The 71,626-nt window shown below is 43.5% G+C and overlaps 4 protein-coding genes and 1 long non-coding RNA gene across 10 annotated transcripts; 1 reads left to right on the plus strand and 4 right to left on the minus strand.

The window, feature by feature from the left end:
- Nucleotides 1–6,853: 6,853 nt before the first annotated feature.
- Nucleotides 6,854–7,504, minus strand: LOC127347574 (LOB domain-containing protein 23-like). Its single transcript, XM_051373742.1, has 2 exons — nucleotides 7,298–7,504; nucleotides 6,854–7,195 (listed from the first exon to the last, which is right to left on the minus strand). The coding sequence occupies exons 1-2, from the start codon at nucleotides 7,502–7,504 to the stop codon at nucleotides 6,854–6,856; spliced, it is 549 nt and encodes a 182-aa protein (XP_051229702.1).
- Nucleotides 7,505–19,570: 12,066 nt separating this feature from the next.
- Nucleotides 19,571–23,557, plus strand: LOC127295209 (protein LIKE EARLY STARVATION, chloroplastic). The gene is made up of 4 exons (XM_051325112.2): nucleotides 19,571–20,249; nucleotides 21,585–22,234; nucleotides 22,581–22,777; nucleotides 22,964–23,557. Exons 1-4 carry the CDS (start codon nucleotides 19,646–19,648, stop codon nucleotides 23,364–23,366), a joined length of 1,854 nt encoding a protein of 617 aa, XP_051181072.1. The 5' UTR covers nucleotides 19,571–19,645; the 3' UTR covers nucleotides 23,367–23,557.
- A 1,561-nt stretch (nucleotides 23,558–25,118) lies between these two features.
- On the minus strand, nucleotides 25,119–26,662 carry LOC127348893 (serpin-Z2A-like). Its single transcript, XM_051374755.2, has 2 exons — nucleotides 26,204–26,662; nucleotides 25,119–26,082 (listed from the first exon to the last, which is right to left on the minus strand). The coding sequence occupies exons 1-2, from the start codon at nucleotides 26,642–26,644 to the stop codon at nucleotides 25,216–25,218; spliced, it is 1,308 nt and encodes a 435-aa protein (XP_051230715.1). The 5' UTR covers nucleotides 26,645–26,662; the 3' UTR covers nucleotides 25,119–25,215.
- A 2,788-nt stretch (nucleotides 26,663–29,450) lies between these two features.
- LOC127295207 (putative protein phosphatase 2C 76) lies at nucleotides 29,451–46,193 on the minus strand. 6 transcript variants are annotated; one of them, XM_051325110.2, is made up of 20 exons: nucleotides 45,823–46,182; nucleotides 45,235–45,484; nucleotides 44,930–45,039; nucleotides 44,708–44,842; nucleotides 43,394–43,628; nucleotides 40,811–41,181; nucleotides 40,224–40,294; nucleotides 39,662–39,815; nucleotides 39,133–39,316; nucleotides 38,385–38,613; nucleotides 37,664–38,098; nucleotides 37,361–37,418; nucleotides 37,131–37,218; nucleotides 33,484–33,555; nucleotides 32,474–32,557; nucleotides 32,222–32,365; nucleotides 30,698–30,773; nucleotides 30,436–30,518; nucleotides 30,297–30,351; nucleotides 29,451–29,811 (listed from the first exon to the last, which is right to left on the minus strand). In XM_051325110.2, exons 1-20 carry the CDS (start codon nucleotides 46,127–46,129, stop codon nucleotides 29,752–29,754), a joined length of 3,201 nt encoding a protein of 1,066 aa, XP_051181070.1. In that variant the 5' UTR covers nucleotides 46,130–46,182; the 3' UTR covers nucleotides 29,451–29,751. The 6 variants fall into 6 exon arrangements, 3 of the variants coding, with proteins under 3 accessions (XP_051181070.1, XP_051181071.1, XP_071675102.1); XM_051325111.1 differs by lacking the exon at nucleotides 33,484–33,555 and having other exon boundaries at nucleotides 45,823–46,192; XR_007847610.2 differs by lacking the exons at nucleotides 29,451–29,811; nucleotides 30,297–30,351; nucleotides 30,436–30,518; nucleotides 30,698–30,773; nucleotides 32,222–32,365 and adding exons at nucleotides 32,934–33,066; nucleotides 33,183–33,231 and having other exon boundaries at nucleotides 45,823–46,193.
- A 15,713-nt stretch (nucleotides 46,194–61,906) lies between these two features.
- Nucleotides 61,907–63,436, minus strand: LOC127348892 (uncharacterized). The gene is made up of 4 exons (XR_007880006.2): nucleotides 63,371–63,436; nucleotides 62,679–62,770; nucleotides 62,099–62,279; nucleotides 61,907–62,003 (listed from the first exon to the last, which is right to left on the minus strand). It is a non-coding gene; the product is annotated as an uncharacterized lncRNA (long non-coding RNA).
- Between the last annotated feature and the right edge of the window lie 8,190 nt (nucleotides 63,437–71,626).

Genomic DNA, 71,626 nt, shown 5'->3' on the forward strand with positions numbered 1-71,626 from the left:
TACAAGAGTACCTCCATATCATCGGGCAAGAGGTACCCCGTTTACGGTTCTCAATGATACATGTATACTTACAATGACAAGAACGTATTTGGGACCTAAGTTGAGTAGCATGAGGTTTAGGTACTCACATTCAAGGGGCATGAGATTTTCAACTTGTGATTTGCAAGCATATAGCTCATTTTTTACTCACATTAACTTTAACCATTCAAGATTCTTATGATAGGGGCAATGAGAGCTCAAAGCTAATAAGTACCATACTGTTTGGAAGGTTTATAAATCTTGTTTATCTTGCTAACTCTCCAAAGAGTCTCTCTTTTACTTTTATGTTGAGTCTTCACCTTCTCCTTTATGCACCAATTAAGAGAGCATAGTTGTCATTCTTAGTGAAATGTGCATAGTCCCCAAATTATTATTGATTGATTCATGATTGTGCTATTGCTTGCTCTCAAATTACTTGTATCTAGTCACCCTCTGAACTTTAAAGGTGTCCTAGTATTTATGTTTTGCTACTCCATAAAGGACATGTTCAGTACCATTTTGTTATGTTTACTCTATGCTCATAAACAAACAATTGCTTTCAATGCACTATTATTCATGATCATTTATTTGAGTTACTCGTCATGTTATAACATAGTTGCTAAGTTCTATTGAGTTATATCTATCATGCCTATGTTTAGAGTACTTAGATCCCAGCTCACAATGCTTTACATGCTTGATCAAATTTGTGTTGGCTTCATGTCAACTCAAAAAATATTTTGTTATCACTTACCTGCTCGAGGACGAGCATGAGTTAAGCTTGGGGATGCTTGATACGTCTCAAACGTATCTATAATTTTTTATGCTCCATGCTTGTATTGCACCAATTCATATATGTTTTGCTTACACTTCGTTTCACTTTTACATGATTTCCGGCACTAACCTATTAACAAGATGCCATTCATGTTTTCTGCTGTTTTTGTATTTTCAGAAAAGTTCTACAGGAAATATTCTCGTAATTGGAGGAAACAAAAGCCGAAGTCAATATTTTACCGATACGAAGACGAAGTCCAGAGGGGCCACAAGGCGGCTAGACCTGCCCTTGGCACGGCATGGCCTGGGCCCGCACGAAGGGGAGGTGTGGGCCCCCCAGGCAACCCACCAACCTAAATCCTCCGCCTATTTATACATCTTCTCGGGAAAACCCTGGATACCCAAGCCTCCATCCACGAAAAGTTCCGTCACGGCCGCCATCGCAGAACCCATCTCGGGGGGTTCTAAAGCTCTTCCCGGCACACTACCAGAGGGGGAAATCATCGCCGGAGGCATCTACATCGTCATGCCCACCTCCAAAGTGATGCGTGAGTAGTTCATCCCTGGACTATGGGTCCATAGCAGTAGCTAGATTGTTGTCTTCTCCGATTTGTGCTTCATGTATAGATCTGGTGAGATGGCCTACATGATCAAGATCATCCTTATGTCATCCTACATGTTGTGTTTGCTAAGATCCGATGAATATTGTATACTATGTTGTGGTCGATTATATATTCATGTCATATTTTATTTGTGATCTTGCATGCTCTTCGTTGCTAGTGGATACTCTGGCCAAGTAGATACTTGTGACTCCAAGAGGGGGTATTTATGCTCGATAGTAGGTTCATGCCTCTAGTTTTCTGGGAGAGTGACAATAACTTCTAAGATTGTAGATTTGTTGTTGCTACTAGGGAGAAAACAACAATGTTTTATCCAAGGGTAATTCTATTGTTTACTTTACACACATTACTTAATGCGATAATCTGTTGCTTGCAACTTAATATTGAAAGGGGTTCGGACGATAACCGGAAGGTGGATTATTAGTCATAGACGCAGTTGGATTGCGGTCTATGTATTATGTTGTAGTGTCCAATAAAATCTCATAGTAATCATCTTGTCATGTATGGTCGATATTCTATCAATTGCCCAGCTATAATTTGTTCACCCAACATGCTATTTATCTTTATGGAGAGACACCTCTAGTAAACTGTGGACCCCGGTCCATTTCCTTTACACTGATAAATTCATCTACTGCAATCTTGTTCTATTTACTTTCTGCAAACATCTCTTTCCACTCGATACGTCTAATCATTTGTGTTCAGTAGACCGGTGAGATTGACAACCTCACTGCAAGTTGGGGAAAAATACTTTGGTTGTGTTGTGTGTAGGTTCCACGTTGTTGCTGATGCTGGTAGTGCGCCCCGCCACTAGTCAGCTAGCAACACCTTCAGAAGTCACGCCTTTTTCCTACGGGTCGATTAAACCTTGGTTTCGTACTGAGCGAAAACTTGTTGCTATTCTCATCACACCTTCTTCTTGCGATTTCCCAACCGCTTCCACAACAACCGCCACCAAGATTGTCTGGCGCCATCACCGGAGCACCACCAACTAGCGCCGGGACGACCTCAAAAAGATCCACAAAGAACTCATGAAGAAACACGAAAGATTTGAGCGGTGATCACAAATCAATTTGGTGGGATTGTAGATCTAGGGTTCCTCCTTCACTCCTAAAAGAATCAAGGTGGTTTTGTGGAGGAATGAGGAGATCTAGATGATTTTATGAAGTGTAGTAATGGTGGAAAAACAGAGTGTGTCGTCAAGATTTAAAGGTATGAGAAGACTCCTTTTTATAGGTGGTGGAGAGGGTGTAGCCGTTTGGGCGAAAGGGAGGGCTTTTTCTGGCCTAGCCGTACCTTCTGGGCCTGGTCAGACAACTCCGGCCAGCTGGACTGGTCCGACCGAAGGCTAGACCTTTCTGGCGCAAAATCAAGGAGCAAGGACAAACCGATGGACCAGGGGGCGGATGTCTCCGGCCAAGCCGGACCTTCCGGCTGGCGGCCAGACTGCTTCGGCCAGAACAAAAAAAGTCCATCAAGGATAGAAAAGTGACACCAACGGGAAACACGAATTCCTAGACCTGTGAATGTGGCTGAGGGTGGAAACAAGGGTGTGTATAGGCTTAGGAAACCATCGCGCCAAAACTCTCGATACCCCCTCTAACAAAAAATGAAAAGCCCAGCTACAAACCAAAACAAAAAACACCAGGCTTCTCTTCTTTTTTGCTTCGTGAGTCCGGGGATACTCCACTCCATTTGCTTGTATTAAAAAAAACTTGTGCAACTTAAGCAACCGGTTAGTACCCAAGTGTTGTTAACAAACATCAAAACCAACTTAGAAGAAGTATCATTCATCTTTGCAGACTCGTGCTTTTATTTAAACCGTGGATGATATTTTCAAGCTTCCTTCTCCTTTCCCGCTTCCTTTTCGCGCCATTTAGCTGCCTTCCTGCCGCCACCCCTCCCCCTTCTATAAATTGAGTGAAAGATGTCGGTAGCTTATACGTGCAAAAATGGCTGGAAAAACCACAGAAACAATTCCTCGCCACCATAGATATGTGTCGATTCACCAAGCATTGCTCCTGCTCAAAGAGAGGATTGGAGGCGACACTAAGGGCTCCGCTTTCCACAACTCGCCTGGCCATTTACGGACCGTTGGTTCCGCGGCCCTCCTGATGCCCGGTGAAGGCGCGGCCTCGGTCTCCGACCCTACAGGAACAATGCCTTGCCGCCTTAGATGTGTGTCGCGTTACCAAGCACTGCTCGAGCTTAGAGCAACAATGGAGGCGGCTCTAAGGGTTCCGCTTTATGTAGAGATGTCTGGCTGTTCACAGCCCGATGGCGTTCTGGCCATCCTGAAGCCCGGTGAAGGCACGCCTCCGGTCTCCGACCCTACTGCCGAGTCGTGATTGTTGGACTATGGCTCGCTAGAGGTCTTCATCGAGGAACCCAAGCCGAAGAGAAAAAAGCGTACACCCTCCAAGGGTGGAGCCAACACTGTTGTGGACTCGGGCTCCCGCAAAGGCCATGCTAACGAAGATTTTTAGTTTAAGTAGTTACTGTATTAGATTTTCTATATGTAATATGGGCCAAAAATGTTGATCGCGAGCCTTAATCCAAAGGACAGGTTACTCAATTATCATTGTAAGTTTGACACAATTTAGAACACAAAAGATTTTGTGAGAGTGGCTATAGCACAAGGCTAGTAAATCAGTTGTGTGTGACAAACCTAATGGCATATGGCTAAAGTACTGTAAACTGTATGCGATTAATGGAACCTCCTTATGATTGTTCGAGGAAATAAGCCAATGTAGAGCACAACACATAGTTTTTAAAACCGGACTGGCGAGTGAACCAGTGAAGTGACTGGCTCACTGGTTCACCAGTTCAACCGCTGGCTCAGCCGGTTCAGTTGCGACAAAAAAACCTCTAAATTTAATAAAATACTATGCTAATTTTGGAAAATATTAGCATGTAATCCTATATATTGTATTTACTTCTGTGGTATATCACAAATCAAGCCTAGCAGAGGTGTTAGGTGAGAAGTTTTGAGCATTGTGACAGGTCATAAGTTCAAATCCTGCCGAAAATGTAATATTTATATACGTTTTTTTTTTGTTGCTAATTTGACTAGTGCCAATTAAAAAACCGGACAGTGCGTTGGTTCCATTTTTCCGGTCGGACTGCTGGTCCGGTCCGGTTTTTTTAAAACTTGGCACAACGGCAAGCTCAACGGCTAGCACAATGGCGTGTTTTTATGTTTTTTCAGAACACATGCCCTATATTAAGACATCACATGACCCTGCTGATAGAAAACGGTATTCTATCGTGAGCAAAACGTTTAGCCCTATCCTAAGGTATCAGTGTATCACACACGGTGTGCTCGAACAAAACCGTGTTTGAAATGCACATCTTTCTTAAATACCGGACCCGGCCCTTCCTTTAGCTTTGTTCATAAACTTCTTAGACATTTTAGTCGTTACTTTGGAGCCCCAGTCGCTCGCATCCCTGCGAGCTGGTACTACCAGTTATCGCCATGGTCAGGGAGCCCGCCGAATCTGACGACACCGACATCGTAGATTCAACCAAGGTACAGTTTCTAGACTTAATTGTGGATACCTTCTAGTTTGAGATTTGGGTTTTCTCTTTCCAATTCGTTCCATCCTTGTGAATATTCTAGCTTCCATATTTCGACTGCGAGGATCTGCATGCTGAGAAAAAGCTATGTGTCTAAGGACTAACCATCGCTGTTGAGGAAAAGAAGAAAGCTAAGGAAAAAAAAAGAAAAAGTTTGAAGAAGAAAAGATGAAGATGAACCTACGTTTGGCAGCTATTGTCGATAGACACAAGATGAAGACAGAGGTAGACAAGTTGAAGATGAAGAAGATTAAAAAATATGTCCAGAACATGGAAAATAGGTTTCATTATGATTTGGTTGCGATTGTAATCCTAATAGGTGTTGTAATAGTACTTCCAGGTTTATCTAGGCGGAAGTAGTAGAGATTTCTGAACAATCTTGAGCAAGATCGCAAAGCCTAGAGTAATTATTATATCTTTTACTTTATTATGTGATAAACTAATGAATACTATCAAGAGATAGAGAAGAAGTGGATCTACCACCTAATTCCATGGCTTTGGAAGGAAGCGGCAAGCCTCCCGACCTCCCGAGTCGCCTCCCCCTAGGCGGCTTCGGAGGATCCCTCCTTTCCCAACCCTAAGAGTCCCACCTCTCCTTCCTCTCCTAGCCGCCGTTGACGCTAGTGCTGGCGGTGATGGCGATGCCTATCCGTTCGGTGCGGCAATGGGCAGGGGAGGTGGTTTTCTCGACCGTTGTTCAGGGGAGTGGACGACGGCGGAGGGCCATGGGCGGCGCGGCTGGGCGTGGCTGGGGCCTGAGCGCCTCCTCCGGATCGACAACAAGGAAGGGCTGGTGCGCCACCGGCGCCTGTCCGCGCGGTGGTGCTCCGCCGCCGCCTCGATCTGATCTAGGGTTTTGGCCAAGATCTAGACCGGGTGAGCCTGGGCAGGTGCGGTCCTGGTGTTGGTTCTTGCCACACCGTCGGGTCGTGCTGGATTTCCCTCTCCATGTCATCCGATCTGGTTGGTAGTTGACCGGCGGCGAGGGGGCTGCTAGTCTTGTGAATAATGGTGGTGGTTCTTGGATTCCTCTCGTGCCAAGTGAAGATCGGTCGAAAGCTTCTTCCCAACAGACTGGCTGGATTGTCTTGTTCCGGAAGGCCCTGCCGGTGAAATTCATTGTGAGGATAATGCTTGAAGGTTGCTGGATTTGGTGTTTTTGGTCATGCGCACCCATATTTTTTATCTGACTGTTTGGTTTCAAAGGGAGCGCTTTGAAGCTCTGCTGGTTGTTAATATCATGGAGCTCGTTTTCTTTCCATGATGGTGGCGAAGAAGGTCATGAAAGCCGAGATCGATGGAAGAGCAATGGTGGCCGGATATTGGTGGTGAGGTGGAATTAGCTTGGTGCTTCGTGACTTCAAACATCGACTTGTATGTGGGGATGATTGCAAAGGAGAAATTCAGAGTTCTATCTTTTGAAGAAAAATCACTCAAAATATGCAAAATTACAGAAGAAGTGCCGCCACTCCCACTCAAAGCGACTTAGCTTTATCCACTATGTAATGCATATTTGCATTTTCTAATGAGTGAAGCGGCAATTCATGGTGGGCTATCAAAGGAGTGAAACAAATTAAAGTGTGGCTTGGATTTAGTTAAGAAATGGAATACTACGCACATTCTTATGAAATGCTGATGGACACGTACGCAACCCACATTCTAAAACTACAAGAGACTAAAATAACTACCATTTAAGATCAGAATACAAATTGCAACACTAAATTATTCATTTCTTCACCAGTCATTAACTCTTTTTTTCCTTGAAGAAGTCATCAACTTAATTCTGTTGTAAAGAGCGCCCAATACCACCATCGATACGAGCAAGCATGTTTGCAGACGCCGACATAGCACTTGACTCGATTGATCAAAGCTCAAAATCCATCAAGATCGAGGAACTCGTCTGGGTCAAGAAACGGCGCCTCCTCCTGTTTCGGCGCGACGGCGACGTGGAGATGGCCGCCGGCTCGCTGCGGCGAATGCGTCCGCGGCGGTGGCGGGGAAAGAGAAACAGGAGCTTGCTGCTGGAGCTGTAGCTGCGTGGCTGCCATGTCGAGCTGCGCCCGCGTCCTGGCGAGCTCGCACTGCGCGGCGAGGATCTCCTCCTGTAGACGGTCGATGATCCCGGTGCATCCGTACACCGGGTCCCCCACTCGCCACTGCGCCTCCATGGCCAACGTCTCCGCCGCCTGCCCTCTCTCCTCCACCGGCAAGCTCTGCAGAATGGCATCTCACCAATGTGAATCTTCAGCCATGCAAATACGTACGAGCAGTAAACAACTTACTGACGATCGAGCTGATGGTTGTGAAGTACATACCTGGAGTATCCTGGCGACGTTGCTGGCGCCGAAGACTCGATGCACGCAGGCGTAGCGGTGGGGGTGCGACGCCGGGAAGTAGGGGGCGAGCACGCAGTCGTGGGCGCACCGCCGCCGCAGATACTTGCACGCCGCGCACCGCTTCGGGTAGTTGCGGCCGCCTTCCAGCTGGTCATCCTCCAACTGCATTTCCGCATTGCCGGTCATCTCCGACATGATCGATGGCGATCTAGCGCTAGATTTTCGTGTGAGTTTCTGGGATTTCGTGGATCTTTGGAAGATTTCGGGGGAGATCTTGTGGGCGCGTGCTTTTTATATAGGCACGGATGCATGATGCATGGAGGGAGAGCTGGAAATGGCAGCACCAACGGCTACGTTCTGGTAAGCATGGTAACCTTAACGGCATTGTTTGCTGCTAATTATGTCAGGAGAGCGCGGCGCGGGGCAGCTGCCGCCATTGCTCCTCCCCTGTGCATTCCATATTCTTGGCTTTCGGTTTTGGTTACTTTCATGATGGGTGCTAGATTTGGGGAAATTTTGGTGCCTGCCTGGTTTTGTGCCTTCTTTTTTTCTGTGCTCGCCCTTAGCTGTGCGTTTCTCGGACCTTTTTTGGATCTTTTTTTTAGATCGATGCTGCGTGCTCCTTTTGCGCCCTGCTGTTTGTCACTTACATGTTTCTTTTGCAAGTCTGCTTGCGGGAGGTGTGAGTCTGCTGGAGGCCTGGAGGTCGTGCTGCTTCCGTGCTTGGCCACCAGGTTCGGGTTTCCTTGGGTTAATGTGCTCAGCTGCCGTTCCTTTATATTTTTCTGCGGGCAGTTTAATTGGAATTTACTTTCAATATCGTTATTCTTTTATTTTAAATTTCGCCGATCTACCAATAATCATCAACAATAATGCAAATAGCCTAAAAAATAATAAAAATTATAAATGGGTACTCGGACAACCTAGCGACGACTACATACACTAGCACGGTCCGAATGCGCGCCGTCATCCTGGCCCCTCCATCACCGGAGTCGGGTAAAGCCTATTATAATAGAGTTTGTTGTAGTTGACAAATGTGAAGTCTTCGTGCTAAGCCCCTAAAGGACTAGGGCACTAGAGCAACAACCATCGCCAATGATGACAACTGTAGATCGAAAGAGACTGACATAAAACTAGAAGAACGAACACAAAAATCGACGGAATCCTTCAGCAAATCAGCCGGGCACACGACTCCACGCGCCCTCCGCCAGTACTAGACGCACCACCGAAACGAAGATAAGGCGGGAAGAACCTTATTGTAACTTCAGGATGTAGCCGCCGCCTCAACATTCCGAAAAACCAAAAAACAACCTAAAAAAAAGAACTGAAACTTCCCGCCAGTGAGAGGCTGTGGTTCGCCACATCTCCAAGGGCCCAAGAATACCGGAGGTGGAATGGACCGACGACATCACCGGCGATAAAAACGGAACCCTAGATGGGTTTTGTGGCAGCCGCCACTCTCCTCGCCTGACTTATACCGGTTCAGATACCTGAACTTCAGTGTAGGCCGTCTCAGCTGGGAATTTGGATCCCGCGTTGCTTCTGTTCTCAGCTGGATGGTAGGGATTGGAGCGGTTCAATGAGCAATGGTGTCTCTTCGCATTTTTGTTGTGCCGATAGATTAGTTAGTTCACATATCTTTCTATTCTTAATAGGTGATCCAATTTTTCTTCATACACAACCTATCCACCTCATCAAACATACTTAACCAATCCTAACTTGCCAAGTCATGCAAGCCTTACACCATCATTCACCATGTCATCCACCGCATCATAAAAAATATGTTTGTAGCATTATTATCTCTACTTTTCAACACGAAGTAACGTCACCCCACCATTATGCAGCCATTGATCAGCGCTCGGAAGTCTGGCATGGTCTGTTCCCCTTCAGCTCCTCTTACCTTCCCATTATGATGATGTCTCCTCCCATTCCATCTCCCACCATGGTTCTTCCCTTAAATTTTATCCCCCATCATGCTTCCTTTTGAGGTGTATATATACCTAGTTCCTCTCAGTGTCCCTCCTCCGCCCCCTTCGAGAACGTCACTTTCTGTCTTCCTCCAGTTTCCATTACGTTCCTCCAACCGATGCTAAGACCTCCGATCTTTGTTGGCATTCTGAGGTTCTTGCCTTGAAGTGTAGGCACTCACATATGAGCTGAGCAAAACTTTCTATCTGCCTCCAAATTCCATTGCCTTGAAGTGTAGGTGCTTGCCGATAGACTGGGACGAAGATTGGCTCTCTTTCTCTCTAAATGGCATGGCAGATCACACTATTTTCGTTAATTCTATTTCATCCATAGGGATATGGTAGGGATGGGATGCTGGGTAGTAGGTTACCTAGTGGATTCGCCATGCATCCTATGAGCACTAATGCAACATTTATGCCCTCATCTTCTACGTTGATGGAGTGCAGCAACGGGTATTCACTTGCCTGCCAGCTGCTCTACAGAATACCCCTAAAGTCAACTGCCTGATAGGTATTCCTTGACTCCCTATTTTGGTCTATGAGATTTGTAAGAAAATCTTGGTTGCTTATTTTAGATAATCTCATGTCCAGTGATATATTCTGTACTAATTCTCATCACATTTCAGTATAGCTGCATGTACAAGCACACAGACGTCTTATTGGTTCTTTTATCTATGCAGGTCAAGTTGGGAATACCTCTTAAACTAGACATGATTCATGATAAATCTTACAGTACTATCTATATTCCCACAAGATAATTACTTCTAGGAGTTGCTTGACTTTTGAAATATTCCGTGAAGTGAACATTTAGCGGCAACACCATATAGGTAATTCACTATTTCGCAGATTGTATCATAGAGAACTTACTTCTCAATACTGGTGACTTCATATATCGATCACATATAATTCTGGAACTTGAGTGTTCATGTACAAACTGCTATGTGTGAGAAAACGAGTATCTTTTGTGTAAGAATTTTTACATGAGCCTGCCAAAGACAAAGCATGTTACATTCTAAGTACATATAACATCTTTAATGAAGTTAATTGACGCATAGGTGTGGCTATCAGCTTGGATGCCAACTTTTTAACAGACTTGATGTTTGGTTGGTGTTGTTGGTAAGCCTACATTTAAGCAAAGTAATGTTTTCCTGTCTAGCCATCCTTGGAAATATATTACCGGTAATGCACCTTTCAAATATGTATTGCTTGAGCTTATATATTTCTTTATTTTGGTTCTTCACAGAACATCTTCCCGTTCAAGAAAGTCCATGCAGAGTGGAAGGAGGCGCTACCGAATACACAATACTTATGAAAGCCTACCTTGAGAAATTAAGCTGTTTGTTTTCCTACGTCTAAAATGGTCATGGTGCATGTAGTGTTGGATTTTCATCATTTGTATTTGACATCTAATCTTCTGAAAAATATTTTTTAGAAGAGAAGTTCTGGATCTATAATTTATTTTTGTTAGCAATTCATATTAGAAGCATATTATTTGTTGTATCAACAATATTGGTAGTGTGTGCTACATGCAAGATTTCACAAGTACTATTTTTAATCATAATAAGACTCACCTTTTTACAGGGTCGTTATTAAGAATTGTTGATATTCGCATGGGATATTTATATCTTTTCTGTTAGCATGTTATTTCAGATTAATTTGGTTGTACCTACTAACTAAAATTTGCATATCACTCAATCAAGTAATGGATGATAATTTACCATGGTTGATTATTTGTTAGTTTTTGTGCTCAGTATGTATACATGCAAGGATTTTTTTCCTCCCAATGGAATTAACCACTACACTAAAAATTCTTAATCTAAAATTCGTCATCATAGAAAATCCTTTGAATGTCCCGCAACAACGTGTGGGGGTATCATCTAGTTGCATTAGTTAGTTAGTCCGAGGAGGTTTGATGGGTTTGTTTTTATCCCTTCTAATAGGGCCTCTGGTGGATTATTTATTATATATAATAGTTCTATTTTTTGGCATGGTTATGCACTGTGAACCTTTTTATTTGTCTGTGTATTTTACTTCAAGCCGGCCGTCACAATCCTGGATGCTTGTGAGTGTGTATAGGCCTTTTCATGGTGATTTTAGTGATGGCTTTGTCAAATGGCTCTTCGATTTAAATATTCCTCATGATGAGGACTGGGTAATCTTGGGTGATTTTAATTTTATCAGATCTACAAGTAATAGAAATAGACCTGGTGTGAATAATTCTTATATGCTCTCTTTTAATGAAATTATTAGAGAAAGTAATTTAGGAGAGTTGCTAGTTAAAGAGAGAAAGTATACATGGAGTAATATGCAAGAGGATCCTCTTTTGGAGCAACCAGATTGGTTAGTCAGGTTGCCAAACCAGTAATGGTCAAAGGCCTTGACTCGACGAGAACTAACATGGCCCGCCTACCATGTTGTAGCGTCGTGCAATAATTAAGAACAAAGTCAAAGTCAAAATAAGAATAATTAAAGCAAATGAAATGAAAGTTCTTGATGAGTGTGATTGAGGATACCACTAGATTCGACGGTTAATTCCAACCCATGTTTTCATGGTCGAGGGTATCATTTTATCTTAACATAAAGGTTATGATCATGATATAATGATATTCTTGTTCTAGCTAGCTAGATCAGTTGGTATGAGATACTCTAATTAATCACGGTGATAATCTCAAGCTCACTTATGAAAAGAGAAAAAAGAAAGAAGTAAATGCATGTATGTATGTATGTATGTGAAAAAGGTTCAAATATTGTAGGATCCATGAGTAGCAAAAGTAACATTGTAGGAAGCAACAAGTTAGAGGGTCAACCAAAGCCATGTTTAACGGTAGATGCGTCAGCGAGAGTGATTGACTTAATCCTCTTCTTGTATCGGGTGCCTTCATATGCAACTTTCTTGCTTACTTATTGTAATTTTATCATGTATGAATACTGAAGTTTTACCTTTATAAAGGGTTATGGAAAAAAGAATAAAGTTGTCGGAGGATCAAAAGATATGATTTATTTTTCCAAAGTGTAAAGTTTTTTGTTTGACAAATGGTATTTTTTAAACTTCTACTTATGGAGTTTTCATTTGAATGATCTTTTTTCTATGGACTTACATTGATGATACGATGCCCGTGTTTGTTTATCAACCAAAAGCTCAAACACATTTGCATTGTATTATGAACTTATTTTCTTGAAGACGAGAAAATGTTTAAATTCGGGGGGAGTTGGTATGTGCATTTTGTATCACCAATATCATGTCATATTACCCAAATTTTATTATGAGATTTGCATGTTTAGGAAGTTATTTATCATGTTTTATAATATTTATAGAATTTTCATCCAAAGTTCCATTATCTTGGTACTTAATTCTGGGAGACAAGAAACCTACTTTTTCGTGTTTTCATGTTTCGGGGACCTTACGAAGCTCAATTAATCCTATGAAAATTACAGGGTCAACTTTTCATTGGAGAGAAGATCCCGAGATTTCGAGGCATGAGAGGGAGGCCGGACATGATGCCCAAGATGGGGCCCATGGCATGACCCCTATCCCTGACCGTGCCATGGGGGCTCAGAGGAGCCTCGGCTAGCTTCCCGCCTCATCCTTTTTACAATGTCATCCGCCACACAGAAAAGGCACTCCATAATTTTTAGGCATTTTTCATAGGCGGCGAGAGAGACGAAAGTCCTCTTCTTCTCATGGAAAGGGAGGATCATGCTGCTCCGTGACTGTCGCCAATGGGAAATCGAATCCATTGTCGCCACCAACTCCTCCACTGTGTAGGAGGGGTCTCTCCGTCAACATCTTCACCAACACCATCAGCATCTCCACTGTGTAGGGGGCTCAGAGGAGCCTCGGCTAGCTTCTCGCCTCATCCTTTTTACAATGTCATCCGCCACACAGAAAAGGCACTCCATAATTTTTAGGCATTTTTCATAGGCGGTGAGAGAGACGAAAGTCCTCTTCTTATCATGGAAAGGGAGGATCATGCTGCTCCGTGACTGTCGTCAAGGGGAAATCGAATCCATTGTCGCCACCAACTCCTCCACTGTGTAGGAGGGGTCTCTCCGTCAACATCTTCACCAACACCATCAGCATCTCCATCAACATCTCCGAGATCAACTTCACCCCCTCGCAGTTTGGGTAGATCGGAACCCTAGATCATCTTTACAGTATCTTGTGCATGCTTGTACTTGGCCATTTGAGATTACCGGTGGTGCAGTTATTTTTCAGATTGTGTTGTATTCAATATGCCATTGATCATGTTCATGTTTAAGAATTGTGAGTAGTTTCCCATGTTCTCGAGAGCATATGATGACTTAGCTATCATTTTCTATATAATATGTTATGACTATTTGGTCAAGTTTTGTACTTTGATGTGGTTGTATGATGGTGTGAACATTGACTATGTATTAATTCACCTTTATGGGCTCATAAAACTGCACCTTAGAGCAGCGAAAAGAGGAGGAACATGAAGTGACACGTATCATGTTCCCGGTCTCGTGCTTGCAATAAGTGGTTATTTATTGGGATCCTAAAACTTTAAGCGGTGGTTGAGCTTTCGTCTTAAAACATCATTTGCTTGCTCTGGAAAGTGGCATTAGGATCAATCTCTAGGGCTGTAATTGCTCATGCATATGGTTGCACCTGTATTATGCTCCATCCAAATAGAAATAAAACTTGATAAAATGATTACCATGTTCATCTATAAATCATATGCTTAATAGTCACAGTTGCCCTTGGAAACGTTGACTTGCATAAGTGCACACTCAACCTTATCCTCTTACTGCATAGAGGATTGGTCTTTATCTGAAAATAGCTTGTTACTTTTTTACTTTATTACTTGAATTTTACATTTATTGTGTTTTGCTTTTCAATAAACTATACACCCAAAATACCAAAATATTTTCAATTTTAATTGTTTACTCTTGGCATTCTAGTTATCCATTTCCTCAACTCCTCATGGGTTCGGCAATCTTACTTATTGAATGCACTATAATTAATCCTCTAGACTTGTGGGTTATCAATCACATAGTGAATCCACCTTTGAGCATGGATGGGCCATTACGAAGCTAATGAATATACATATTACTAGTGAACCTAATGTGCACGACGACGGGTGGAGGGACAAGCTCATTGCGGTGTTCGACGCGTTCATTGTCATCCTAAGCACTGAAGCTTGTAGAGGAAATAACAAGAGATGGAATGTCCTTAGGGACTGGTCGTGGACGTTGTCTAGAGCTGTAACAACATCCTCGCAGCCAGCTCAGTATGATGGCTTTGTCTTTGCATGGCAAGTTGGCAAGCATAAACATACGGTTAGTTCAATACCACTTTGTAGTTCCTAGTTCTGTAAATGTGCTAGTATCACTATATAATTACATATTTGTTGTCTTTGTTGTGTGGTTTGGACGGATGTGGATGATGAGCACCTTGCGTTGAACCACATCTTGTAGGCGAACCAAGGCGGCGACAATGACGGTCAAAGGTAAAGGTGGGTGTTGGAATCACATATACATCCCCTATATGAGCTTGTTAAGCCGTTAGATACATTGAGCTACATCGCATGGCATGGAGGCACCAATTACCATCTCGTCCGTGTCCGAGTGGGTGGTGGTGCTTCTAAAAATCGGTGGACGCGTCAAGTTGCATGGGGCCAGTGCTGAGAGCGACATGGTTGGCTAGTCGTGTCCACGCGTCCTCCTCATGTTTGTTGCACGAATGCTCTCGTGTGGGCACCGCAACAACGGAAAGGAGAAGGGGAGACTAGGCCCATGGTACATGGGCGAGAGATTGAGGGCAGCGGCTAGCGATGTGATGGAAGGTCGCGTTGACGCGTAGGGTGGTGGCGCATCTTACCGGAGGAGAAGAAGGGTGCCCACAACTTAACATCTTTATCTTTTTATCAATTTATAGTTTAGCCCTTTGGAATTATATTATTCAAAAATAGTCGGTTTAGGCATACTAAGGGTTGACTAATGGTGCCACTATTGGGCAAGTGAGCTAATACATCGCTCTACGCTCACGGGTGACTATCGTCGGACCGTAAACTATCTTCAATTGCTCCCTCTGTCAATGAAAAGATGTCGAAGATGAGAACCAACCTGAGGTTGGGTGGTTGTATCCCCATCCCACCAGAGTTCAAACCCCAGGTTTGACATCTGTGTGTCTCATAAAGGCGGAATATTCATTCAGTGGAGGCGATGTTCCTGTCGACAACGAAGCGCCTGTGGTGACTTCATCAATTTCAAGATCCAATCCGCTGGCTCAGTCTTTCGGAGATGCTCATAAGGGTAGGGTGTGCGTGTGTGCGTTCATAGGGGTGAGTGTATGCACGTGTATGTTGTGGAATTGTGTGGAACAATGCGTACCCTTTCGGGCCATCGGTTGAGTGTTATATAGGTAGGGAAAAGCCCCCTACGTGGCAGTACAAAGGAGGTACATGTACGGTCAAAGTACTACTCCGTACACCATACACGTACAGAGAACATACGCTAACATCCCCCCTTAATCTAAACTACGAGAGAGGTTTAGATTACGCTTAAACTTATCAAATTGTTTTACAGGAAGAGCTTTAGTAAAACCATCAGCAATCTGATCTTTGGTAGAGATAAACCGAATAGCAAGACTGTTGTTGGCAACACGCTCCCGTACAAAGTGATAATCAATCTCAATGTGTTTGGTACGAGCATGAAAGACTGGATTTGCTGAGAGAAAAGTGGCACCCAAATTATCACACCATAGACACGGCTTCTGGCGAAGAACTATACCAAGTTCTCGAAGAACAGCTTCCACCCATATAAGCTCAGTAGTGGCATTTGCTAAGGCTTTATATTCAGCTTCAGTACTAGAACGAGACACAGTAGCTTGTTTTCTGGCACTCCAAGATAGCAAATTGGGACCAAGAAAGATAGCAAACCCACCAGTGGAGCGACGATCCTCAAGACAGCCAGCCCAATCTGCATCAGAAAAGGCACTAAGGAGTGTAGAGGAAGATCGTTTGAATCTAATACCAATATGAGATGTATCCTTGACATAACGAAGAATGCGTTTGATAGCTGTCCAATGAGCAGTCGTAGGAGCATGAAGATATCGGCAGACCTTATTAACAGAAAATGACAGATCCGGGCGTGTGAGTGTGAGATATTGAAGACCTCCAACTATACTCCGATACTGAGAGCTATCATCAGGTCCGAGTGGAGTACCTTCATGCAAAGAGAGAGGCTTCGAGGAGGACAATGGAGTGGGTGCAGCCTTACAGTCAAGCATACCAACTCGAGTAAGAATATTTCTGTTGTGTGAGAAGCAATCCATCTCCAGTGCGTTTTACCTCCATGCCAAGAAAATAATGAAGAGCACCCAAGTCTTTAATAGCAAAGTGCATATTTAGATCTTTGAGGAGAATGGATATGGCAGCATCTGAAGAACTAGTCACAATGATATCATCAACATAAATGAGAACAAAGATTGCGATACCAGATTTTTGATATAGAAACAAAGATGTGTCAGCTCTGGATGGAATAAACCCAAGGTGGTGCAATTTGGCACTGAGACGAGAGTACCATGCACGAGGAGCTTGTTTCAAACCATAGAGAGCTTTATCAAGCTTGCATACATAATGGGGAGCATCAGGATGGGCAAAACCAGGAGGCTGTTTCATATAGACTTCCTCTTCCAGAACACCATGAAGAAACGCATTCTTGATATCTAGCTGTCGAAGACTCCAACCACGAGAGACAGAGATAGACAGACCAATTCTGATGGTGGAAATTTTGACAACAGGACTGAAGGTATCTTCATAATCAGGACCATACCTTTGTTTGAAACCTTTTGCAACTAGGTGAGCTTTGTAACGATCAATAGTACCATCAGCACGACGCTTAATGCGATAAACCCATTTACAGTCAATGACATTTTTATGTGAGGTAGGAAGAACCAGAGTCCAGGTTTTATTTAGCATGAGAGCATCATATTCTTCTTTCATAGCTGAGTGCCAGTTGGGATCACCAAGATCAGCAGGCAAATTGCGTGGTTCTCCTGTAGAAGAGAACAAACCATAGCGTACAGTACCATCAGTGTATTTTTTGGATTACGAATACCTTTTTGTAAACGTGTACGAGGTCCGGGAGGGCTGGATGGCGGCGGAGCAGCAGAAACAGCCACAGAAGAGCCGGCACTTGATGATTCGGAATTTTCGGCGGAGGCAGCAACACTAGGCGCAGAGTCAGTCGGCGCAGACGATCCAGCGCTGGGAGCATTGTCGGAGCCAGAGGGAGCAGGCGGGGGTGAGGCGATGCGTGGCGACGGAGGGTTGGCGCGGGTCGCGGGGCGCGTCTCCGCGGCACGGGAGGCGACGCGTGGTGACGAAGGATTGGCGGGAGGCGCGGGCTGCTACTCCTGTGCAGATGGCGACGCCGACCGGCGCGAACTCCCAGAGGCGGGAGAATCCGCCTGGGGATCGATGCCAGCAGGCCTGGCAGGGGAATGTTCCCATGTATCTTCTTCGAAGACCGCGCCAGAAGCATCATCGGATGTGCTGATTTCAGAAGAGGATTGTGAAGGCTCAGGAGCACCATTTTGCACAAAATTTTCACCTGTAGCTGCAGAATTCTGAGGAGCATAATTAGGGACAGTAACAACAGGCACAATATTAGTCATAGGATCATCAATTGTATGAGCACCCTCAGAAGGAGTAGAAGATGGTAAAAGCAAGATTTCTTGTTTAAGCAAGGCACCAGCGTTGGGACGGAGAGCTTCAAAGGGGAAAATATTTTCATCAAATACAACATCCCTAGATATGTAGACACGACCAGTAGAGACATCGAGACACTTGACACCCTTATGAAGAGGACTGTATCCAAGAAACACACACTTTTTGGAGCGGAAAGCGAGTTTGCGTGTGTTATAAGGACGAAGATTGGGCCAACAAGAACAACCAAAAGTTCGAAGAGCATCATAATTGGGTTTGATGTGAAGGAGGCGTTCAACTGGTAACTCATGATTGATGACTTTATTGGGTATTAGGTTAATGAGAAATGTGGCAGAAAGGGATGCTTCATCCCAATACTTAAGAGGCACAGAGGCATTAGCGAGCAATGCAAGACCAACCTCAACTATATGGCGATGTTTTCTTTCAACAGAGCCATTTTGTTGGTGGGCATGAGGACATGACACATGATGAGTGATTCCAACTTTTTGAAAAAAGGAGTTTAGTTTCTCATACTAACCCCCCCAATAAGTTTGCATAGTAACAATTTTACGATCAAACTTGCGTTCGACATACTGCTGATAATTAAGAAAAGCTTGATAAACATCAGAACATTTCTTGAGTAAATAAATCCACGTGAACTTGCTATAATCATCAATGAAGCTTACATAGTATGCATGTTTCCCAACAGAAAGAGGAGCAGGCCCACATACATCAGAAAAAACTTGCTCCAAAGGAACAGTGGACCTACTGGTGGAGATGGGGTATGGTAACTAATGACTCTTGGCTAATTGACAAGAGTCACATACATAAGGTGTGATGTCGGGGGTGTAATCTATTTTATTTGTCCTAAGGATCTGAGCGTTTACGTTTGTACTGTGTTTCTAAAAAAAATGTCAAAGATTTGTCTAAATTACGATACATCTAAATTCACGCGAACTTCCTAAATCTGGACAGAGGGTAGTACCATAAATCGCTTATTTGGAAATCGAGTGATGGTAGAAAAGTACAAGGATGGTGGGTGAATTTACACCTGGGCAAAGTTCGGGCCGGGCCGGGCTTTAAAAAGCCCGCGGGTAAAAAGTCAGGCCCGAGCTCGGCCCGGCCCGACCGTCGGACCTGTAAATTAAGCCCGAACCCAGCCCGAACGAGAAAAAGCCCGGCCCGGCCCGAGAAGCCTGGCCCGACCAGGCTAGAATGCACAAAAATGAAGGCCCGAACCCGGCCCGGCCCGACGTTCGGGCTCAGATTTCAGGCCCAAACCCGGCCCGAAGTGCAAGCCCAACCCGGTCCGGCCTGGGATTTTCGGGCCGGGCCGGGCTGCCCATGGCCAGATGTAGGTGAATTGTACTTGTTCCTTTGTAGCCAGCTCACCTTGTCCTGTAGAATCGCTGCTTGGTGTGGTTGTAGCAGGATTCATTCAATGGCAGGTTTCTCCCGGCCCGCGCCCGTCCATTCAGCGGGAGGGAACCAACGGCTGAGCGCGCTCGCAGAGAGAGCGCCACGTGGACGCTGCGGCGCGTGCAGCAACGAACCTCCTCCGCTGAATCGCGTGAGCAGGCACCTGCCTGGGACCACCCCACTCCTTCTCCTCCACACTGTCTGTATCCCGCACACACTTCTCCACTCCTCTGATCTCCACTCGTGGAGTACAAGCCCAAGCAAACGGAATGGCGACCGGTTCCGCTCCCATCACCCCCGCCGCTCACCACCTCCACCCACCACACGGCCACGCGAACCTCCACCGCCTCCTTCTACCCATCGGCCGCCGCGGCGTCGGCGGCGTCGTTGTCGTCCGCGCGGTCTCCGGGGATGGCGGCCGAGGCGGCGGCCCGTCCTACCTGGACATGTGGAAGAAGGCGGTGGAGCGGGAGCGGCGTTCGGCCGAGCTCGCCTACCGCCTGCAGTCGTCCCCGCCGCCCGCCGAAGCGGAGGCGGGGGCGCCCCCGCCGCCCGCGGACGTGGAGCGCAGGACGGCGCGGTTCGAGGAGATGCTGCGGGTGCCGCGGGAGGAGCGCGACCGCGTGCAGCGCACCCAGGTCATCGACCGCGCCGCCGCGGCCCTCGCAGCCGCGCGCGCCGTGCTCAAGGAGCCGCCGCAGCAGAACCCGCCACAGCCGCCGCCGCCGAAGCCGAAGCAGCCGGCGACGGCCGCGGACGTCACGGGATCGGGCAACGGCTCGGGTTCGCGCAAGGCTGCAAAGGGACTGGAGGATCGGGTTTCCCTGGCGGACGCGGCACCGGCAGCGCCCGTGGCGTCGCAGTCGGCCAAAGGTACGCCACATGTGGCCTTGCTTAAAGATTACTGCTGCTACTTCTCGTGATGAACGTACCACTAGCTTCGTGTTTCGCATAAAAGATATCTCACCTTTTTCGTCTGACACATACTACAAAGGTAGTATAGCTCAAAAGAAACTGGCATAAACAGAGAATTATTACCAAAAAAAACCAACCATCAATCTAACGAGCTTTAACGTGAAATTTGTTAATTGCACTTAAATATTGGGAGGAAATGACGGGTATTATTGTTGTTGAGTGTTCAGTTCTCCACATTAACCCTTTGCTTGCACTATCTTGTTCAGTTGCAACAAAGCCTACTTGGATAGTAGGGCTAGTGAATTCATAAGTACCCGATTCTTTCAATTGCCACACAATCTGTGGGCTGATGGATACAAAAACAAATTCTGCACTGCATAGCAATTCTTCTTCTACAATAATGTACGTTACCAATCGACAAGCATACTATGTAGTATCATGGCTTAATTTGGAAAATTCCTCAACAATAAATAACACAAGGACAATGCATATTCACAAGTGTCAGATTTTACTGTTCCCTTACCTTGATTTCATCTTCTCCAGATAAATTAATGTTGTTACCAGATATGAATATCCTTCTTGATTTTACTACATAGCTGTATGAATTTTCTTGGCATTTGGGCCCCAGTGCAATGCTTTACTTTCTAGTTTATTTTAGCGTAACTGCAATACTGATTGTCCCCAATGACTTGTGTCCTGCTGTAGCAACCAAATAACAGGACACCAAAATATTGCATGCTAGTCTTCGATGTACAGAAAAAACAAACGAAGATCTTTCTCTGCCTATACTATTTCTAGATCCTATATGAGGGATTAAACTGAAGAAAAGGGACCCTTAATATTTTTGAAGGGTAGTGTGGATAATGAAACAAGTTGTGAGTTAAAAACAAATTGTATATAGTGGCGGAGCTAGTCCATCTTGGAGTTGGGCAAGACCATAGTGCAGCCACTTTGGTTAGCTTTTGCCAAAGGCTCGTAGCTGAACAAACGTTTTCTAGTAGAATTCCAAGGAGATGCACCGATGGAGGCCGGGCAGCCGCCTGTGGTCACCAGGTGCTGGCTCTGCCACTGACTGTAATATCAAGATCATACTTTTTTTTTCTGAGAAATGTAGGTTCTGTGCACTTCCATAACATTATTGGTTTGAAGTCGCAGGACGCGGTTGTATTTGTTGTAAATGAACAACTAGTATTATTGGGATGTTTTTTGCTGCAAAGTTATACTACTGCAACATTCCCTTGTTCGGTGTAAAGTTATGATTCTGCTCTGACACCACCACTTTTATTTACTCAGGGCCAAACTCTGGGAATTCATCTACTTCCAAGCAGGCAAGTTCTAAGCTTGGTACTCCTGGTCCAGATTTTTGGTCGTGGTTACCACCGGTGGAAAATAGTAGCGAACTGAGAGAAAGCAGTACTGATCTAAAACCATCAAAGAAAGTGGACTCTTTTTCCAGTCAACCTGATTTGGTAATGGAGAAGGAAAGATCAGCAGACTTTTTATCACTTCCATTTGTGACATCTTTCTTCGAGAAGAAGGAAGATCGATCTCTTCCACCCTTCCAGTCATTTGCTGAGCCTGAAAATCTAGATTCCGACCCCAACCCGGCTGCGGAGGCAGAGGAGGTATTTGAAACACAATTTTCAAAAAATGCTGCTGAGGTGGCTAGAGCTCTTAGTACAAGTGATGAGGAGTCATCTCATGGGGTAGATCCAGATGGTTCGAAGTGGTGGAAGGAGACCGGTGTAGAGCAGAGGCCTGATGGGGTTGTTTGTAAGTGGACTGTAATTAGGGGAGTCAGTGCTGATGGGGCTGTTGAATTTGAAGACAAGTATTGGGAGGCTTCAGACCGGTTTGATCATAAGGAGTTAGGTTCGGAGAAGTCTGGCCGTGATGCTAGGGGAAATGTTTGGCGGGAATACTGGAAGGAGTCCATGTGGCAGGTGAATTTTTCTCTGATTCAATAATATTATCTGCTCACTGTTTGGTGTGTGCAAAATTTACAATTTCTTCTAATCTAGTACCTGTAAAATTTCAAACGTTGGCTGCTCAAGCCATATCACAGTAGTAAAGCATTCATTATGAGCTAGTAGGAGCGATCATGAGATGCATCTGTGAAATTATGTCATTCACATGTAGACATGTGACTCTAGAGTGTCATATTATAGAGTTACAAGTGCATATGTGGTCCTTTATCAATGTTTAGGAATAACATATGGCAATATGTGCTAGGCCAACTGAATGTCTCCCCATAATTTAATGAAGCTGTCACATTTTAATTTATTTCAGGATTTCACATCTGGGCTTATGCATATGGAGAAGACTGCAGACAAGTGGGGAAAGAATGGCAAAGGGGAGCAGTGGCAAGAGCAATGGTGGGAGCAGTACGATTCAAGCGGTAAAGCTGAGAAATCGGCTGATAAATGGTGCAGCTTGGATCCAAATACACCATTGGATGTTGGTCATGCTCATGTTTGGCATGAAAGGTATACTAAGAAGTTAGTCAGTAACTTTCAGTGCTCTTCCTGCTTGAATGTTTCTCCTTGCAGCTTAAATTGAAAACGAATACTTTCAGCAACCAGAATGCCATTTATGTACAACAACTATGAAGTGTTTATGAACAAAATATTTTAAGCCTATATTGCTGGAACTCACTATTTCATCTTGTGCAGGTGGGGTGAGACGTACGATGGCAGCGGTGGAAGCGTGAAGTACACTGACAAATGGGCGGAACGTTCAGAGGGCGATGGGTGGTCGAAGTGGGGTGACAAGTGGGACGAGCATTTCAACCCAGAGGGGCAAGGAGTGAAGCAGGGCGAGACCTGGTGGGAAGGCAAATACGGGGACCGGTGGAACCGCACCTGGGGCGAGGGGCACAACGGCTCTGGCTGGGTGCACAAGTACGGAAGGAGCAGCAGCGGCGAGCATTGGGATACGCACGAGCCGCAGGAGACGTGGTATGAGCGTTACCCACATTTTGGCTTCCACCACTGCTTTGAGAACTCGGTGCAGCTCCGGTCCGTGCCGAGGCAGCCGCCAAAGAACCTGAAATCTGGGAAAAGAGTAGATGCTTAATTAGGAACATTTCAGCTGCAGTCATAATGAGCGCCTCCAAAAGAAAAGCTATTCATAATGGAGCTACTAGCTAGTTGGTTCTTCAAAGTACCGAGGCCAGTGACAATGGAGTAGTCATGTACTCTCGTCTTCGATTTTTCATTGTGCAGAGATGCTCATGCTACTATGGTAACTTAGCTGGTTTCATCTCTTATCTTGTCCTAAATTTGTCAACTTCTTCGGTAGAGTGAAAACAATGGAAGTGTTTTTTTCCGGCTAGAAATGGGGCGTCAGTTTGTGGCGCTCAGTCCGTTTGGGTCACACTACTGGGTCATGCCCCTTGTCCATGCGGACACGTTTGGATAGCCTATGTCCGTTTACACTGGCCCGCTGGAGATGCCCTAACATCCAATCCCACCAAATCAAATATAAGAAGGAACATCGATGTTCAGTTTGAGGCCATGGGCTTCTGGCATGCACCATTGAAATTTTCACATCTTTTTTTTGGGGTTGTCCATTTGCCTCATATGTTATCAAAGAACAAGGAGTTTATCTGAACTAGAAGCCATTGAAGATGCCAAACAGAAACTAAATCTTCCTTTCACAATGGAGATCATATTTCTTTCTGCATGGAATATTTGGATCATTCGAAACAATAAAAAAAATTAACATCTAGGAGGCATCTTTGAAACATGCAAGGCCATGTACAATCAAGAACTAAGACTGTTGGGTTTCAGAATGAAAACAAGAAAACAAGACCAGCATTACAAGGATTGGATAACTACTAGTAGTAGACGTTATATCAAAAAGTGTGTTTGATACATGGGCACTAGTGCTCCCTTCAATTTCAAATTTTTGAAAATTTTAAAATCTCACACTTCTGTGTCTCTAAAAATTATGGTGTTAAATATATAGATAGATATGTACATTATGGGTGTATGCAAAAAAGTCCCGTTAAAAAATATGTTGTATTTTGGGAAATATAAAAAGACAAATTTGTGACAACAAATGGCAGTACAATAGTATTAAAATAGTATGTCTTTTTGTTAGAAATTTGTTTATTTTGTATTTCTCAAAATTTAAAGTATTTTTTATCGGGACTTTTTTGTGTAGACTACTCATGTACATATCTATCTCATATTTAATGCCACAATTTTTTGGAGAAATAGAAGTGTGAGATTTTTAAAAAAAATAAAATCTAAAAGTGAAGGGAGCACTGGTGCCCATATGCACCAAATCTCTGTCCCTCTCTCCACTGTACATATGAGACACTTTGCTTGTTAAATTAATAAGAAAATGTGGTGGGAAACTCTCCCACAGTTTCACCTCAAAAAATATTGTTAATAGGAAACGCCAATGGGTCTAATGAATATAGAATCATCTCCAACGTTGCACAAACGTGAGAGATCATAAAGTAAATATGATAACTGGTGTGATAATTAACGAATAAAAATGTTTAATGTTGGATTCGTGGGCGACTCAACTGACTTTATTAATTTGTATCGAGATTTCGGTCACAACACCAAAGTTATTGAGTTTGGTATAGCTATCAACGTGAGTTTGCGCGCCTGCTAAAAATCCTATGATCTATAGCATGTTTTTGTTTATGCGTCGCAATTTTTTTTTAATTTTTGCTACTATCCTTGTTTCTGGCCATTCAACTTATTGAGATATATGCATCCCCCCCACCCCCACAGACCCAGCAAATCGAGGAGTCAACATTAAGCATCCACATAAATAGATAAATAAATAAGAAAAAAGTTTTGTGGGAATTGGATAATAGCTTGTTCATACTTCGCAGACTAACAAAAAGAACCATAGGTCGATTACTCCCTAGCAGGGCCCAAGTTTCGTCGCTATTTGGAACCCACTATTCCGAGCTATTAGAAGGATCAAGAACGTGGCCGGCAAAGAGGACCGTGCTGGACTCCTCCTCCAGAATGAAGAAGGCAAACGGGTGGTCAGCAACGAAATGGAAAGGCGTTCTGTAGCACTGCAAAACGGATGTGGCGGCAGTGGAAACGGCTGCCTCGGTGCCTTCCTCATTCACCTCCACGACCGCCTTGTGGAACACATCCTCCACGCGCATCTTCATGTCCTGGCCGGAGTCATCCACCATGTCAGACAGGTCGGCCTCCTCGCAGAACGCTGCCCGGAGCCCCAAGGTTTGGAGAGTCTCTTTCATGCTGCAGGAGAAGGATAGCTTAAACCTGGGAAGCAAAAGCTTGTCCACCCTAATTCGCCAATCGGGCAAGTGGTCGAACAGGAACCTCCCGCCGCCGCCGGACGCCATCTCGTCCGCTAGGCTAGGCAGACCATCACGCGCGTCGGGAAGGAAGACGCACATCGAGTACTTGCCGCCGTTTGGCGCTTGGTAAGGGAGCTTGAGCACCTTGAAACCGTCATAGGAGGCAACGAAGTACTTGACTTCTTCTTCTTGTTCCAAAAAAAAGAAAGGGAAATCCTCCTCCTCGTCCTCCGTGCCCGTAGTGGGAAGTCTCCCGGAGGTCATGAAAGGCACACTGACGGTGCTGCCATCGAGACGGTAGAAGTCGGCATCCTTTGTGAGGCTCTGGTGGAAGCGATCTTCCCACTTTCCCTTGAAGTACATGGCGTTAGCCAGCACGAGCCTGATGTCCTCGTGCACCGAGTCTGGAGGGAGCAGGGACGTGATGAGCTTGTTCGTGGCCTCTGCAACCCAGCCGTTGATTGCCGCCCTTGAACCCTCTGGATCTTCCTGCATGCGTGCACGGAGATCAAAACGATCGAGATCACAACTGGAAACAACATGCTAGACAACTAAAGAAGAGATCGGAAGATCGCTGCCGGCCTATGCACGTATAAACGCACGCACTAACCTGGAAGTCGACGGCGCTAGCCTCCGCCTTGTAGGACTCGACGGCGGCGGCGCGGTAGGCCGGCTTCAGCGCAAGTCCTTTCTGATGCCACACGCCGCACGCGAACGTGATAATCAGCGGTCCGGATCCGTCGGTGGCGAGGGCGCTCTCCGCCACGCCGCGCACGACCTCGGCGACCTCCTCGCGCGACGATGCGCCAAGCACGGCGAGGATCTCGTCAAGGGTTTTGCCCCGAGCGCCAGCCGCCACCAGGCCCAGCGCGGTGTAGATGGACAGCGGCGAGAAAATGATATTCTCGCCCTTGGATAACGTGTTGGCAAGGCGGAGGGCCAGCGCCGTCAGGCCGGCGGAGTCGACGGAACTACGAGCCTTCTTGCCTTGCCGCGTCTCCTTGCTTTGCCGGGCCTTCTCCTTCTTGCTTGGCCGCGCCTCCTTGTCCATGGTGCCCTAGCTTTCCGATGCCGACGGTCCGTACGTTGTTGGGGTCAAACAAGACGGCGCAGGGGGGTTAACCTAAGGACGTTCGGTGCCCAAGTATATATGTGGCATGTGCAAATACATACGGTTTTTTACAGAGCGAATACATATATTTTTTGTAAAAAAATCACTGATCTATACCTAATAATAAAGGGAAAAGCGTTTCCGTCGTTCGGTCCGTTTGGTCCGTTTCTCCCTTTGGATCCACCGCTGAAAAGGTTCGTACGTAGTTCGATCTCTAAACGGAAGCGTTTCCTAATTCAATCTGTACACGTCCCGATCCCAATCAAAACTCTAACTGTAGCACGGGAAACAGAAGTAATCGCGCACATAAAAGGGCAGCCTTCCGAGCGATTCCGCGACACTACAATGCAATCGTGTCGCGTGCTTTTTCCGCCGACACCAGCGATACCCCCGGAGGCGGACGCGATGGCCGGTGCTTCTCTCTGATCGCACGCGGCCTTTACAACTCGAATCCGCCAATATCCATCGGGCTCCTCCACGGACAGCTCTCCTAGCTCAGGATCGATCTGACGGCTTTCGTTTCCCCGTGCTGCTCTCCTCCTAGCGCTGGATCCATCTGATGGCTTCGTGCTGGTCTTTGTCTACCCAGGCAATTCTCCTCCTAGCGCTAGATCGAGGCTGCAAGCCACACGGGATCCTCCAGACGCGTGGTCGGCTGGTCTTAACGGTGGATGAGCGGAAGCCGAGCGGCGTGGCTCGAGTGCTTCAGGGGGTCGAGGTAAGCAGCAGGCCGGCGCGGGATTAGGACGTGCGCAAGCAGAGGGTTGGAGCTCAGCTCGATGCGGGCGTCGAGCACGCATGACGGCATGAGGAACGGCCGTCGGCAGGGAGGCCCGTGTGGCTAAGACGGGAGAGAGCAGCTCTGCTAGCGGGAGGAGAAGGGAGCAGCACATGCTGCCAGAAGCCCAGAACATGCCACGTACAAAGTCGACGTGAGTTTTACCTTCTGCACGATGGCATGGCATGGTTTCTTTGAGTAGAATATGTACTGAAACGTGTACTTTGCTACTACTACTTTGCTTAACGTGCGACATTCAGGAAGAAAGAAACACCACCATGGTTTTTTCCATCGTTGGATTTAGGACAAAATCAATGCAAAGGCAATACAACAGGACAGAAGGGGTTCAAGCTGTACAAAAATTCAGTGTACAGCATGGCATTGATCCTTGCGTGAACAAACGAAAGAGACATGGTAGGGTGTATAGTAGATTCAACTAATATGGAAATCAAAGGCCGCAGGGACAGACAGAATGCTGCATCAAGGCATCATGCCGATACTGAAGAGATAAAGGCAGGGGCGTTCATGCTTCTACAATAATAAAACTACTACCAAAAAAATTAACACACACTTAAAGCGGTTCGTTACCGCGAAGCAGTGGCATAACGACCTAGACAAAGCGGTAAAGCAAGAACATGAACAATTTCTCGGAGCATGCAGGGGGGCATGATGGTGGCTAGGAAAGCAACGTTAACGAGCTCAGGTTGGACAGACCGGCGCAATGCAGGTGCCGATGTGGTCAAAAGATCGACAAACTAACCAAAGTTATCGATGTAACCATCAGATTGTAGAAGGAGCTCCAAAACGAGAGGAAAAACCTACCCATATAAAAGCTCAATGACAATATAGATCATAGTCAGCGAGGCGAGCTCCGACACCACGGATGGAAAGAAGGGGGTCAACTAAAGCGAGAAGTGAACGGAGGAAACGGCCGTGGTGCTCACCGGACGTTGAAGGAGTCGTCGGCGAGGGTTGGGACCACCGGAGACAAGGACGAGGAGGCAGCAGGTGCGCGCGGCGTTCGTGTGGAGGTGCTCTAGGTTGACGTTGGAACCGTCGATGCCAAACGAACCGGGACGCGATTGCAAAGTTGAACGTATTTTGCTCGTCCGCAGCAACGCGCGGGCATTGTCCTAGTCTATTCAAAATCTTTAACAGTACAATAGAACCCAAAAGTAATAAAAATATAAAAATATCTTTGAACCACCTAGTGAAGACTACATGCACTCGAACGATCCAAAAGCTCGTTGTCGACCTCGCCCCTCTTCCATTGAAGTTGTGCAAAACTTGTCGTAGTAAAGTTTATTGTAGTAGACCAATAGAAAGTCGTCGTGCTAAGAGCAAATAGCAAATAGATATGTTACACATGTAACACTTGCATGGAGTATTATTATTATTTATACTTTCCACTGCTTTGTTGCCGAAATAACTAGTAGTGCAGGAAGTTGAAGTTCAAGTAACTAGTATCAAATTCGATTTCATGGAAGTGGATTTGTGCAAAAACTAAACGTTCATGTATGGTGGCTGTTCCTGTCGTGTAGTAGTTACTACCTCCGCTTCATGGAAGTGAAGTGAACACATCAACGCTATTTGATGTGTTCCATTTGTTTCATCCTTCTGCTTCGGCACTGTTATTACACTCATTTTCTATGACTTCACGCATGTCATGGACATGAAGCTTCGTTATGATCATGTATTGTAAGTGTTCATGTCGTGGCATTGTTGACACCCTTTTTTAAAAACCGGCATAAATTTTTGGGTTTATGTACATTTCACCTGGAAATTTACTCGGAGACACAGTTCTTGGACGAGAGACGGGAAACAGTAGTGGCAAGGGAGCTGGAGCATGTCAGTGCACTGTGCACCGCGCCAGCACTGTTCTGCTCGGTGCGCACAACGTCCCAACCTCGTGTTGCTCCCTCGCCGTCGCCAGAAATTATGCATTGCCTCTCAAGCAGGACCTGAAGCTTGCCAAGGAACCAACCATGTCTTAAGCATATAACTGCAATGCAGCTGAAAGTCCTGAAATACACCTTCCTGATTCCTTACCTTCACTCTGGATCTACCTATACAACTGTTTCTCTACATTTCAACAATCTCGGTCTACCTATGTTGCACCATGTAATTTATTTCGTGTGATATATACAACATCTGATGGATATCTAAACACGATTCACAATTCCATTGAACAAAAGCACCACATCGATGCTAGTTAAACTAGAGAACCTGTTAAAGATTGTCTAATTAGATCTCATTATCACCAATCGGGTTATGGTGGCTCTTGGAAGTAAGGATGATTCAGTGCTTCATCAACGCTTAGACGGTCCTCCTGCAAGACAGGTGCAAGTGTGTGTTAAGAACAACACCAAGTGGAGTGAAGAAAATGGCAAAGTAAACTGAGAACTGCATCAAAGAGAATGATCAAATCAATCAAATTAAATAACAAGACCTGGACGACCAAATTATGGTTTAAAATGTTTCTTTTCAAGTTTAACAGAAGGCCACATGACAGAAAGTGGGTCATGCAAGCCTGATCACTGTCTTATGATGAACAAGCACAACTGCACCGCCCATTAGGAACAACCAAAGGAGGTCATGTCCGCTAATTCCTGGAAAAAAAAACTTTCATTTTCATCCTACCCGGAGGTACTCGCAGATACAAGAACACTGCCCCAAATGAGGGTTTTTCACATGCACAATTACTGAGACATTTCATGACTGTTCCGGTTTTCCACATCACCAATACATAATAGCTAGATTGCTTTGAAAATAAGGCTACAAGAACTCCTCTTTTTCTGGGTTCAAGGCACTTACATGATGCCACACTAGTAGCTGGCGTGCTAGTCGCAATGCCCACAAATTAGGAAAGCTGGAACAAATTAGCAATGTGGAACGATTAGATATGATGATATGAATAATGTGGATTTGCAGAAAATGAAGAAAAAATGCCAACCCCATTTTTAGAGGATCTCGGATCTTCACTTGACGGGCAAATGATTCTTCAGAGCATTTCCAAGAAGCTAACCCGACATGACCCTTAAAGAAACAAAAAAGAAAGAAATAATCAGGTGGTCTGGAATCTTAAACTATAGCAATAAACTAATACTAAGAGTTTTGATCAATGCAATGAATAAAGAACATATGAGCAGATCTGCGTATTTCTTACACATTAACATTATAAGTTAATCAATAGATAATGGAGTTGTTATACTCACCTGTTCTGAGTTACTGCTGCCTTGATGTGAGGAAATCCCCGGCACTAAAATGCACAGTTCCATGTAAGACCTCAACCTATCATTAGAAGACAGAAGAAATGCTATGTCAAACAGTTTACTCTTGAAAAATATAACTGCTCATACTGCAGAAGATAATATCAGGGCCGACTTAGGCCCTAGGCGACCATGGGCAATGCCCAGGGGCCACCGCATGGGAGGGGCCCATAAGTGCATGCATATGTCCTCTATACGATTCGGGTATGCTAAAAAAAATCAAGAAAAGGGCATGGCCCAACGGGACGGAACAGACCTATTAGGGAAACATACCAAAGATTGACTCGACTCCTTGATCCGTTTCCTGCTATTCCATCAATCTATCCCTCCTCGATCGCCTCCTCCTCGCTAGCGTGGACACCAAACCCGCAGATTGAGATCGCATTTTGTTTGGATCGTTCTCTCCTGCTAGCCTACTGATTATGTAATTTTGCTCCTTCACCTTATTTGTTTACCGATCAAAAAATGTGTGTTCCTGCCTTCCTCTCATTCTGTATAAACATTGTGCTATGGTCACGAATTTGGTGCACTTGGGCACCAAGCCCTTTGTTTGGAAATTTTGAAAATTGTATTTTGAAGTTCGAAAAAAATCTTAAATTTATTTTAGGAATAGGTATACATGGTCTATATATCCATGTACAGTTTCTGTAGAAAACTCGTAATGTTTTGGGTTGTAGAAAAGACAAATCCTGGCAGTATATAGCTGTTGTATACAAGTATTTTTGTCAGAAATGTGTGATTATCAAAAAATTCAAAAAACAAGCTGATTGATGCTCAAGAGCACACCGATAAGTTTTCATACATACTACCTGTTATATTTTGCTACTTTTTTCTTTTTGTCTTTCTACGGTTATATGACATTATTTATAGACATCTCACGCTATATGTATCAATGGATGTTAAGTTTTCATATTTATATATCGGTATGCCTACATATATATATATATTAGTCTTAGGGACCCTCTTTCATCACGTCGCCCAAGGGCCACACGAAAGATAGAGCCGGCCCTGGATAATATGGAAACACCGGTATTCACTATTCCAGTTAATCAAGTAACTTGACAGTAATGGTCGAGAAGAGCCCCAGAACAGACAAATTGCATTATGGCACCGTGACATGTTAATACCAAAAGAACATTTTGCTAAGATGCTACATATATAGTTAAAAATACCAAAAACAAAATGTAGGATTCAGTATGGCAGACCAAATTTCCAGCAAATTTGAGTTCTACTTCAATCATGCACTTCAGCTAGGGCGTTGATTTCTTATGTTGGTTGAAGAAAAAACATGGGGTTTTTTTTAATCTTCAGGATATCGCAAGAACCAGGCTAAAACATATATTTCATATCATTTCATTTACAGCATCTTTGATTTCTTAGGCTTGGCACCAGAATCAAAGCAACATTGCTAACCCAGGCATAGAAAATGTACTTCATAACTCACACAAAAAAAATCAAACAGTGTCTCACTTGTATGCAAGCTCCTTTGTTTGCTCACTCCACCCTCCAAGACGCTGATCCATTAAAATACGTGCATGGTCACCTATCTGGAAAACATGTGGAGAACCAACTATCAACTCCAGCATGACAACTCCAACACTCCACATATCATACCTGTAAACAACAAGGGAATATCAGTGACCTTCAGTGTAGCTGTGTCCCGATGATATTGGCACAATGAAGCATTTGCAGAAGTAAAAGAAATAGAGGATAGTGACATACTTCAGTCTTGCACTTTTTGATCCCTGATACCAGCTTGAATTAAGGAGTGCCTCCGGAGGAGTGTACTCAAAAGTCTGCTCAGACCTGGAATTGAGTTCCAAAATTGTATTAGAATGGATTGAAAAAACAGAAAGTAGGATCATGCGGCGAGTATCATTTCAAGAACAAGCATGTTGAATCGTGTATAATATAGTCTTCTACAAACTGCCAAAAGAATGCTGAACAGAAAATTGACAGCCAAATATTGGCCGAAGTGCTTAGTCTGGGTTCAAATCTTTAGTCAAGCACACCACTTTTAAAAAACAAAATGTCGTAGTTCAGCATCAAACATGTCCATTAAGAGGAAAATGATGCAAGTTGGTAGAAAAAAACTGCTCTTCTAATGAAACATTGGCCTAAACATGGTAGGTAAATTATATAAAAAAAAAACTTCAAGAAAAAGTAAAACCCAACTTCTTACGGAATTCATAAATCATGCACATCCTACACTTTACTTGCTTCAGGTCCGAATCCAGCACATAATGGCCGTTAGAAAGAACAAATCACAGCTTGGTTCGTTGAAGTCGTAAAGATGAATTTAGTACCAAAAGAACCTTTAGAGAAAGAAAAAAAAAAAGGCAATCTTCACATATTTATGCTTGACATGTTGATCAGAAGATTTATGTCCAAACTGAATCCAAGAAATTACATTAAGGTCTTGAGGCAGTACCTTCTATATGCAGATATGCCAACTTAATGATACAGGCTACAGTTCAAACCTAGACATAAAACACCTATGATGGTCAAGACTTCAAGTAATATGACTGTAAAAGTTAAGGTTGAGTTACAAATTGATCCTGTAGGAGATAAAAAAAGAGCAACTTGATAATAGAAGTGATGATGATTTTCAAACTGCGACATCTAGAAAATAAAAATAGATCGTGTGTTCAGCGATTGAAGTTCAAAAAAACTCACAAACGTATCCTCTACCAATGCTAAAAGGAAGAATATTAAGGAAAATGATCACACACCGAGTAGGCCCTGAGCCATAAAGATGCTTCAAAGTGAAATCATCAATGGCACTGCCAAAGTCAATAAGACGCCTGCATACAAGAAATCAGAAACTAGTGCCAGAAGAATACAGAACCCTTCTCATATATTGGGCCCAAGTTATTGGCAAATGAGAAACAAAAATATTTAACATCACTGTTTCTAATTGATCTTTATTCGAGAATACTTTGCCAACATATGTTTTTAGGATGGATGGAGCTAGACTGAGATACATGTGAGGTAAATTTCTTGTAAACATAGTACTACTATTAGAAAATTGACTTCTTTGTAATTTCCTACAAAGTACAGTAACAAAAAAAAAGCCTTTATTCCCAAATAAGTTGGGGTAGGCTACATAAGATCTCGTAACCAACTCATGGTTCTAGCACATGGATAGCAAGCTTCCATGCGGCTCTTTTCATGGCTAATTCTTTGGTGATACTCCAATCCTTCAGACCTCTTTACGGACTCCTCCCATGTCAAGTGTGGTCTACCCCATCCTCTCTTGACATTATCAGCACGCTTTAGCCGTCCAATATGCACTGGAGCTTCTGGAGGCCTGCGCTGAATATGCCCAAACCATCTTAGACGATGTTGGACAAGCTTCTCTGCAATCGGTGCTACCCCAACTCTATCTCGTATATCATCATTCCGGACTCGGTCCTTCCTCGTGTAGCCACACATCCATCTCAACATGCGCATCTCCGCCACACCTAACTGTTGAACATGCCGTTTTTAGTCGGCCAACACTCAACACCATACAACATTGCGGGTTGAACCGCCGTCCTATAGAACTTGCCTTTCAGCTTTTGTGGCACTCTCTTATCACAAAGAATGCCAGAAGCTTGGCGCACTTCATCCATCTGGCTTTGATCCGGTGGTTCACATCTTCGTCAATATCTCCATCCTTGTGCACGATTGACCCCAAGTACCGAAAGGTGTCCTTCTGAGGCACCACCTTCCCATCCAGGCTAACCTCCTCCTCCTCGTGCCTAGTAGTACTAAAACCGCACATCATGTACTCAATTTTAGTCCTACTAAGTCTACAACCTTTCGATTTCAGGGTTTGCCTTCAAAGTTCTAACTTCCTATCCGTTCGGCTATCATCGATTAGGACCACATCATCTGCAAAGAGCATACACCATGGGATATCTCTTTGTATATCCCTTGTGACCTCATCCATCACCAAATCAAATAGATAAGGGCTCAAAGCTAACCCCTGGTGTAGTCCTATTTTAATCGGGAAGTCATCGGTATCGCCATCTCTTGTTCGAACACTTGTCACAACATTATCGTACATGTCCTTGATGAGGGTAATGTACTTTGCTGGGACTTTGTGTTTCTCCAAGGCCCACCACAGGATGTGTCGCGGTATCTTATCGTAGGCCTTCTCCAAGTCAATGAACACCATATGCAGGTCCTACTTTTGCTCCTTGTATCTCTCCATGAGTTGTCGTACCAAGAAGATGGCTTCCATGGTCGACCTCCCAGTGATTTTTGGTCACGCTTGTCATTCGTCTTAAACGGTGCTCAATGACTCTCTCCCATAGCTTCATTGTATGGCTCATAAGCTTAATTCCACGGTAGTTGGTACAACTCTGAACATCCCCTTTGTTCTTAAAGATTGGTACTAATATACTACGTCTCCATTCTTCTGGCATCTTGTTTGCCCGAAAAATGGAGTTCAAGAGCTTAGTTAGCCATACTATCGCTATGTCTCTGAGGCCTCTCCACACCTCAATGGGGTACCATCAGGGCCCATTGCCTTGCCTCCCTTCATCCTTCTCAACGCCTCCTTGACCTCAGACTCCTGGATTCGTCGCACAAAATGCCTACTGGTATCATCAAAGGAGTTGTCTAGTTCAATGGTAGAGCTCTCAGTCTCCCCATTGAACAACCCATCGAAGTACTCCTGCCATCTATGCTTAATCTCCTTGTCCTTCACCAGGAGCTGGTCTGCTCCGTCCTTGATGCATTTGACTTGGTCAACATCCCTCATCTTCCTCTCTCGGACCTTGGCCATCCTATAGATGTCCTTTTCGCCTTCCTTCGTGCCTAACCGTTGGTAGAGATCCTCATACGCCTGACCCCGTGCTTCACTCACAGCTCGCTTTGCGGCCTTCTTTGCCATCTTGTAATTCTCCATGTTGTCTGCACTACTATCCAGGTACAGGCGTCTAAAACAATCTTTCTTCTCCTTAATAGCCTTCTGGACATCAGTGTTCCACCACCAGGTATCCCTAATTTCGCTTCTACTTCCCCTGGACACTCCAAACTCCTCTCAGGCCACCTTACGAATACAGGTCGCCATCTTCATCCACATATTGTCCGCATCACCTCCTTCCTCCCAAGGGCCCTACTTAATGACCCTCTCCTTAAACGTCTGAGCTACCTCCCCCTTGAGCTTCCACCACTTCATTCTAGCGACTTTCGCACGCTTATCCCGCTGGACACGAAGTCGAAAGCGGAAGTCCGCCACCACAAGCTTATGCTGATGGACAACATTCTCTCCAGGTATCACCTTACAATCTAGGCACGCACTCATGTCTTCTCTCCTTGAGAGGATGAAGTCAATCTAGCTATTGTGGTGACCACTACTAAAAGTAACTAGATGTGATTCTCTCTTTTTAAAGAGGTGTTAGCTACGATCATGTCGTACGCTAAAGCAAAGCTTAGGGCATCTTCCCCTTCTTGATTCCTGATGCCATAGCCAAAGCCCCTGTGCACCCCTTCAAAACCTATGTTAGATGTACCCACGTGGCCATTAAGGTCTCCTCCTATGAAGAGCTTTTCGCCACTGGGTGTACCCCTGACCAAGTCCTCTAGGCCTTCCCGGAACTCCCTCTTGGTGTTCTCATTGTGGCCTATTTGCGGGGCATAAACGCTAATAACATTGAGAACTAAGTCCCCAACTATTAGCTTGACCAGGATAAGCCGGTCCCCACATCTCTTGACGTCTACCACTCTAGATTTGAGGCTCTTGTTGATCAAGATTCCTACTCCATTTCTGTTTGGAGTCGTTCCCGTATACCACATCTTGAAGCTGGTATCCTTTACTTCCTTCGGCTTTTGTCCCCTCCACTTGGTCTCCTGGACGCAAAGGATATCAACGCCTCTCCTCACCGCTGTATCAACTAGCTCCTGAAAGGGACCCTACGTTCCAGCTACCTAAGCGAAACCTCCTAGGCTCGGCTAGCTTCCTTACCTTCGCACTCGTCCAGTCAAATACGAAGACCCTTGCTCATTTTCCACTACACCCGGGCGCCGATGTAGCGCGCCACTAAGGATGCGACGACCCGATCCTTGCACACTTGCCACCGTATCCAGATCAAGATACGGCGCGCCACCTAGGGGGTGACGACCCGGCCCTTGCCCATTTGACACCACACCCGGGTTCCGATATGGCGCGTCGCTAAGAGGGTTACACCCCAACGAAAATCTTTTGGGTTTCATCTCAAACTCTTTGCAAAAATCATGTGGGACCTGCATACCTCTACAACTGATCTCAGCTACCCAAATGTTATTAGAATTTCCAACTACCAAGAAATATCAAATATCCAAGTAAGAGATAAATAAGCTCTAGCTAAGTGTAAAAGGTACACCTCATAGAGTAAATCTTTGTTCTTACATGTTCAGTTTGTTTTCCTTTGCTTCAGATGGAATTTCTCTTAAACATTTTCCAGTCTTCAAATCCTCAAAGCAGATGATCATGTTCTCTTCGAAGGTATAACACAAATCATGTTAACACAGCTAGTTGATAGAATATGTCTATGGAAAAAATGATGGGAAGATGGGGATAATTTGTGGTTCAATTAGCGTGGTAAAGAACTGGAAAGTATAAGTCAATGGTATTTGTACCAGGTTTAATATCCCTGTGAGTGATATTACGATCATGACAGGCCTTTAGACCCATCAGCTGAAACAAGCAGGAAAAGAACAAATATAAATATATTAACTATTACACAAAAATAAGCCATCTGCCTTATAAAATATTTCTTCCTTCTAATTTTAAATTTAACAAGAGAAAAATACAACAAAGAATGGTAGATTTTTTGTTCCTTTGAATTCATTTTAACAATGAATAAACAATAAAGTACAGTAAACTATGAGAAACGCCTAAGGAGTTTGATTTATAAACCATAAAGATTAGCATAAGCATACCAGCTGCCATAACAGGTTCTGCATTTGCCTTTGTCCAGCTTTAGTTGTCCTTAACCAATACCACCACTTCGATGGTTGCAGAACTTGAATATGTCTGACCCTCTCATTATCATTACCAGTAACTAACTTTGTTTCTTCAGCTGCATATATCAGTTTTGATAGAGAGCTTCCTTCATTACGGTACACAAGCCATATTTCCTTTGATTCTGATTCAAAAGATTCTATAAACCTAGCCACATGCTTGAGTGATTCCTCAATAGCTGAAATGTTCTGTTCTGGAAAGGTATACTCAATGAAATGCATGTCCACCGAAAACGTTGTAGATGATGACTCCATCCTTGACAAACCTTCAAGAGTTTTTGAGGCATTTGAAAATAATTGTCCAAAATACTTCTCACGCAATCCACTCAAGTAGGCAGCATTTCCTCTTTCAACCTGCAGTTTGCAAGCTTCAGAGTCAAGAACAGATAGGATAATAAGGCTTTCTAAAATCTATCTTCCTTATTTTAGGAAATCTAAATTGCTCTTAAATGTATCACGTGTAACAGCAGAAAACACCAGAGATGTCCAATATGACTATATGAGTATTTGATCACAGCAAGCATGCCAAAAACTAGCATTTTAAACACATCTGATAGAATCAAGAACTTCACATCTAATACTGGATGACGGGAATACTTGATAGAATGGCAGAAGTTCACTGGAAGAATATTTGGCTTACCATTATGCGCTTCAATATGAATAAATCACCATCTATTGTGTCTGGGACATGATTTCCATCAGATGACGAAGTTGTGTTTGAACTTGTGCAATTATATGAGTCTGGTGTAAGTATAGTGCTAAAGTGGAAAGAATCTTTATGTACATCTACATCATCAGAGCAATTCCAGCGAAATGCCAACCAGACTTCGCCATATGAACCACGATCAAATCTTCTCTTCAGCTTGTACCTAAATTGTTAAACAAAAGAAAAAAAATCACAGTTAGGGATACATGACTTGATATTAATATGAAAATGAACATATGTGTAGCCACTGCAGTTAACAGAGTGATATTATATATGCTACTTGATGGAAGGAAATTTATTTTGAAGGAAAAAAATAAACAATCTCCAGCAGCTCTTCTCAAACTATATACTCACAAATCACCTGGCCAGTAAATTATGCCATAAGAAGTCAATGTTACAAGTAGCTCTTGTATTTAGGTTGTCCTAATTCTTCATTTCACCCGTTATACATTCATGGACGAAATACATTCATGGACGAAATACAGCAATGATCAGAATATAAATTATAAAGTAAAATATAACATGGGCTGGATGGTACATTCACATGACCCTAAAGAGATGTGAAGCATGATGATAAAAGGTAATTACACCAAAGAATCTGAACTTCAGCAAACATCTAAAGGCCGTTATCCAGATATGCTAAAAGGGTACTCAGGAAGTTGCTCAACAATGGAAATGGTACCTGATATCAGCTATCTTGTAGCCAAATGAATGTGAACTGTTCGATTTGCTTTGATTATGCGAAACGGAGTCGAGCAAACCAAAATAATTTGCAAACCCTTCAGGACTACTACACCGGCCCATTTCATCATCTTGATGGCCAAGGTACCAGCAAAAGTTTCTGTCCTTGTATTTTTCAAGATTTCCTGTATCCAAATGTAGGAGGGAATGAGAATGACCACTAAGGGCATGAGCAAGATAGAATTTTTTTAACAGACATTCCATTAGAGGTCCACGTCTCTCTAGATACCCACTCTAAAATATGGGAAGAAAATGTATAGACATGAATTTATATGTTTTTTTCCTCAAACATACGCAAATCAATATGATAAACTATCGAGTATTATACTGAGACAGCAAGATTTGATGGTAACACATTGAAATAAGATTACACCCTCCAATAAGCTAACCTCCTCCAAAGAAAAGGAAAACAAAAGACCTTGTTTCTGAAAAAGACCCCACACGCGAGCATCTTAAAACAGGTTACTCACCATCAGAAGATAGCACGTTTTCATTTGGCATGTGATTGAAATTGTAGACTCCTTCATGCTCAAAGTCCTGTGGTACCCTAAATATATAATCCATATCTTCATCAAGACTCTCAGATAAGTAGAAACAGCCCAGTCTCTTATGTTTTACATCAACCTAATTCCAGATCAAACAGAAATACTATTAATAGAATCAAAGATTTTCAATACACTCCAGCAGACATTGAAGATGTAGCTTAATAAACGATAGTGCAAATGAAGCTAGGGCTTTTTGTCAAAGACTTCAAGTTCATGTGGATCATTAACATACTAAGTGAAACATATTTTACATTCAGAGAACACTTATTGTATAACTCCTTTGCTTTAATTGGTACATCTAACTTTCAAGACAAACAGTACAACAGAACAATAGAGTACCCAGTGCCAAAAGCTCCCACATATTGTGGGGTCTGGCAATTTCTAGGCAGCAATTCACTTGCATTTAATGCAAAGAGGCTGATTAGAACCTAGGACCTCCATGACACCAGTGGAGATACCAAACAGTGACAATAAATATCCCACATACCAAGAACCTCTGGAACTTTGTTGATGAGCGCTTGAAATACTCCATTTCAATAACAGCTGAACTAACTCCGTCTGCAAAACATGGAAATACATGTCAGGAAAAAGGACTGAGCAGGACTTTCAAGAGACCTTGAACTATGTTTTAGTGCAGTAAGTCAAGCAAAAAAGTTAAATGATAGCTATGATTAATATATGTGAACAAATTAGAATTTCAGATTCATAGGACCCATGCAGTACTCTAATACTTGTATAACAGACATCACTTGAATGGAACATGTAGCAACAAAGCAGCACAAGAAGAGAATAACGTCGTATAATAAGGAGTGGCATTTCCCTCATGTAAAGATTTGGCATGCCCATTTTTGGGTTCCAACATATCAATAATACGGAACTGACTACCATGGGAACTTCCATCAGCTTAAGATTAAAAGAAAACATGAACCCAAATGATAACAAAACTAACAATTATTAATCATCTGCAATCAGTTAACATCAAACAGAATACAAATTCTTTCAAATAAAATGGCAATGTCCAAATTGCCGAGTGGTTGCAATTAACAATTATAAGTAATCAGACACTGAGCCTACCAGATTTATGTTGGTACGGAATGGTCTGTAAAGGCAAAAGAGATGTCCTGGAGTTTTCTTCAAGATGGTGCCAATCTTCTATTGTAGCTCCAGAGCTACTAGGAGATCCCAAAGGAACAACCACAGCTGCTACATTATCTGTTGTACCTTTCTGCAAAGCAAGATGAACTACATAGTCCGCCAAATTCTGTTGCGCAACAGAAAATGATTCGAAGTCCTGGTTATCACCAAGTTTCGCATGCAACATCATGTCGCAAACATCTTGCATAGTCATTTTCTCAAAGACCCCATCAGATGAGGCAATAAGAAAGCTATCATTTGCTGACAGAAGCTGCCACCCTGTCAGTTCAGGTGTCGATATTACACCATACCTACAAGAAAAATGAGGAAGAACAATTCAGCATGCCCGTGCAACTAACATATCAAGGAACATAGAGAGTTTTGTACATGAGAATGTCACGTTGCATGCCACGCCACAAACATGAATTATTATAGTAGTTTATACTTTCACCATAGCACGGACAATGTACAAAGAGCGGCATATCAAATAATTCAAGTTTACTTGCGGATTACCTTAGGATCTAGAACATCTTTTCTATTATAAGAAGTTCGTTCTCCCTTCTGTCTCAGATTGGTCTCTCACTATCCATCCTATGCGGCAGATGGGTCATCCCTGCATCTCACTTGTAACATGAATCCCCAATGCCTTGCTCTACACGATCTCAATTTTGAGTCGATGTTCCTTGTTTGCCTCCACTCCTCTTTCCCAGTCCCTAACCTAAATGAGACGAACATTGCCAGTTCGCCAGTAGGCCCTAATCACCCTCAGACCTATCCCTCCCCACCCTGAGGCCCTACCCTCGCCCTCTGCCGCAAGTTGATCCTGCAGGCACTAAAAATTCTGGCACCACCAGGCGCTAGTCGCTGACCTCCAAGTGACATGGGTGCACCACCAACTAGCAGCGAGACCGAGATGTGGGTGCCACATCATCACATGTAAAGGGCATAGTCCAGAGACGTCCTCATGGCACCAGTAGCCTGCAGAAGATGGGTGGATCCTAAGCGGAGGCTTAAAAGGATCAAATGTGGTAACCAGCCAGGGATGAAGCCAGCCAAGAGTTGTATAGGGCACCTTCATTTACAGCATGGGTTCGACTCTAGTTTCATTGTGGTCAGCTGACCCAAATATAGTGCTAGCTCCAGCCGTAGAAGCAGCTGTGGCAAGCAAATCTGGAGCAAAATGGGTATGCCAACATGGAGCTGACCAGCTGGGGAACCATATGAAATTATGAGGATGTGAAGCAGTTGCTGCTCTTCTCGGGCTAAATAGAACAGAGATGATTGGCATCCTTGAGTTACCTTTGATGTATCATGCGAAATTTCTTATTACTATTGGGATCGCTACAAAGTACCAACTACTAAGAAGTACAGTACTTTGACAATCCATATATTAACAAATACAAGAACCCGGGTGTAAAGTTACTGAGAGCCTGGTGTGTTGGACAGTCCTTGGTTAGGATCAATGTTTAGTGGGTGTTTAGTTAGTTAGTTCCTTAATTCTGAACAATGTTGCACCGAACAGCATGATGGCCATTTGGCTTTTTGATAACTCTTCCCACTATGTCGACCACATTAAACCTAGTGAGGCGAATGTCATGCTGAGGCTGCACATGTTGAGTTGGAGGAACTCCACATGCACACTTTCTACTGTCTGCACACGTTGAGCACTCTTTTATTTGGATTTGTTATGATTTCTTCAAATAACCCTACCCATGTGGCGCGCATGATGGGAGTAAACATCCGTCGGAGGGAGGTTGGACAGAAAAAAATTGAAGGAAGAACAGCACTTACAGGAGAGGGTGCCTACTGACGGTAGAGAAAATACGGAAAGCATTTTGGGAGATATGAGACTAATTGTTTTTTTGTTCAATGAAAAAGGGATGACGTGCCATGCATGATATAGAGCCAACTTGTAAAGACTAACAACACTAATATTCCATACCAAAAAGATCCAATATCTCTTCTACAAGTAAATCTGCAACTGAATATTTTGACTAATCAATTCATTAACAATGCATTATTTGTCTACCAACATTTACTAAGAGAGTATACTTTGCAGAACGGCAGTTTTCATGTACAAACTACAGATTCAGTGATCAGTTGTATCACACGACAAACAATTTTAAGGGTGCACGACCAACTGGGCCCACAAGCCCTCATGGAATTGTGCACTGGTTTCGTCAGTAATTTTCAGTTAACTGGCTCTTTATCTTGCTGTGTGTAGCTGGTGCACCTTTTTGAGAGGCTGTCTTGTGGGCATGGGTGATCAGAGGAAATGGGATGTTTTGGATGCACCCTTAAAAACTGATTCAATTGTAGTTCTTGAAATTGGACCCCATATCCATAGTTTTGTGAGAGTTTGCACTTTGTACAATATACTTGCAGTTTGGTCAAATTTACTCTTTACTAAAAAGCAATAGGGCTATATTTAACTTTCTTCTTTTCAAGATACAAACGGTAAAACATTTAAAACCTTGGGGTAGGTAAGGTATAGATGGAGCAAAACAAAATATGCGTACTAACCGTTTAAAAGGCATGTCACCAATAGCTCGAGATAGTGCTAGCTCGCCATTCACACGGTATACACCAGCCCACTCAAGAACAAAACCACCAGCAGCTTCTACACGCCTTCTCTCATCTTCTCTATCCGGATGATGGTCCTTGGTTAACTCCTTTACACTATAATAAAGTGGACCATCATAATTTGCTAAAGGAAAGTCATCATCATTGCTTGAGTTTCTCCTTCTTCTCCGTTTTCCTGATATAATGGAAGCTTCCTGGTTATTGTTTCTCCATAGTGCAACATACATAAATTTGTGTGAAGTAGCAAAAGGTCTAATTTTGGGATTATTTCCTGTTCAACTACAATTGAATAACTTGTTTACCACAGTCCTTCCATGACACATGAACCAATAGTGGTCTTGGTGACTGCAACCTATCCAAACTATTACTCGGTGGCCTAGCAGAAATGGCTTTAGCACGACATTGTAAGTCAAGAGTAAAGCTGGTTATTGAAGATGGCCAGCTAGGCATTGTCTTAAGACATGTGCATCCAGGTAGTCCCATAGAAGGACTAAAGCTAGGTCCCGTAGCACCAAAGCATGTGCTAACATAGAGAAGCTTGTTTAAAAACAAAGGTCAATGAATGTCCTGCTGACAAGACAAGAAATAATGATGTGCCACGACATGAAGAATGCAACATAGCGCTTTTCATAATTTACTGTTAAAAGCTACTCCCTCGATCCATATAACTTGGTGCTAATATAGATGCATCTAGACACATTTTAGTTGTAGACACATCCATTTTAGCATCAAGTAATATGGATCGGAGGGAGTATAAGATTCTCAACGTTACTCGCCATATGTACTTCTGCCAAATTATGGTGATTTTGATTTTTGGTTTTACACCAAAGCCATTGTCAACCTATTCTCTCCCATGTTGCCACTTGGCTGCGGCATCATCTACAAGGATGTCAAATCCCATACTGGGGCGATGTGGATCACTCGACAGTGTTAACTATATCTCATACATTTTGCTGTGAATATTACTGGAAGAAACATGGGTCAAAGGAGGATAGAATAACATTAGTAGCTATGACTTGATACTTTCAGCCCAGATAACTACAGTGTAAATTCCCTATCTTGTATGTGATTGAAATAATATAGGATCTGGAGAGACATGATAAGTCGGCGAGGAAGAAAAAGAAATGCAAAAAAATACTTGCAAGCAACAGCAAGAATATAGGTGATGGAACAGAAGTAGTAGTGTTTAAACATCTAGAATAAGTAACATCCAATAGGCCAAGTTATTTAAATAATAGAACAAAGAAGACTAACTCTTTTGACGATACGGAATGTGACTTTCTGAGCACAAAAAAGCTTTTGAATCTCCAAGATTAGCAGTTATGATTTGGCCATCAGCTATCAAGACAACAGTAGCTGTTGAACCGGAGTCGAATTTTTTACGCAAAGCTTCCTGCATTATACATGCCAACATAGTCCTTTTCAATTATACGAGCGTGCGTAAAAAAAGTTTAATTTTACAGATGAAAGTAAGACCTTCCTTGGAGAATGTTAGATCAATATCCTGAACTGCCCTCAATAATGATTCCTTGAGAATTTCCATGTGAAATGATCGGTCTAGAATAGCGGGCGATGTCCAACAAGACCTGCACTTTTTTCAGGACGGTAAACATCTTTTATTCTCCTGAAAAAATAATTTGTGGTCTTCGGAAATGGCATATGAACATTTAATAGCATACTGAGGTCAAAGAAACATCAAAATAATAACTAACATGCAGTTAACAGGATGTTAAATTCCATATTATAAAATAACCAGAATTAAACATGCTAAAATGACATACCTCTCCCGGTGATTGGACTGATCCTCTCTGTACAGGTTAAGAACATTGTTAAGAATAGTAACTTCCTTGTATGTCAATTTTCCAGTAGATTTTCTGAACATGATGGAGTATATACCATCAAGAAGAAAATAAACATGGAGTAAAAGGTACTCTAGCAAGAGCTTAGAAGCCATCTCACTGGCCTCAGCTCCATTATGACCATCAAATATTGCCATCACTCCAACATGCACCTCTTTAATCCTCATTTGGTCTGTATAATATAGTCGATTAGCCAGGATTAGATTACAATTGAACATAGTGCGTGTTACAGAATCGAGCACAAAATCAGAATAACCAGAGGTCCAAAGCATAAAATCACTATAGCAACAGAACCATACGTAAGAAGATGTTTTGAGTCATCATTCAGAGTTCATGAAAGCATAATATAGCAGATTGCGAGTACAATCCTCGAAGTTCCAGTTCAGCAGCATATAATTTTTCATAGCAACTTCGTTGATTTCAACACTCATCGTTTCACCTCGCAATCGAAAAAGCAAGACCGAGCGTGAACTGCGGAGTTATTTCACTAACTTTGAATTGTGCGAGTACCTATAAAGGGGATGCGGATGCCGAGCGCGCAGACGGCCCGGTCCTCCTGAGAGCGGCGGCGGCCGCGGTGGGCTGCAACGTGGCACCTCCTCGGCGGCGGGGAGGAGGATCTTTGGTCCCCATCCCCCTCACCGCCGGGGAGGATGGTCCAGCGGGGGCAATGCGCGGATTGGTACACCGCGGGCGCGCCGCCCTCGCGGTACACGGCGAGGCACGTGGCCGACTCCCCCGCGCAGCGAAGAGGCGCGAGGAGCTCGACCAGGAGGAGAAGAATGAAGATACGGCGGCCGGCGAGGGGTAAGAACATCGGCGACTCGCCGGAGGAGTAGAAGAAGAGAAAAACAAAATGGTGGGCTTGCCCAGTTGCGTGTCACGAGCTTGTGGTGGGCCCCGAGCGTCATTTTCTTGCGAGAAATTGCAGCTCTTTTTTTTCAATCAATACCATATATATTCATAGCAATAAATAATACATGGTAGAGATCAAAGTTTAAAATAGCGCGGTATTTCTCCGCTAATACCACGCAATAGCATATCTGGAGGGTCTACGCTAAATTTTAGTAATTTTAGTCGCTATGGAGCTATTTGTGAAATAGCATGATATATCGTGCTAAAACTTCATAGCGTTATCGCGCTATTTTTTCAAGCAAAATCATTTTCACTTTTTCGTGGTGATGAAGTGCAATATGTTGGTTCCTCTTCTAGATTAGAACTTAATATAGCTAATGCTGATGATTCTTAATAAATAATTTATACTATGTTGTTGCCTTGTGGAATATTGATGTTAGCCTTATGAAAATTCGAGATCTATTTGTTGTATGTGGCTATGTATGTATGATTCAGCCATTTTTTGGACTAAATATCCAACCTTTTTAGCGAAATCCTTTATTTTTAGACTATAATTAATATTCTTTTTAAAACGCTATTTGAAATATAGCACGTAATTAGCACGATATAGCGTCCATAGCGTTTAAAGGAGACCGACGCTATTTTATTTAGCACGCTATTTTAAACCTTGGTAGAGATACATGAACTGACTTCAACGATTACAAAATAAAGTCTAAAAGATAATAACAATTTTCGAGGTCTTCAATTTCTTTCTTCTTCCAGAACACAATCTTGTACTCTTCTGAAGGCAGCCAAAGATAGATAACGAACCATAAACATGTAGATATCAACGAAAGTTCTCCCATAATTTTTTGAGCCGCAATGCCAAGGCGCACGCACGCAACCATTAAAGCAGTCATACAACATCGGCAAGAGTACCAACACCAGTATGTCAGGGAATAATAACTGACTAGCTTTGTTGAGGACGTAGCAACCGGGACAAAAACTGCGAGGATAATCCTCCTCGCGGCAACAACGACAAAAGATCCAAAATCCATCTGGCGAAACAAGATTCGAAGGCTCATACCTAGAAAATTGTGATTGTTCAACACCACCATTAACGGGAAGAAGATCTCGTCGCCGAACGAAAGGCCGAAGATCACTTATTGCAGACGATGCCATCTCCATTGAGGGGAAACCAACAAGAAGGCGGCTACCAAAATCCTAACATAATCTAATAAAAACAATACTTTTATTCAAAACTCCACGCATAGATCGGGTCCCCCACTCCTCCCGGCGCCGGCGAAGCCGACCGGAGGAGGGGGAACCAATCTATGGAGGAGGATGAACTGGAGGCGGCTAGGGTTTAGGCGCGGCTGAGGAGAAAATTGCAGCTCTTTGTGGCATTTGGGTTGCACAGAACACACAAATAAAATCACTTTTGCAGCTAGCACAACTGATTACTACTTAATTCATTGTCCCTGATCCAAATGAACATATTAACATGTTATTACCTAACAGATCGGATCTGCTGTTTTAATTGTCAGGCCTTCAACTGTTTCACACCTTTCTACGATAACTGAACAAATAAAAAATAAATTGAAAATAAACCAGTAGCAAGCGAAAGCTTCGCGAGAAGGCGATGTGACCCGGTGACACGGAAAGCGGCGCAGGAGGCGATGCGACTCAGCGACAGAGCGGCGAGACTCGAGGAGGCGATGCAACCCAGCGGCACAATGGTGATGAGGGCAACGGACTAGGACGACACCCTCTCCCCATTGAGTGGCTACATCTTTCTCATGCTCTCTAACAAAGATGAGGCACAGATGATTTCTTCTGGTGATGACCGCTACTGGAGGTGGCTATGGAGATAAGACTCGGGAGCTATAACACCTGGGTGTACTAATTTTGTCAAGTCATCAAAAAATATGGCTCCATATGTACTGATTTTGTCGAGTCACAATAAAAATTTATTAATTTTGCTAGAGTAAAACTATACTCCTCGAGTCATAAAAATATGGGCTTCACCTCTAGGGGGTCCTTTAACACCACAAATAGATTTATTTAGTCTAGATGCAACAAATTAAGCAATGAAGTGGATATCAAATTCCCCCAAAAACCCTAACCAAACCCTCGCCACCGTCCATGGAGAATGCGGTCACGACGAAGGCCTCAATGGACGCTTCCAAGAGGACCCGGGGCCGTCAATAACATGTACAAGAGGGAAGTGATGCCACCAGGAGCAGGGATGCAGTGGAGACCCCATCAGCCTAGGCGTCGATGACCTCTCCAGCACTCTACAGGACGACACTTTGTGCGCCATCGTCTCCTGTAACATCTCAAATTTCAAATCAATGAAGAACAGGAATTCCAAATACCCAAAATTTAGAACCAACAAAAACTTTTATTTGCATATAGTGCTATGCATAGGATTTGTGCATTATTGTGTGAGATTGCCATGATGATTGATTATGTGCTTATGTGCTACATTCTAAAACCCTAACTTGATCATGAGAAGATCATCTAGCAAAATCCAAAATAAGAAAATAAAGAAAAAGGGAAAATTCACAAAACCCTCACATATGGTTTATGCCATTTTTTCAAATCTTTAACCTAGATCAATTTGGCTTGCACCATTAGTTGTATAATGTTACTAAACACTTATAAACACTTTTGGAATCAAAGAAACTCAAATCAAATCAAATTTGAACTCAAATTGTGATCACACGCACTAATGGTCAAATCTGCCCTTTTTTATCTGATCACTACTTTGAGCCTCTGTATTTAGAGATTTTCAAACCAAACAATTCCAACTCTTTGCACCACATCCAAGTACACATCAAGGTGAACAACTTTGGTGAAGACCACCAGTACAAACTCATCTTAGATCAAAAGCTATGCTCAAGCAAAGTTGGGACTTTTAAACAGATTCAACATCACACCCACTTTGAAAATTTGCAATTCTTTTTATCTTTGAATGCCACCACCACCATTGTGTGTCTCTGGTCATTTGAAGCAAGTCCAATCCATCCCTATCACCATTTTTCAAATTTACATGCATAAGGCAAATTGGACAAAAACTTGGTGATCCAATTCAAATTCAAACCTAAAATCCCTATTCTCAATAGTGTTGGCCAAACCTTACCCACCACTTGATCTTGCCCTGTCCCCTGGTCCCCTCTAACCCTAAACCATGCATAGCAACCCTATGAGGAGGGCAAGCATGGCCAAACCCTAGCCATGCCGGCCATGTTCTCCATGGACATGCCTCCCCTCTTTTCTCTCCACCCTAACCCTAACAACCATGCCCTACTGCCTCCATGTGACCTCCTGAGCATGCTTGTGCCCTCCATTGGTCGAGTGGTGGACGGCAGAGGCCAGACAAACGCGCGCCCGCGACGCCCTGGCGCGACAGGAACGGCATGGCCACGTCCACGCGTGTCTGTTGGAGCGCGCACGGTGCACGCGTCGCCTCGCCACCTCGCGCCACCCTGGCCCCCTTATCCCCACCTCGAGTCTCCACGTGCCACCGCGAACTCGCCAGACATGCTTGCGACACCGACCCGCGCCCTCCGCTGCCGGAGACGACAACCGCATCCCGCCATTGCCGCGCAGTACCCCGCGACCACACGACCGATTTAGGCACCGCCTAGCCTAGCCGTCGCCGCCCAGAGGACCGCCAAGACATACTGAACAGGACGCCGCCATCGCCTAGCTCGATAGCTCGCCGGAACGCCCGCGCCGTGGTCAACCTTGCTGCAGCACCTCGGTCCCCTTCCGCCGCTATAAATAGCGAGCTCCTCTCGCTCAACTCACCACACTAGCGCCTTCCCCTCTCATCACTGACCCTCCTCAGCCACTCGCCCATCGACATTAGCCACCGCCGCCCTCCAATTGCTCCATCACTACCTGTGACCGCCGCAGAAGCTCGCCGTCGGTTGGAGCTGCCCCAGGACGCGCCGCCGGTACCACGAGCTTCGCTGTCATCGACATCGTCCTCGAGCACACTGCCAACCATCGTTGGAGCCACGGTGAGCTCGCCGGACCACCTGCCTCGCCGCGCCAGTAGCTAGTTCTCGCCGGAGATGACGACGTGCGTGAGCCGTCCGATCCAACTCTAATCCTACGCCTCACAAACCCCCGTACCCTTTCGCGTTTAAAGGGAGACTGACAGGTGGAGCCCACCTCGTAAGACAGCCCACGCGTGCGAGACGCGTGGTGGGCTGGAATTCTCTATTTGAACCGTTTTGGCCCAGTAGCGTTTCCCGCGCGAGCCCACTAATTCAAATTTCAAATTTCTGTTTTAATTCAAATAACTCTTAGATGCTTTTTCAAATTGAAATAGATTTAGTTTGGCTCAACCAAATTTGATGAATTTCATATGGTTGGAAAGCTAGGAAAAAGATCTATCCAACCCCACTGGCCTCATTATGAGACTCTTTGTAGAATTAATGGGACAAAAATAACAAGGCAGGGACTTTTGTAACTTCAAACAATTATTAAAAATCAACCAAAAATGTTTTTGAGTTGTTTTCAACTCTCATAGATCACATTTCAATTACTCTAATTGTTTATGTAAAAATATGGCATGGTTACTTTGTGTGATCATAACCTAGTTTAAAGAAAGGACTTTATGGCTATTCTAGTCAAGTGATATTGTCCAAAACTATATAATAAATCATATGAGGTGTTTGCCCTCATCTAAATCTTGTCCCAAGTAACTTCATATGAGGTTGTTACCTTGGTATACTTACTCTCACATTGAATTACTTGGTGATGTTAAATCATAAGTGGTATTGTTAAATGGTATGAGGTATTCTACTTCATTTAAATTATTTTCCAAAATGATGGTGATGAATGGTTGACCTTGGTCAACATGGATTCATGCATGATTGTTGGAGGAAATTAAATCTTAACCAGATTCAATGAGAGGAAATTATTTCCTCAAAGAACTAAAAAGGAGCACTAGTTATGAATTGTAATGAGAGGAAATTATTTTTCTTCAAATAAGAAAAACAAATGCAACCCACATGTGTGTATGTGATGGTGCTAGGAGAGCTTGTGTGAACCCATGGTGTGTGCTTAGACTATATCTTAAGCTGGTTTGGTGATTGTTACCTCGTATCCGTTTTTAGACGCTAGTACCGAGGAGTACCAGGAGGAGGAGGTCTACTACCAGGAGGAGGAAGATCACTTTGATCAGTACACCAACCAAGGCAAGCTAATATTCTTGCAAGTGCAAAGCTCTATTGGAGCAAGGCACCATTACTCTTACCTTACTTGCAATGATCCCATCCCAAGTTTTTACCTTACAAGCTTTTACTTTGTTTATTAAGGATTTACTTTTATAGTTAACTTTGGTCTAACTTAGAGTGTTACAAGAGTAGTAAAGTTAGCCTCAGAGATGGATAAGCAAGATAGCACCCCTCATGATTAGTGCTAGTGCTAACAACTAAAATTGACTACTCTAGATGGGAACTTGTGATTTGAAATTAATTTGAAAACTTTGGAATGATGAGTCATTCTACTGAAAGATCTTTGAAGGTGAATATGACTTGAATGAGATGGTGAATTTTTGATAAAACTGATGTTGGTTTGGATGCGATACCTTTCCAATTTGTGAGTACCCCCACAATACCTGATTATGGGTAGGGCTTAACTGGAAGTTTATACATCTTAGTATGGGTTCCCTCTGAACAAACATCATAGGGGTTATGCCGAGGCTGCCTCCATAGAATGTGAAATGATGTGAAATGAGGTGAATGTACGGCCCAAGCCCTGTGCAGTTCCCAAGCTGACGGTTTGTCTTCACTGGGAGGCCAAGCTCATGGGGAGATATACTTATACTAGGGTATGTAAGTGAAAGGTTATGGTTGATGATCCGCGTACTGAGTTACGATGATTCAGGGTTATCCCTGACGGATGTAATCCAATGTTGTGGCACCAGTGTGCAACCTCTGCAGAGTGTAAATCTATTCGAATAGTCGTGTCCACGGTTACGGACGGTTGGAAAGGCCATACTGTTTCCGGTGTCAGATATTTCTTGAAAATGGTTGATGAATCGAATGGGTGACTTGACTTGAAACACCACTGAGTTGTGGGAATGACACTAATGTTCCCACTTGAGTTAGTTAGCACATGAAGAGTCTTTTATCAAATACTTGTGAACTAAAATTGGCTTTCTGCAAAATAAACTAGAGCTTAGCACCCCCTTACTAGAATTGATAGTACTTACACTAGTATTAGTTTGCGAGTACTTAAAGTACTCACGGCTGTGTCCCTGGATATTCAAATGGCCAGACTATGAAGAGGAGCAGAACTACCAAGGTGACGACCAGCAGGACGCCTACTACATCTAGGAATCTTCTGACGTCAAGCATTGGCATGTGGACTAGATAGTCCCTTCTATTACGCTTCCGCTATGTATTGTGTTCGTTGATCATTAGATCAACTATTTGTGTAATATTGGATCATGTGATTTGAATGTGTAAGACAAGTATGGTTTGTAATGAATGATGACTTATGATATCGACTGTTATGTCTCGCAACAACAATCTTCCTGGGATTGCGATGTATGGCATAATAGGCATCTGGACTTAAAAATCCGGGTGTTGACAAGTTGGTATCAGAGCCATTGTTTGACCTTAGAAGACCCTAGTTAGAATGGACGTTCAGAAAAACTTAGTTTTGAAACCAAATGAAGGGACTATTTATGAAAAATTATTCACACTCTTTCCTTGAGATCTTTTCAAATTGATGAATCATGCTCTTCCTTATGAATCTACATAAATTTTTGACACACTTGTTCACTTCTCTAACTTACTCATCCAATTCACTTATAGATGGAGCCAATGGAGCCAATCAACACCAAGTTTTACCAACTTGGGAATGGAGGGAGCTTGATTTTCGAGAGGGACCTGAATGCCCTGTCTGACTTCCTTGGATGCCCGAACCCGGAGTTTCACGGAATCGAGGTCAACGACCAGCCCGGAGGGGAACTTCAGTGGATCATCACCGCTGATCTGAGGGGCAAGATGGAGCCTCCTAGTTCTGAGAGGATCCTCTTCTCCTTCAGGGAGAGCAACTGGCTGGACGGACTCGCTCGTGCTCTTCAGGAAGCACTTGCCCGTCTGTGCGGGCAGAACGTGGTGGCGATCTTAGCGTCCCGCTTTGCGCATCTCGTGAGGCGTGATTCTATGGGAGTGCCCATGGAACTGCAGCCCCACCCCGAGCTGAGGCACCACGCGGAGTATCTAGACTTCATGTTGTACCAGACACAGAAGGATCTGGACGCCGCCCGTGTGTACGCCAACCAGACTCACGCTCACATCACTGAGCAAGGAGAGGCGATCAAGCTACTTGCAAGGGACCGCAAGTCACTCCGCCAGCAGCATGCCAAGAAGGACACTACCATCGCGCGTCTTCGCGCAAAGATAGTATCCTTGGAGGCCACTGTCAAGGCCCAAGAGGACCAGCTGAGGGAGATGGAAGATGAAGGTGAAGACATTCAGGGAGGAGGAGCCTTCCTGAGCGATGACGATGACTTTGAGGAAGACGAGTTCAGTGAGGAGGAAGACTATGAGTTCCTGGAGGCCGGAGCAGATGACTTCGTCCCGATCGATGTGGATGATGAGGAGTAGTTGCACCCGATCACTGAGTAGGTGTGAGTTTGTATCCCGTCTGTTGTATCGTAGCAAGAGAAATGGTTCTTAAAACCATGGTTGTGTTATTATGTAATATGTGATGTTTGAATGAATGAATGTGTGTTTGTGTTCCACATCAAAAGAATTCAAGTTTTAAATTTATGAACTTATCCAAAACAAGCCATAGAAAAATTCCCTCTTATCTTATGATCTATCTCAATGTTCAGATGGCCCCTCCAACCCGTGGTGCGAATCAAGATGCCATGATGCAACTGCTGCAAACTTTGATGGCAGATCGAGAGACTGAAAGGGCTGAACGCCAAGCCAACATAGCTGCATTGCATCACCTTGCGAACCAAGGCCATGGAAACCATGATCACCCCGGATCAAAGCTCAAGAACTTCCAGAACACCAACCCTCCGGTGTTTAGCAAGACAGAAGAACCCCTCGATGCCGATGACTGGCTCCAGACCATGGAGAACAACCTAGAAGTAGCGGGAGTCGAAGCCGCAGAGAAGGTCCTGTTTGCAACCCATTATCTTGCAGGACCAGCCCGAGCCTGGTGGACCAGCACCCGTGCCATGAACGCCGGACAGATCATGACTTGGGCAGATTTCAAGCTCAAGTTCAGCAAGTACCACGTGCCCCCGGGTCTAATCAAGAAGATGAGGGACGAGTTCCGAGAACTCAAGCAAGGACGGATGACGGTGATAGAATACCGCGACAGGTTCCTTACCCTGTCAAGTACGCCCCCGACGAGACGGACACCACCGAGAAGAGGCAGGAGAGATTCCTGAACAGACTGCATGATGAGATGCAGACGGTGCTAGTCAACATCCCCTTTGCCGACCTTGAAGCCTTGGTGGACTCCGCCATCCAGATGGAGGGCAAGCTCAACCAAGCCAACGAGAACCGCAAGCGCCGCATGATGCACTAGATTGGGCCCAGCAATACTCCGAAGTATCACCCCAGCTCAAGCGGATGCTTTGCCCCAAGAAACAACAAGCCCCAGATGCAGACTTCACGTCCGGGTTTTCAGAACCGGAGTGGAGGAAACCCCAGGCCAGGAGGCCACAGCAACCACAGCAACAACAACAACAACAACAACAACAACAACAACAACAACAACAACAACAACAACTTCAACCGTGCCTCACCCAGAGCCCCCAACAACAACAACACCAACACTGCTCCAAGGACTGGGAGCAACGCCATCCCCGTCGCCCCCAAGGACAAGGCCACCATCACATGTTATGAGTGCGGAGTGGTGGGACACTACTCCAACGAGTGCCCCAAGAGGTTAGCCAAGAATGCCGCCAACACCGCTACACCTGCTCAGCAGCAACGCCGCGTCTCCACCGGCAGAAAGTTCGCCCCCAACAACCCCAATAACCGCAACGGCCGTCTCTTCCACATGAATGCTGAAGAAGCCCAGGAAGCACCAGATGTTGTACTGGGTATGTTTTCTGTTAACTCAGTACCTGCCAGAGTGTTGTTTGATTCGGGAGCATCGCATTCATTTGTCACTGAAGACTTTGCATGCACAAGTAAAATCCAACCCATCAGTTTGAAGCATGTCATGATAGTTCAAATACCTGGGTCAACCACCAAAGCTAGAAAATTTTGCAAAGATGTACCCATCAGAATCCATGAAGTAGAGTTTTATGCCAATTTGATTGTTCTGGGAACAAAAGGCCTGGAAGTAGTACTGGGTATGGACTGGATGTCAAAACACCATGGATTGATTGACTGTGCTAAGAAAGCCATCACCATGACTAGTAGCTCTGGTATCCTAGTAGAACAAAAGGCCTGGAAGTAGTACTGGGTATGGGCTGGATGTCAAAACACCATGGATTGATTGACTGTGCTAAGAAAGCCATCACCATGACTGTGCTAAGAAAGCCATCAATACCATATATATTCATAGCAATAAATAATACATGGTAGAGATACATGAACTGACTCCAACGATTACAAACTAAAGTCTAAAAGATAATAACAATTTTGGAGGTCTTCAATTTCTTTCTTCTTCCAGAACACCATGGATTGATTGACTGTGCTTAGAAAGCCATCACCATGACTAGTAGCTCTGGTATCCTAGTAGAGCACATATCTGAAAGACTGCCCAGAAAATTTACCTGCAACCAAAGTGTAGCCAAGCCAACTCTGGATCAGATCAGGGTTGTCTGTCGATACCCTGATGTGTTTCCGGATGATCTACCCGGTATGCCCCCTGATCGGGATATCGAGTTTATCATCGAGTTAATCCCCGGAACTGGACCTATAGCCCAGAGAGCCTATAGTATGAACCCAACAGAGCTAGTGGAGCTGAAGAAACAACTTGATGATATGTTAGCCAAAGGTTTGATTCAACCAAGTGCCTCACCCTGGAGATCACCTGTTTTGTTTGTGGACAAGAAGGAGGTGCCACTCGTTTATGTACAGATTACCGTAAGCTTAACGATGTCACCATCAAGAACAAGTACCCCTACCCAAGATAGAAGACCTGTTTGATCAGTTGACCGGTGCCAAAGTGTTTTCTAAGATTGATCTTAGAATTGGTTATCATCAGCTGAAGATTCGTGCCACTGATATCCCAAAAACTGCCTTCACCACCAGATATGGGTTGTATGAGTACAACGTCATGTCATTTGGATTAACCAATGCCCCCGCTTATTTCATGAACCTCATGAATAAGATCTTCATGAACTTTTTGCATAAGTTTGCCGTTGTCTTCATCGACGACATCCTTATCTACTCCAAATCCGAAGAGGAATGATACGCGTACAGCACGCGTCCGTTGGGAACCCCAAGAGGAAGGTGTGATGCGTACAGCGGCAAGTTTTCCCTCAGTATGAAACCAAGGTTTATCGAACCAGTAGGAGCCAAGAAGCACGTTGAAGGTTGATGGCGGCGGGATGTAGTGCGGCGCAACACCAGGGATTCCGGCGCCAACGTGGAACCTGCACAACACAACCAAAGTACTTTGCCCCAACGAAACAGCGAGGTTGTCAATCTCACCGGCTTGCTGTAACAAAGGATTAGATGTATAGTGTGGATGATGATTGTTTGCAGAAAAACAAAGAGAACGATGTTACGAGATTGTATTTCAGTATAGAGAATTGGATCGGGGTCCACAGTTCACTAGAGGTGTCTCTCCCATAAGATAAACAGCATGTTGGGTGAACAAATTACAGTTGGGCAATTGACAAATAAAGAGGGCATGACCATGCACATACATATTATGATGAGTATTGTGAGATTTAATTGGGCATTACGACAAAGTACATAGACCGCTATCCAGCATGCATCTATGCCTAAAAAGTCCACCTTCAGGTTATCATCCGAACCCCCTCCAGTATTAAGTTGCTAACAACAGACAATTGCATTAAGTATTGCGCGTAATGTAATCAGTAACTACGTCCTTGAACATAGCACCAATGTTTTATCCCTAGTGGCAACAAGACATCCATAATCTTAGAGATTCTGTCACTTCCCAGTTCACGGAGACATGAACCCACTATCGAGCATAAATACTCCCTCTTGGAGTTACAAGCATCTACTTGGCCAGAGCATCTACTAGTAATGGAGAGCATGCAAGATCATAAACAACACATAGACATAACTTTGATAATCAACATAACAAGTATTCTCTATTCATCGGATCCCAACAAACGCAACATATAGAATTACAGATAGATGATCTTGATCATGTTAGGCGGCTCACAAGATCCAACAATGAAGCACAATGGGGAGAAGACAACCATCTAGCTACTGCTATGGACCCATAGTCCAGGGGTAGACTACTCACACATCACTCCGGAGGCGACCATGGCGGCGTAGAGTCCTCCGGGAGATGATTCCCCTCTCCGGCAGGGTGCCGGAGGCGATCTCCTGAATCCCCCGAGATGGGATTGGCGGCGGCGTCTCAGTAAGGTTTTCTGTATCGTGGCTCTTGGTACTGGGGGTTTCGCGACGGAGGCTTTAAGTTGGCGGAAGGGCAGGTCAAGAGGCGGCACGAGGGGCCCACACCACAGGCCGGCGCGGCCAGGGCCTGGGCCGCGCCGCCCTAGGGTGTGGCCACCTCGTGGCCCCACACTTCGTCTCCTCTTCGGTCTTCTGGAAGCTTCGTGGCAAAATAGGACCCTGGGCGTTGATTTCGTCCAATTCCGAGAATATTTCGTTACTAGGATTTCTGAAACCAAAAACAATGAAACAAGAATCGGCACTTCGGCATCTTGTTAACAGGTTAGTTCCAGAAAATGCACGAATATGACATAAAGTGTGCATAAAACATGTAGATATCATCAATAATGTGGCATGGAACATAAGAGATTATCGATACGTCGGAGACGTATCAGCATCCCCAAGCTTAGTTCTGCTCGTCCCGAGCAGGTAAAACGATAACAAAGATAATTTCTGGAGTGACATGCCATCATAACCTTGATCATACTATTTGTAAAGCATATGTAGTGAATGCAGCGATCAAAACAATGTATATGACATGAGTAAACAAGTGAATCATATAGCAAAGACTTTTCATGAATAGTACTTCAAGCATCAATAAGTCTTGCATAAGAGTTAACTCATAAAGCAATAATTCAAAGTAAAGGCATTGAAGCAACACAAAGGAAGATTAAGTTTCAGCGGTTGCTTTCAACTTATAACATGTATATCTCATGGATATTGTCATCATAGAGTAATATAATAAGTGCAATATGCAAGTATGTAGGAATCAATGCACAGTTCACACAAGTGTTTGCTTCTTGAGGTGGAGAGAAATAGGTGAACTGACTCAACAATGAAAGTAAAAGAATGGTCCTCCATAGAGGAAAAGCATCGATTGCTATATTTGTGCTAGAGCTTTTATTTTGAAAACATGAAACAATTTTGTCAACGGTAGTAATAAAGCATATGTATCATGTAAATTATATCTTACAAGTTGCAAGCCTCATGCATAGTATACTAATAGTGCTCGCACCTTGTCCTAATTAGCTTGGACTACCGGATCATCGCAATGCACATGTTTTGACCAAGTGTCACAAAGGGGTACCTCTATGCCGCGTGTACAAAGGTCTAAGGAGAAAGCTCGCATTGGATTTCTCGCTATTGATTATTCTCAACTTAGACATCCATACCGGGACAACATAGACAACAGATAATGGACTCCTCTTTTATGCATAAGCATGTAACAACAATTAATAATTTTCTCATATGAGATTGAGGATATATGTCCAAAACTGAAACTTCCACCATGGATCATGGCTTTAGTTAGCGGCCCAATGTTCTTCTCTAACAATATGCATGCTTAACCATAAGGTGGTAGATCTCTCTTACTTCAGACAAGACGAACATGCATAGCAACTCACATGAAATTCAACAAAGAATAGTTGATGGCGTCCCCAGTGAACATGGTTATCGCACAACAAGCAACTTAATAAGAGATAAAGTGCATAAGTACATATTCAATACCACAATAGTTTTTAAGCTATTTGTCCCATGAGCTATATATTGCAAAGGTGAATGATGGAATTTTTAAAGGTAGCACTCAAGCAATTTACTTTGGAATGGCGGAGAAATACCATGTAGTAGGTAGGTACGGTGGACACAAATGGCATAGTGGTTGGCTCAAGTATTTTGGATGCATGAGAGGTATTCCCTCTCGATACAAGGTTTAGGCTAGCAAGGTTATTTTGAAACAAACACAAGGATGAACCGGTGCAGCAAAACTCACATAAAAGACATATTGTAAACATTATAAGACTCTACACCGTCTTCCTTGTTGTTCAAACTCAATACTAGAAATTATCTAGACCTTAGAGAGACCAAATATGCAAACCAAATTTAAGCATGCTCTATGTATTTCTTCATTAATGGGTGCAAAGTATATGATGCAAGAGCTTAAACATGAGCACAACAATTGCCAAGTATCACATTATCCAAGACATTATAGCAATTTACTACATGTATCATTTTCCAATTCCAACCATATAACAATTTAACGAAGAAGAAACTTCGCCATGAATACTATGAGTAGAGCCTAAGGACATACTTGTCCATATGCTACAGCGGAGCGTGTCTCTCTCCCATACAATGAATGATAGGATCCATTTTATTCAAACAAAACAAAAACAAAAACAAACCGACGCTCCAAGCAAAGCACATAAGATGTGATGGAATAAAAATATAGTTTCAGGGGAGGAACCTGATAATGTTGTCGATGAAGAAGGGGATGCCTTGGGCATCCCCAAGCTTAGACGCTTGAGTCTTCTTAGAATACTAGATGACCCGTTGCGCTATCGCGCAAATGGCAGAATCAAGCCAAAAATTTAAACCATAAGTTTTAGTATTAAGAATTACCTCGAAATTTAACTGCTTTAGTATCTTGTAGACACACCATTCCATCGAGACAAACCTTTCCATCGAGGGTGCTGGAGTAAGATATGATAATTTAGTATGATTTCACACTATTTCCTTCAGTTTTTATGATTTTGTATAAAATTATGGTTATTATACCCAAAAGAGGTAGCATCATAAAAAAAACATAAAAGGACAATTACTGATTCTAAGAAGAATGTTTCTACTTTTGTGAGTAGCAAGACAGAAAAAGTTTGGTTCGAGATTTTGTGCCCCTTTACTGATACCACGGGAACCAGAAACTATTACAAATGTTTGCCTTCGTAAACAATTTCTTGGCTGATACCGTCCATCCACATCACGATTTGCGTTGACGGTCCAATATCTTTCCCTTAACCTATTTCCCTAACCTTCACACTTGATCTGCTACACATCCCTTCATTGACTCCACTCCACATCTAATCCGTTGATCAAGTACCTCGCGGCCATCCACGCCATCAGTAATCCGAGCTGCTTGCTCTAAGATTTACCTAACTCTTGATAGAGGACAAAGCAGATTAAACATTTTAGAATCCTAAGACAATATGTTGTCATTTCAGAATCCTAACACAATACATTTAAATAGTGGGAAATCTTTTTAAAAAAAATTCAGAAGTAACGATAATGCTATATGTTAGAAAGCTATGAATTCCATTAGAAAATAGAAATTACACTTTACAGATTAAGGTAAGGTAACTTCATGGTGTTAGCATCATAAAAATGCAATTTCACTTCATACGAACCTAACTTAAATGTCCATTTGAAAATACTACATCATGCATTTATTCAACTTCTCACAAGTAAAGAATTACAGAGATAATAAGAAAACAAAGATATCACGTATACGAAACTCCAAACCAACTATGGAAATTCCTTGCATTTGTCTCCTTTTCTTGAGACATAAAAGGCAATGCAAGTTGTTATCGGCCAAGATGATCATATGACTGCTAAAGTTCTAATGACAAAAGATATACCATGTGGCATAAAAACTTTATGTTTTACAGGGGGTATACGAGACTAACAAAAGCAGAATTGAGATAATATTGTAGCCATAAATTTTATCCATGTTAGTGTCTTTTATTAAGATCCATTGACTTTAAACCAAGAGGCATTAAACATTGAATGTGGGCACAGCAGCTCCCTGTTTTTGATACCCGAAGCTGGACCTAATGCAAAAAAGTATATTTTTTTATTTTTGTGGGAAACAATAATTGTTCTTGCAATCTTAATCTGGTCATCTACTTCATATACTTGCATTAACAGGTATAATCCTACCCTAGATGAGCCATCAAGAAATCGAACCAGGACCCGATGTTATTTGAGAATAGAGGATCATCTTCAATAAACATTTTAACCTACGGTTGTGTTTTAGAGAATGGATGACCCGCTTGTGCCACTGGGACAAAAAGTAACTATGGTTGCTCCGTAGTTTGTCTGCCCGTTAAATTCTAATTAATCTGCAAGGGTATTTAGAAATGTACCAACATATTAAGGTGCAAACCATGTGCAACGTTCTTGGCCTACCTGCAAAGTAAGTTCTTGCCTGAGTGTCGTGCCCTCATGTCGTGCTGCTCCCTGGCTCCCAACCATGGCCAACTGCTCGACACACTTCAGAATTGGCATTTATTAACTGGCATGTCAAGAATCAAATACATCCATACTCTTCTAATGCAGTCAAGCAGACAATGCAGATGCATGGTAGATATTAGCACAATACACACCTGGGTGACGCATCGGTATCATCTGGGGCTAAGGTGATAGGAGTTGGAGTGTTACATGGGCAATGTCCAACCAATGTTCAGAGAAATTAACATATGCCTGTTGAAAAGAAGAGACGGAGCTAGCTAACATAATGCCAACAAAATCAGCACATTCATAAAGGAAAAAAGAGAGGCTGAAGTACATATACAAACCTGAGCAAGGAGGATGTACAGATGAGTTGATACTTTACAGGAGCAGCACGAACTGATATTTCGCTCACAATCAGATATGGATCTTGTCTCCAACAGCAAAGATAGTTTCAGTGGCTAAAGTTGGGAAACAAATTTGACCATATGGCTTACAAGAAGTGATCAAATTGTTTTTCTGGCAAACCTGCAATGCACCAAGAAATGATCAAATTGTTAGCAAACCCGGGAGAGGGAAACCACACTATTCCTAACTCCTTGAAGTGTGAATTTCCTGCGGTCATTTTCTAACAAAAAACAAATCTCCAGGAGCTATCCAAGAAATGCTAAACGTGTGGCATTTTCTGAAAACATTGTGCTATGCACTTCTGACTAAATCACTTCAGTCATGCATTGTCCACTTTAAAACTGCAGGAGTGTTTACCTACATATATTTTTTCATTTAGATGGTAATATATTTGGATAATATATTAGAATAGGCATATTTATAAACAACTCATTAAATAGATCCTTTGTTCTTACTCTTTGGTGACACCAACTATTTGAGTAACAAACTAAGAATGGGGCATGATGCAACGAAACTCACGTGAGATAATTTGACACACTTCTGCTGCAGGCAGAGACAAGCTTCAAAGCTTCCAATGCACTACATGGCTGGATGATATTATTGACGACACCCTGTAATCAGGAATACACATGTCATGCACCCATGCCCTCTTAAATTAAAACATTATGCTTCTTGATTCCAAGATTTATACGGCTGAACATAATAAAATCGTACTTAGACATCATGATAACTGAGAACCCAAAGTAGGGCGCTAAGGACACCGGCAGATCAGATCACCGGCACAACAAATATTAGGATGCCTCCATATTCTACTAAATATGAAAATGTTCATTCTGAAGTACCTAATATCACATCAAGATACTTTCTAAGTCATGTAATTCCCATTAAGTAGTGATGTTTTTTTAAATTCCTATTTTGTAGGTGGATATAATAAGACCAAAGCACCAACAGGGTATAATAATTCCTATTACATCTTAGTCCCGGAGAATAAACGGAGCAGAATATGTAACTCCAGAAATACCAAAAAATTCTACTATCTTTAAAACCTTTATTTGTGTAAATGGAAAAATAGACAAGAAAAGGATAGTACTATCTAAATAATGTGTCAAGATAATTATCTGTCATGATGAATCTTTTCATACCTCCATCTCCAAAGTTTCCATAATGGAATCACAAACCAATATTTTGGTCCTACAGGCTTTCGTGCTTACCAATGAATCTTCCAGGATCCATCTCCACACTTCATGCTCAAATCAGAAATCAAGATTGGAGAAACTGAAAAGGAAGCTAGATGTGAGTACTAATGGGAAAAGAAAAAAAAGATCACTCACAGGTGGAGGAGGTGAGGAGCAGGAGCTCACCTCGAGCGGGACGTAGACGAGCGGATGAGGGGACTGCAGCGCACGTAGCTTGAAGATCAGCCGATGGTGGAGCTTCCAGGCATGTGGAATAATCCTGATAAACCGACAGAAAGACATGAAAATAATTAATCTAGGCTAACTAAGACTGGAATGTACAAGTATTCGAACATAATCATAAAGTAATCAAGTAATCATGAATAATAAAATCCTTAAAATTGCAGGTCTATATAGAGTCCTCCCTCATCCTGAAACATCATAACCACGAATTAGGCATCTAGAACCTACATCACACGTACGAATCAGCAGAAGCAGCTCATGCTTGCAGGTCCGCCTCAGTTTGGCGGGTGGAAAAACGAAGATGGAGGCTCGCCTTCGATCTCCACGATCCAACGCCCGGGGCTCGAAGCCGTGCAGCGGAGGTGTGTGGCCTCTCTCCCACATCGGTGTTAGAATCTACAGGCTACACCCCAAACCTTATAGGGAAAAAGAAAAGAAACCAAATCGGAGGAAGATATTGGAAAAAGGAACTCACGTGGGAAGATGCAGGAGGAAGGAGATGGTGATGTGCTCCGATTCGGCCACCGTCGTCGTCGTTGTCTCCAACTGGCCTCTCTCCCTTTCCCCATGGCCATCGTTGTTGCTGTCCCCTTCATGAGCACCGCTTTCCCTAGTCCTCCAACCGTCGCCTGAATCTTCTCTTAAAACATGTTTAACAGATAAAAAGCATATAGCCACTTGGTATTACTATGATCGTCGAAGAATTACCCACTTTGTATCATTTGGCAAGAGGCAGAGGTACTACAATAAACAAATATGAACTAAATGAGTATGAAGTAGATGCGAACTACATGAGAAGTCCAGAACTATCAAATGAGCAACAAAATCCATCGATCAATGAGTTCGATCTTGCAGCAGCGAACAAACCATCGATCAATGAGAAATACAATTGGAACTGAATATGACCCAAGTTCTGAACTAATCTATTGTACACTGGCAATTGGCAAGTAATGCAGGTATAAAATATAAATGTGAATTCCTCAAATGCTAACAAAAGTTACTATTTACAAATTATACAGACAAGCAGAGACAAAGAAAAACAAGTTCACCCAATCAATTATAGATATATAAAAAAGTACATGATCCTTACTTAATTTCCAATATGTAATTTCTGCATGTTTAATAAGGCTATGGACACCGTGAGCCAGTTTAACAAATGCAAGAGGAGGATCTGTGATATAGCACATCGATGACCAGCACTGTTGTGCATACCCCAGAATGACTCGCGTGACCCTGAGCAGCTGTGGCATTCTGCACCATGTAGAATAATGACTACAACCAAGGAAAATATATAGCTTCTTGTCATTCCTTTATGTTTAAACACAACTATACATATATAACTAAAAACCGGCATATACGAAAGGAATAATTTCAGTCGAGAGGAAGATCAGCTACTCTGGTAATAAAAACAGGTCACAGTGGTAAGCCACTTTACAAAAAAATGAACAGATAAACCAACGAAATAGAAACAAATGATGAAGAAACAATCAAGAGGTAAATATAACGATCTGGGTTCGCCCGTCACTAAAAGCTGTTGGGTGGGTGGGTAGTTTAGCAAGGTTTAAGAGGATAATGGGCATGCTCATACATAATGGCGAAGAAACGTTAAGCTAACCATGGAGTAACATTCAGAACTGGGGAAAATTTACAGAAGAATGTTGAATAAAGAACAAAAGATGAGCGAAAAATGCAGACACAGGCTGTATAAGGAACAGGAGGAAAAAATATGAGCGGAGAATGAAAGGCCATGAAGTCTCGCACGACAAGGAAATGAAAGACAAAGTTTACTTGAGCAAACAAAAAGGCTGGAGTGAGAGAACACATAATACTTGGGGCGTGAAGGCCTCGCCTAAGAGCAACCAAGGGAAGCATTGAGAGGACAACCTGGAGCAAAACTAAAAACTGAAAAAACAGACAACCTGCATCGTCATAAAGAAAGAGATTACTTACCACAGGCAACGAGGGGGAGCCCGAGGTTGCGGCAGATAATGGAAGACGTGGCATCGAAGGGGCTTCACAGGGACAAGAAAGGAAAGCCAAATTTACCCACCCAAACTCTTGTAGAATACAACTAAAGCTGCATATATACGATTGTGCACATGATTTAGTGATATATCAAGTATTGAAGCCTGTGAGGAACAAAGTCAACAATTCAGCAATATTTTAAGTATGATTGATCCTAACAAGTACATAAAACGTATGGGATATGTGCGATTGGCTCAAAATTTTCATCGATGCAGATTGATTCTATCTAGTTTGCAGCTCCAATTTACCATATTTCACTTGACAAAGTAATTAATGAGCAAGGGGATATCGATCACCTGAAACACCACTTTTCTTCGGTTGCTCTGCTAGAGTTCCAAACCCCACTTTCCTCAACTAATACGTGTGCAAAATGCAACTAATGAGTAACCGGAGTATGAGTTGTGCATTTATTCCAACATGTACGGACTATTTTGCTATTGAACGAAATACTATACACAAGAGACAACCTCTGGTACCTCATGGAGTGACAATGATGATAGTGCAATGCGAAAACAGAGTAAATTTTGCACATGAGCATTTGCGGTGGCATCATATCTGGATAGATCTCTATATAACTTTTCCTCAACCATAAGGTACTTTGGAACTGCATGCTTTGGCCAATGGCATCATATCTGAAAAAGTAATAATCTATTTTAGTCAAATGGCTGCTCCGAAATTAAATTATTTTAAAAAATATGAACAAATGATTCAAATAGGCCAATATGAACCGAATAGCCACAACGACTCAATTCACCGATTCTATTCTCCCAAAAAATCAAAGCCTTTACGAGGTGCTGAAAGACGGCAAAGCAATCAAACACACAAGAGGCAATGGATATGCACAACGGCTGGAACAAGATTCAAGCAAGCTTAAACCACAACATCCCATGATTACAGATGCCACTCTTCTATACGCTTTAGCATTCTCTCTAATTAATACCAAAGATCACAAAACCATTCTTTGCAAAAAGCTACAGTGTAAAGTAGGGCGCATTCCAGAAATTATAAATCATCAAAATTTACAAAACACAACTTTTAGGTATATACAAAATAAGCTTTGCATAACCTGGAGCTAAAATTAAAGACATCACAGCCCGGAAGCAATACACTTCCCATTGTACGCATAAGTAAGTATTAGGACGTAGCCACGTAGTACACGCACAGCAACATTTTAATTTCTAAGAAATATATCATCACTTGCGATCACGCATAATGAAGATTTAAAATTTCTGCAAAGACGGCGAAACAAGGGACAAATATTACAGTGTGCAATAGTAAAGCCACCATAATGAAAACAGGTTGCTTGTATTTCATTACTTTAGTAACTGAACCAATCCTAAACTCGCCATAATATTCTCCAGAGGGAAACTCTAGTTCACGTCACATATTGCATAGAAAATCATTTTGACATAAAAGGAAGAACATTAAATGCAACTAAATAATAAGATTAATGCTCAAGCCACTCACCAATAGCTGTTTTCCATCCTTAAAAGCTGATTCTGTAGCTTCTTTAGCCTGAAATCACCACATGTATCCCATTAGTCCTTACATCACACATGCAATTATTTCAGAATAAACAAAACCAAAGATACAAGCTACAGTGAGCACAAATGATAATTACACTGTTAGTCATCAGAGATAGAATTTATATATGTCGAGCTTCTCAGCCATAGAAGCCTGTGAAGGGAGACACTGCCGAGTGCTGACATAGTTAATTAACCCAAATTGTCTAACCTTTTTATGTGGGGAACCAAAATTATCTAACCAATCTGGTATTTTCATGGATTCTATCTAAACTAAAGTTTCAAGATACGGAGTATAGTATAGCGCTGAGTTACCGGGCACGTAACTCCGAACAACCTGTCAAGTGTCAACTCTTACAACAGATGCCCGCAATAGTAACTTTGCAGCACAGAGAGATGGATGTACATCTGCTGCACCAATATCCAAGGAGATGGGCGCTCGCATCCAACCCTCCTAAATCCTTCATACAGAAAACGAAACAAATTCTCAGGAGTGTGGAGAGATCTAAATCGAGATCGCGCAGCTGCTCCGGCCAATCCAAGAGAATTTAACAGAGGCTCCGATACAGGCAATAAGCGGACATCAGATGGAAGAGGAGAAACTAACCTTGAACCCGGCTTTCAACGTCAGCATCACCCGCGCAAGAACGGCAGGCGGCCAACCCACATCAGGGGAGAGGGCATGGAAGGAAAATGCTGACCACCAAAACAAAGGAAGGAGATGGACGGCAAAGGGGGAATGGGAAGTAGCCTGGACTTTTCTACTCCGTAACTTACATTTCCTCACCTCACCTTCAGCCGTCGAGAGACGCCGCCGCCCCGCTTTTATCGGCTCACCGCCCCGCCGAGAATTGATTCCCGTCGGCGGGACCCGCTCACGGGGACCACGGCGACCGGGAGGACGAGCGGCCGTCCGTGCTGCTCTGGAAGCTCGCCTTGCGACATCGCGCTGAAGCCGGCCGTTCCCCCTCCGCCGTGCTACCGCCGCCGCCGCCGCGTCGGGCGGTCAACTCTGCTGCTGCCGCCGCAGGCGCGGTTGGCGGCTGCGAGAGGTCGAGAGCAGCGATGGAGGAGGCGCGGAGCGACGGAAGGGGATTGGGGATAGGGTTTTCACCGAACCACCAAAATATCTGGAAAATGAAATGACAAAAGAAACGCGAACGAGCGGCGGCTTCTTCGATGCGGGCGCGGCCGCCGCCGCGCGCTTCCATGGGCTGCTGAGGCGCGACGGCGGCTGCTCGGGGTCGCCGTCCGCTGGCGGCGCGAAAAGTCGACGGCGGCGACCATTGAGAGGAGGAGAGGGGTCGGTGATCTAGATTCTCTCACCTCTGGCGATTTGGGGAAAAGAGGGATGGGGATTGGGGAGCGAGGAGGGAGGCCAGGATTGGGGAGCTCCTTCGATCTAGATTCTCTCACCTCTGGCGGACAGACGCGGACGAGCGAGCGTGGCTGCCTCCGACCGGCGGCCCCCGCGGGTAGCTGGTCCCATACGTCATTGACTTGTTCAGAAGATCATAAAGTGAGAAAACAATTATCGTATCCGACGGCTGTGGTGAAAAGTGGGACTTGAGATTTACTGTTGCAACCTGATTGGACGACCCAGATTCGTTTGCCCCTTTCAGACCCCCTGGTTGAGAGGGTAGTCTAGGGACATTTATAGGAGAAATGCAGGGGTGAACCACCGGGGCATCCCCAAGCTTAGAGCTTTCACTCTCCTTGATCATATTGCATCATACTCCTCTCTTGATCCTTGAAAACTTCCTCCACACCAAACTTAGAACAACTCATTAGAGGGTTAGTGGACAATAAAAATTAACATGTTCAGAGGTGACATAATCATTCTTAACACTTCTGGACATTGCATAAAGCTACTGGACATTCATGGATCAAAGAAATTCATCCAACATAGCAAAAGAGGCAATGCGAAATAAAAGGCAGAATCTGTCAAAATAGAACAGTTCGTATTGACGAATTTTATCGAGGCACCAGACTTGCTCAAATGAAAATGCTCAAATTGAATGAAAGTTGCGTACATATCTGAGGATCACCCACGTAAATTGGCATAATTTTCTGAGTTACCTACAGAGAAAACAGCCCAGATTCGTGATAGCAAAGAAATCTGTTTCTGCGCAGTAATCCAAATCTAGTATTAACTTTTCTATCAACGACTTTACTTGGCACAACAAAACACTAAACTAAGATAAGGAGAGGTTGCTACAGTAGTAAACAACTTCCAAGACTCAAAATAAAAACAAAGTACTGTAGTAAAAACCATGGGTTGTCTCCCATAAGCGCTTTTCTTTAACGCCTTTCAGCTAGGCGCAGAAAGTGTGTATCAAGTATTATCGGAGGGTGGTGCATCTTCAGCGGGGTGTGGAGTTTTCTCAACTATGCATTTTATCTTTTCTATGTGAGTTTTAGAGGCTCCCTTTTCATTAGTCTTGGGCTTGCTACTCTCATCAAACAAATCTTCAGGAACAATCCAATCAAAATTCTTTTCTAGTGCCTCACACATTCCCAAGAGCTTGCAAGGTATTGATGTTTTAATATCCCCCTCATAATTAACTTCATTAGTGTACTTTTGTCTATCCTTTTCCATCTTCTCAAGGATACTGGCAAAGTTGGTATAAGAGCCTAGCATATTATATTTAGTGAAGACTTTTCTAGCTTCTCTCGCTATTCCCCCAAATTCTTTAAGAAGGGTTTCTAATACAAAATCTTTCTTTTCTCCTTCTTCCATATCACTGAGTGTAAGAAACATATGTTGAATCACAGGATTAAGATTAACAAATCTAGCTTCTAACGCGTGTACTAAAGAAGCAACAGCAATTTCATAAGTAGGAGCAAGTTCTACCAAGTGTCTATCTTCAAAATCTTCAACCGTACTAATATGGGTGAAAAAATCTTCTATATTATCTTTCCCAAGGATAGACCCTCGGCCTACCGGTACATCTTTAAGAACAAACTTAGGAGGAAACATGGTGAAATAAGTAAAGCAAATACAAGTAACTATTTTTTGTTTTGTTTTTGATATAGCAAACAAGATAGCAAATAAAGTAAAACTAGCAACTAATTTTTTTTGTATTTTGATTTAGTGTAGCAAACAAAGTAGTAAATAAAACTAAGAAAGACAAAAACAAAGTAAAGAGATTGGGAAGTGGAGACTCCCCTTGCAGCGTGTCTTGATCTCCCCGGCAACGGCGCCAGAAAAAGATTTGCTGGCGTGTAGTTGACGTGGGAGTTAGAAATCTCTGTGGTGTAATTTTCCTTCACGTCCCCGGCAACGGCGCCAGAAAAAGAGCTTGATACGCGTACAACACGCGTCCGTTGGGAAACCCCAAGAGGAAGGTGTGATGCGTACAGTGGCAAGTTTTCCCTCAGTATGAAACCAAGGTATATCGAACCAGTAGGAGCCAAGAAGCACGTTGAAGGTTGATGGCGGCGGGATGTAGTGCGGCGCAACACCAGGGATTCCGGCGCCAACGTGGAACCTGCACAACACAACCAAAGTACTTTGCCCCAACGAAACAGCGAGGTTGTCAATCTCACCGGCTTGCTGTAACAAAGGATTATATGTATAGTGTGGATGATGATTGTTTGCAGAAAAACAGTAGAAACGATATTACGGTAGATTGTATTTCAGTATAGAGAATTGGACCGGGGTCCACAGTTCACTAGAGGTGTCTCTCCCATAAGATAAACAGCATGTTGGGTGAACAAATTACAGTTGGGCAATTGACAAATAAAGAGGGCATGACCATGCACATACATATTATGATGAGTATTGTGAGATTTAATTGGGCATTACGACAAAGTACATAGACCGCTATCCAGCATGCATCTATGCCTAAAAAGTCCACCTTCAGGTTATCATCCGAACCCCCTCCAGTATTAAGTTGCTAACAACAGACAATTGCATTAAGTATTGCGCGTAATGTAATCAGTAACTACGTCCTTGAACATAGCACCAATGTTTTATCCCTAGTGGCAACAGCACATCCATAATCTTAGAGATTTCTGTCACTTCCCAGTTCACGGAGACATGAACCCACTATCGAGCATAAATACTCCCTCTTGGAGTTACAAGCATCTACTTGGCCAGAGCATCTACTAGTAACGGAGAGCATGCAAGATCATAAACAACACATAGACATAACTTTGATAATCAACATAACAAGTATTCTCTATTCATCGGATCCCAACAAACGCAACATATAGAATTACAGATAGATGATCTTGATCATGTCAGGCAGCTCACAAGATCCAACAATGAAGCACAATGGGGAGAAGACAACCATCTAGCTACTGCTATGGACCCATAGTCCAGGGGTAGACTACTCACACATCACTCCGGAGGCGACCATGGCGGCGTAGAGTCCTCCGGGAGATGATTCCCCTCTCCGGCAGGGTGCCGGAGGCGATCTCCTGAATCCCCCGAGATGAGATTGGCGGCGGCGGCGTCTCAGTAAGGTTTTCCGTATCGTGGCTCTCGGTACTGGGG

This window comes from Lolium perenne, chromosome 4, assembly GCF_019359855.2.
Source record: "Lolium perenne isolate Kyuss_39 chromosome 4, Kyuss_2.0, whole genome shotgun sequence".
In the NCBI taxonomy this organism is placed as follows: domain Eukaryota; kingdom Viridiplantae; phylum Streptophyta; class Magnoliopsida; order Poales; family Poaceae; genus Lolium; species Lolium perenne.

Coding starts and splice junctions, on each gene's coding strand:
- LOC127347574 (XM_051373742.1), bottom strand. CDS start 7,504: ATGACCGGCAATGCGGAAATGCAGTTGGAGGATGACCAGCTGGAAGGC. Junction 7,196..7,297: donor ACGTCGCCAGGATACTCCAG/GTATGTACTTCA, acceptor GCCATTCTGCAG/AGCTTGCCGGTGGAGGAGAG.
- LOC127295209 (XM_051325112.2), top strand. CDS start 19,646: ATGGCGACCGGTTCCGCTCCCATCACCCCCGCCGCTCACCACCTCCAC. Junction 22,235..22,580: donor GGAAGGAGTCCATGTGGCAG/GTGAATTTTTCT, acceptor AATTTATTTCAG/GATTTCACATCTGGGCTTAT. Junction 22,778..22,963: donor GCTCATGTTTGGCATGAAAG/GTATACTAAGAA, acceptor CATCTTGTGCAG/GTGGGGTGAGACGTACGATG.
- LOC127348893 (XM_051374755.2), bottom strand. CDS start 26,644: ATGGACAAGGAGGCGCGGCCAAGCAAGAAGGAGAAGGCCCGGCAAAGC. Junction 26,083..26,203: donor CTAGCGCCGTCGACTTCCAG/GTTAGTGCGTGC, acceptor GCACGCATGCAG/GAAGATCCAGAGGGTTCAAG.
- LOC127295207 (XM_051325110.2), bottom strand. CDS start 46,129: ATGTTCTTACCCCTCGCCGGCCGCCGTATCTTCATTCTTCTCCTCCTG. Junction 38,614..39,132: donor TACAAGATAGCTGATATCAG/GTACCATTTCCA, acceptor TTAACAATTTAG/GTACAAGCTGAAGAGAAGAT. Junction 38,099..38,384: donor TCATATTGAAGCGCATAATG/GTAAGCCAAATA, acceptor TGCAAACTGCAG/GTTGAAAGAGGAAATGCTGC.